At 46.7% G+C, this 71899-nt stretch overlaps 1 protein-coding gene, 1 long non-coding RNA gene and 2 other non-coding genes across 5 annotated transcripts; 3 read left to right on the forward strand and 1 right to left on the reverse strand.

The window, feature by feature from the left end:
- Positions 1–5706: 5706 nt before the first annotated feature.
- LOC125526197 lies at positions 5707–5797 on the forward strand. The gene has a single exon (XR_007291613.1). It is a non-coding gene; the product is annotated as a small nucleolar RNA snoR128 (small nucleolar RNA).
- Positions 5798–18321: 12524 nt separating this feature from the next.
- On the forward strand, positions 18322–18412 carry LOC125526198. The gene has a single exon (XR_007291614.1). It is a non-coding gene; the product is annotated as a small nucleolar RNA snoR128 (small nucleolar RNA).
- A 1870-nt stretch (positions 18413–20282) lies between these two features.
- LOC125524485 (probable protein phosphatase 2C 59) lies at positions 20283–22533 on the reverse strand. Its single transcript, XM_048689533.1, has 8 exons — positions 22198–22533; positions 21766–21893; positions 21540–21638; positions 21258–21416; positions 21056–21142; positions 20887–20978; positions 20728–20802; positions 20283–20638 (listed from the first exon to the last, which is right to left on the reverse strand). The coding sequence occupies exons 1-8, from the start codon at positions 22242–22244 to the stop codon at positions 20456–20458; spliced, it is 870 nt and encodes a 289-aa protein (XP_048545490.1). The 5' UTR covers positions 22245–22533; the 3' UTR covers positions 20283–20455.
- A 583-nt stretch (positions 22534–23116) lies between these two features.
- Positions 23117–26841, forward strand: LOC125521431. Of its 2 annotated transcripts, none has more exons than XR_007289271.1 (7): positions 23117–23433; positions 24345–24425; positions 24606–24805; positions 25125–25226; positions 25296–25484; positions 25597–25704; positions 26552–26841. It is a non-coding gene; the product is annotated as an uncharacterized LOC125521431 (long non-coding RNA). The 2 variants fall into 2 exon arrangements; XR_007289272.1 differs by having other exon boundaries at positions 24611–24805.
- Positions 26842–71899: the final 45058 nt, after the last annotated feature.

Below are 71899 nucleotides of genomic sequence, written 5' to 3' on the forward strand. Positions count from 1 at the left end.
GTCGTGTACAATTCCTTCAGCCCTGCATTGTCAGTGATACTAGCAATGTCCTCATATGAGGAATTAGTGATGGCAGAGGCATGTGAAGAATTTGAAACATTAGCAGCATTTGAACATTCAGATAAAGAATTAGCAGATTCACGTTCAATGCACTTCAAGCATGGAGGAACAAATTCTTCCTGAGATGCGCTGATTTGTTGAGCAAGTAATGAATTGCGCTCCTTCTGAAGAAATTCATAAGAAATCTTCTCATGATCCGATAAGAGAGTGTTATGATGACTTTGAAGTTTGTCAAGCTTGGACTGAAGTCTTTGAAGATTTTCAGTCAAAGTTTCAGTGCGATTCATTTCTTCACCCAACATATCATCACTTTTATTTAGCATGTTTTGAACCTTTTCTAAAGCCCTTTGTTGTTTTATAGCAATCTTAGCAAGTTTAGAATAGCTGGGCTTAAGGTTTTCATCAGATTCATTCTCACTTGATTCAGAGGAGGTATATTTGAGTACCTTGGCACCCTTTGCCATGAAGCAATAGGTGGGAGCATAGTCATCATCGCCTTCATCAGCCTTGTTGGTGAGGTCATTTTCTTCAGTGTTGAAGATAGACTTGTTGACGAATGCAGTAGCCAGAGCTAGGCTCGCCACTCCGGATTCAGACTCCTCAGATGACTCCTCTTCCTCATTTTCTTCAGATTCAGCCTCAAAGTCCATTTCCTTGCCAATGAATGCCCTGGCATTCTTGGAGTTGCTCTTCTTGTGATATGAAGGCTTTGAGGATTTTGTGGATTTTTTCTTTTTCTTTGCATCATCAGAACTGTAATCCTTGTATTTCTTCTTTTTTGATTCCTTTTCCCACTTAGGACAATCTTGAATGAAATGTCCAGGTTTTTTGCACTTGTGATAGAGCCTCTTCTTGTAGTCACTGGATGAGGAATCATTGCTCCTTGAGGATCTTCCAAGGCGACCACGTCTTGAGAACTTTTGGAACTTCTTCACGAGCAGAGCCAGATCATGGCTCAGTTCTTCAGGATCACCAAGGCTGCTACCAGAGTCTTTATCTTCGGACTCAGATACTGCCTTGGCCTTCAGTGCACGTGTTCTGCCATAGCTTGAACCATAGAGATCTCTCTTTTCAGCAAGTTGGAACTCATGAGTATTTAGCCTCTCGAGAATATCAGCGGGATCAAGTGACTTGTAATCAACACGTTCTTGTATCATCAATGCCAGAGTGTCAAATGAGGAATCAAGTGATCTCAGCAATTTCTTCACCACCTCATGGTCGGTGATGTCAGTGGCACCAAGTGCTTGAAGCTCATTTGAGATGTCAGTGAGGCGATCGAAGGTTTGTTGAACATTTTCATTGTCGAGTCTTTTGAAGTGGTTGAAGAGATTGCGAAGAACATCAACTCGAGAGTCACGCTGAGTTGAGACTCCTTCATTCACTTTGGACAACATGTCCCAGATAAGCTTCACTGTTTCCAAAGCACTCACTCTGCCATACTGTCCTTTGCTCAGATGGCCATATACGATATTCTTCGCTTGAGAGTCGAGTTGCTTGAATCTCTTCACATCGGCAGCATTCAGAGAAGGTGTGACTGAGGAACACCATTTTCCACAACATACCAGAGATCGTTATCAATTGCTTCAAGATGCATTCGCATCTTATTCTTTCAGTAGGGGTAGTCCGTCCCATCGAAGGTAGGACACCCAGCAGAGACCTTGATCATACCTGCGATCGACATAACTAAAACTCCAGGCGGTTAAACCAAAATCACACAGAACAAGGGAGTACCTTGCTCTAATACCAATTGAAAGTGCGTTATATCGACTAGAGGGGGGGTGAATAGGCGATTTTTATGAAATTCTTCACTGAGGAATTTGCCGGTGAGGAAATTCCTTAGAGAAGAACTACTAGCAGCGGAATAAGTACTCAGAGGTAAACATAACAGAATAAAAGCATAGTCATCATGATGAAGTGAAGACAGGCACAGAGTACAGGAAGCGTAATCACAGGATAACACAGGATGAAGACAAACAGACTGAAAAAATTGAACTGAGGAAATTGAGAAAGTCTTCAGTCAAAGTCTTCAAACACAGATATGAACAAACCCACGGCACAATTATGAGGAAGTGGAAGAGTTGAGGAAATAAAACCAGTAAACTCGGTGAAGACAATGATTTGGTAGACCAGTTCCAACTGCTGTCTCAGTTGTACATTTGGTTGGAGCGGCTGAGTATTTAAACTCGAGGACACACAGTCCCGGACACCCAGTCAAGGACACTTAGTCCAAGACACCCAGTCCTCACCGTATCCTCCTTGAACTAAGGTCACACAGACCTCGTCCAATCACTCGTGGTAAGTCTTCAAGCGACTTGCAAACCTTCACAAACTTGGTCACTCGGCGATCCTTCCTCTTGGATGCTCTAGACCATGACGCCTAACCGTCTGGAAGAAGCACAGTCTTCAAAGGTAACAAGCGTCGGATCCACTCAGGATCAATCTCTTCAGTGATGCTCAATCACTTGGGGTTTGTAGGTGTTTGGGTTTTGTTTTTTTTTGGTTTTTCCTCACTTGATGATTTTCGCTCAAAGTCCTCGAAGGATGGGTTGCTCTCAAATGACAAGTGGCAGTTTCTCTCGGAGCAGCCAACCAGCTAGTGGTTGTAGGGGGCGGCTATTTATAGCCTAGGGAGCAGCCCGACATGATAAGACATAAATGCCCTTCAATGATATGACCGTTAGGTGGATAGATATTTTGGGACAGCTGGCGCATAGCATAGCAACGGTCAGAATTTTGAGTAGCAAAATCCTCAGGGCTATCATGTTCCTCACTGTGTAGGCAATCCGCACTAGCGAATTCCTAACTCCTCAGTCAGGACAAATTCCTCAAAGACCAGAAGAACTTCGTCTCTGTCACTGAAGAAATTGACTGAACTGTATGAGATTTCCAAGGCTTCACTCGAAGGGATTGGTAGGTGTAGGATTTGAGTTGAGCATCACATGGAAAATTTTCCTTAGTATTTCCTCGACCCCCTTTAACAGTACGGTGTTTCCTATGACTCAAGAAAGAGAAAAACAAAACTATGAAAACGAAAGTCTTCGAGTTTCATATTTCTCGCATGAATATCAAGTCTTCACGGACACACCAATTTCTTCACTTTCAAAGTCTTTATGAAAGTCTTCAGAAATACCAAAATCTTCAGTCAAAAATATTCATTTTTAGGGGTCGACTTTTCCTGTAAATATCAAACTCCTCATAGACTTATAGACCTGTGTACACTCACACACGCATTAGTCCCTTAACCTATAAGTCTTCAATACACCAAAATCACTAAGGGGCACTAGATGCACTTACATCATGTAATCTAGCTGGACGAACTAAATGTCTGTTCGTTAAATTCCATCGCATAACCCAGGTTTGCTCTCTAGAAATTAGTGGAGAGGCCGCTGCGACGAGAAGAAATCAATGGCTTGATGTGCATATGCTTGCGGTACATGGGATAGGTCAATAATAGCCTCCTCTCCCTCCCTCTCGGCCCCCGCGTCGCCTGACCGGGTGACTCGGGCGGCGGCTAGGGTTCCCGAGCGCCGCCTCCCCCACCCCTCATCTTCCTCCTTGTCGCCACTTGAGGTGGTCGCCGGGCAAGCCCGCGCGGCCGCCAGTGACGGTGGCGGCGAGGCCCTCGTCGCTCCTGCAGCGAAGGATTTGGATCCCAGGGGCGGCGGCCCCTGCCGGCGTGGCATCGCCGTTCTTGCCCTGAACGGCGCTCGCGGAGGGCTCTAGCCGGCGTCTTCGACTGCAGGGACGGTGGGGCGTCGGCGGCCAGTGGTTACAGCGTGGAGGCCTCCTCTTCCTCGCCAGATCTGGAGGTTTGCCGCCCCCAATTCGCTCCCTCCCCCTTTGCGCTTGTTTTCCCGCGGCTGGTCGCTGGATCCGGTGGAGTTTGGGGCTGGTGTTGCAGATCGGGACCGGGGGAAACCCCTGGCCGGCTGGTTCGGCCCAGCATCGACGTCGGCCTTGGGCGACGTTTCCTTCTTGGAGGCGATGTCGTGGTCTCCTTCTGCCCACCTCCGTTCCCTCTCCCGGGTGAAAACCCAAAATCCGGCAGGATTGGGCAGCGGCGGCGCCGTGTGTGCCGTTCCCTCCATGGAGGCATTGCCTGGGGAGTGTGGATTCGGGCGTAGGGTTGCTGAAGGTGGGGTTTTTGGCCGGCAGCAGGTGCAGTGCCTCTCGTTGTCCCGCTGTCCGCCTCTCTGTTGTTGCTCGGCGGCTTTCCTGCAGCCTTCAGACGTTCTTGGCGCGTGATGGTGTGGCCGGCTTGGTGTGTCCCAACAGCATTCCTCCTGTGTCTTTGGCGCCTGAGGGTTGCGGTCATCGGTTTATGCTAGTAGTGCCCTTTCTTAGTATCTCTTGTAACTAGCTCTCCGATGTGTTGTAAGTTCAGAGTGACCCCTTATATCTTTTGGGCTTTTCTTGTTGTTCGTTTTTGTGTCGTTTGTATGCTTGGAGATGTCCTAGCGTAGGTGGTGGTCGTCATTTAGCGTCATGGTGGCGTTGATGGCGGAGGAGGCTGCCAAGGTTGGCACCTCAATCTGCTTGGAGATGAACCAGTGGAAGATGATGGAGACGACACCTGTGAGTGCGTCAGACCGGTTTATGCCCCAGACCCGGTATGTGGCTAGGCTGGGGATTCCGGCTTTCGATGTTAGGATTAGGTGAGTGGTCTGGGTAGTGGCTCAGCTAGCACCCCTTCATCATATGGATAGGAGTATCAGCATATGTTGCCTAGATGGTGGATTCAGGCTTATTGTTGTAACACTTTGTAAGGTTCTCGAGAATAATCAATAAAGTGGCCGTATGCATCTCCCAGATGCAGAGGCCGGGGGTCATCCTCCTTTTCTAAAAAAAACATATGCTTGCGTTTTTTTCTTCTCATTTTTTTTCGAGAAATGTCTTACGAGGGCCTTCCTGGGCCTTCTGGTGCCACCCACGCCAGCTCACGGGCCGTACCGGGCTGGATTCCTAGGCCATGATGAGATGGCATGTACGGAAATAACCCCAACTTCCGAGGGCTTTCACGGGACCGTCTCCCTATAAGTAGCTCGTCACCTCCTAGGTTTCCTTCCATCTATCACCGCAGCGCCGCCTGCTGGCCGCCCTCGTCAGTGTATCTTCTTGGTAGCTCATTCAATCCAAGAGACTTCGAAGCTAGATCTTGCTCGAGTTCTCGTTTAGTTCACTCCTGTTCAGTTCTTCTCATCGTTCGCTGGCTGTTTTCTTCTTCGTTCTGGACTTTTTGCACTTTGCATTTCTTTCACAGCAATGGGGATCCGTCCCCGGCGCCGGCGGTGAGGATAAACAAGGTTCGCTCGTCTTAACGGCTGGCTCACGCCTGCCTTGAAGACCTTTAAAAGTAGTCTGAGCCGAAACAGATCTCAAGATCTACCAGTCTTTTGGGTTTTAGTTCTTTGCTGTTTGTGTCGTCTCTTGTCCGACGAGTGCTTAATTTATCGAAGGGGATCAACGGCGATGAGGAAAAACAAGGTTCGCTCGTCTTAACGGCGGGTTCTAATCCGCCTTGAAGACCTTAAAAGTAGTCTGAGCCGATTCATTCATGCCCTTTCAGATTCACTGCTCTTGATCTTTTGTAGATATTTTCAGCACTCTTCTTTTATCCCTTTGGTTTTATTGTTTCCATCAATATCGTTGCGATGATGAGATCTATCAGTGTTGAAAGCAGATCCCTGCTTTATGAGTCTGGGAAATACCATTTCCTCCTGAGCGGTTACCTGAGCAACTCTCCTCATCCCCACCGCAGATTTATTTTTTCGGTGTTACTTGCATTGTCTATTGACGGTATTCTTTCTGGATTTAGCATTCTGGTGAGCAAACAAATCTTTATTTCAGTATTTCAGCTGTAGATGCACAAATGGAATTTGAAGATTAAAACTTGCAAATCAAAACAGATGAAAACATGACACAACAGGAATGCCCTGTGAACCTATTTTACGGGGAAGAGTAGGATGTGATGTCATTAGCAGCCATAAGAGTACTTCATGTTTCGGCCATAACCATTTGGTAGTCAGTGGTGGATAAAAATGTCAAAAATAGAGATTGATGCCCATTAACAGCCTGATAATCCTTCTGATTACTGTCATGCTGTAATTGTCAGTATTGTTCATAGGCCTCTTTAGACAGGCAGGTGAAAACAACCTTCCAGATCTTTGGCATTTAGGATGTGTCTAGCAGATATTAGATTGTTGATTCCAAAAGGGCGCAGATGGGGCCATTGGTCTTGGAGAACTGCATAATCCGTCCACTTATCAGATCAGAAGAAGATTGTATCACCCTGACCCAAACATGGAGTGGCAATTTCTTATCCTGTTTATTAATGAATTTGCGATCTTTCTTTGGAAGGAGCTATTATGGATTTCCAAATTCAAGATCCCCAACCTTCATCTTTGGGTCTACAAACAAGGGCATAGGCGCTCATGTCTTCACCTGAAAGACAGTGCCTTGTATATTTATCAAGCTTTTTTGTTAGTCCGTTTTTTTAAGTTTGATGCAACTCATAAAAAAGGTGGTCAGAGAAGATAATACACCATAGCAGATTGCAGTCTTTCAGTAGTTCCAAGAAAATGAGCAGTCCCGTTTAATCTTCTTTGAACCGTTTGAATAATATGCATGAAATATTCCTCAAATACCTGAATGGCATTGTACCCTTTTTACAAGCATGAGCAGTCCCGTTGACTCTTTGTTCAGAGGCCAAGGCAAATCATCCACCAACGATTTCAGGTGATCCAACTCCTCAACCTGAGCTCATAAAAATCAGGGTATCATAGCACTAGAGGGAAATCACAGTTAGAAGACAGAGCAAGTGGTCTGGTCAGGTGCCCTGTGAACCTACAGACTTCTAACAGAAACCTGTGCAGTTCCCCCTTGCGATTTTTTTATTATATAATTTTTTTGCGTTAACATGTTTAGATGATTTTTTGGTTAGCTTCCTTTTCATGTTTTCATTTCTATTGATGGTTTTCTTGGCTGAATTAGCATCGTGCTGTGCAAACAGAGATGCACATTTGCAGAAATTGAAATTTGAAATGGAATCAGCTGAGAACATATACAGACATTGGTAAACTGGAGTGAAGCAAATAAACACGTATGCAAAGGGCTACGTCATCAGACGCACTGCTTGCACAACACACTCAGTTCAGTTGAACATTTCCCCGGCACGACAGTGGTTGGGGATCCGTTGGTGGTCGCCGGGGGGCTGCTGGTCCAGGAAACGGACGTTAGACGACGGCGCAGGTGATTTTGTCGCGAGCCGTGAGAAGTGTACTACGTGTGCGTGCGTGCGTGCATGAGCGATGAGTTCCTTACGTGGAAGCTGTACGTTACCTCCTGGGCGTTGTTGATGAAGCTGAACGTGAAGTCGGAGTAGGTGCCGGTGAACTGGACGCCGTCCCAGGGGCCGGAGCGCCAGACCAGGTCGTCGCCGTTCCAGATGAACACCTGGGGGTCGCCGGACGTGACCATCGCCATGACCACGGCCCCGCCGGGGGGTCCGACGGGCTCTTCCACGCAGTCAGCGTCCGGCGCCTCCGCGTCCTCGTTCTCGTCCTCCGACGCCATGATCCGCTGGTCCGCCGCCGTCCTCTTCGTTGCATCTTGGCCGCCTCCTGCGAGTCCATGGTTGGCTTCGCCATGGCCCCGGCTTCTTGGTAAACAGGGCGTTTATCTCAGAATTCTGCATCTTTGCTAGCTGTGAGGTTAGTCCAGCAGTTGCAAGGATGAATACAGTTTGTTTACCTCGTTGGTCACGACGTCCCACAACCTGTCGCTCGCTAGGATGAGAAGCTCCAGAGAGCTGTCGACCACCTCCTGTTGCAGACGGCAGATGTTTCAAATCTCAGAGTAGTACCGTATCAACTAACAATGTTGTTGTCCTCGTGATATGGTTGAAGGGGCCACAAGCCATTAGTCTGAAGACGAATAGGATCATTGTCACGGACCTTGATCTCTTGATCGGTAACCACATATTGCTTCAGGAGTTCCTAATCCGTATGGGTGAAAGTTTCAGCCGTAGGAGGACATTTCAGGGATTCGAAACTCAGTGCCCAATTAAGCAAAATATGTTCTGCATTGTGTTTTGTTCAAGGTTATATTTCATATTAAGGGAGGTATATAATGCCTATAGCAGACCTGGTATATAATGCCTGTAGCGCTGCTACATAACGCATTGTGCTGGTAACTTTGAGCCTAAAATGCTTATTCGTAGAAACATGATTAGTGACGTTTTAGTACCGGTGATTGTTATAACTCATAATAGATTCATTTATTGCATTCAAATTTGTTGTCTATACATTGTCAAATGTCCTAGTTTTGATCTTTGTCATATACCTGTGCCATTTCAATGGGGTTTATGTTAGTGATATGATGCTTGAGTTGTATGTGATGTGAGACGATGCTTGAGTTGTATGTGATGTTGTATGAGTATTGGCTGCCAAATTTATTTGTAGAATGGTGGCTGCAACAGCTAATTTGAACAAATGATCTGATTAGTATTGTAGGCGGTTCTAAGAGACAAACAGCCTCCACATCGTAGAGTATTGCAGGCGGTTGTCAAGAACAAACTGCATGTGTGAAAAAGAAAATCATTGGAGGCGGTTTCTCCACGGAGGAACCGCATGTGCTATGAGAAAGGAACAAGTGGTTTTGGAAACTGCTTGTGCTCCGGCGAGTATTAGTGACATAGACTTTTAATACGAAATGAGGAACCGTCGGTGGCCCATGTACGACAACCACCGCCAAAGGCTATTTTTGTACTAGTAATATTTCTCTTCCACAAAAAGTGTTGGAGCCTGTGTGTAAATCTATAACCCACTTTTCTTCTTTCTCCTCCAACTAATTACATATCCGATGTGACATCTCTTATAGCCCGTCTATGTCATCATATTATACTTGCTCTAGCATAGACCACCAACTAACATTTAAGAATTGTGTAAAGACTTAAAAGGTGGTATAAATAAGGAAATCGGTACAAGTAAATGGGCCATATACTACTGTACGATCTTCACTTGAGGAATAAACAAAATCCATCATCTCATTCATCCACATTGGTAACACAACTCTTTATTTTAGTGTTTTGATTTGATCTATCAAATATGTAGATGGAAGTCTACTTAAGTTTAGCATGGACTGATCGAAAAACCAAAGTGTTGTTGAGAAGATGTAGAGATAAGAGGCATCGGGACCGAAATGACTTCTTAGTTAAGCATAGGATTTCCCGACAACGCCATGGTTAGAACTACCTTGTTTGATTTTCGTGTCATCCAAAATTTGATGGCTCGGAAAGATCCATTTGTCGTGGAGTTTGTAGGTGTACCTTCCGCGTGATAGTAGCCGTGTAGGAACCTTGTTCCCTCTGTACGGCGCCTGTTTGTACTTTTTGGTGCTAACAACTCTTTATGGTCTCCTGTGACATGGATTACCTTCTCTGTGATCCCATATGGTACTCATTCCAAAAGCCTGTTACCGACCTCCATATAGGGAGGCTGCTTTTGTCACGTGGATATCAATTATGATTCTTTCTAATATCTAACTATCAATGCAAATGCTCTTGATGAGGGAAATCTATTAAGACGAGGATTATGTACATGTTCCTCCTTGTATACCTATTATCTTTCCATTTGATTTTTGTCCTATACCTACATCTCACCTTTGTGAATAGCAAAGGCATTGAAAAAATGTTGCATGCATAAATATCTCAAAATGACAATGTGGGGACGGCAGACTCGGCTGGGGGTGTGCCAAATCTATGGCGCAAGGTCCCTGGAGTGAAGGCTCCGGACATGGAGGCGGTGGCATCCCCTCGATGTGACACGAGGAGGCTTCATGTGGTGGTGCATGGGGCGGCGGATCAAGGGATCCCGTACCCGGGTTCTTGGAGTATCGCCGTTGAAGCTTTCTCCGATGTATATGGTAGTTGATGCAGGAGATCCACAGCCCTCTGGAGTTTTGCAGATTGAAAGACGACTGTGGGTTCAGGGAGGTGCGGCTGTGGTGAAAACCATGCCAACTTCGCTCATGGCGGACGTTGGCGGCAGTGGCGGGGCATGAACCAAATATTAGGGAGGGGGCAGATGAGTTTATTATGACATAGAAAAGGCTACGGTGATCAGAGAGCCGATGGATTTAGAGTGATTAGCAGATAAATAAGCATATTTGACAAAATTTCCTCCAGGAAGGGGGGACTAAGGCCCGGAATTGTCCCGCCGACCATTTGATGACGACATTTTGTGTCGTTTCTTTGTTAGCATTGTTGCTGCAGCCGTCGTCTTCCTGCCCAGGCCGCTCTGGGAAAACCTAGATCCGGGTCTTCGGGATCAGACGATGATGGTGCAAGGTGCCGTTTACTCTCATTGGTGCATCTTTTTCTGGAGCATGTGCATGCTGGAGGGGTCTTGAGGTGGAGTGCGTGGTCTTACGAGTGGAAGACGACGAGTCTTGACGGTGTGGTGTAGCCGGGTCTCGGCGGCGGACTCTTGATGATGAACGAGCACAGGGCAATGGCTATGTTCAGTTCTTCCCATTGTTTGATGTTTTCTTCTTCGTGGTCGACTTTTGCTCTTTCCATTTTTTGACAACAATGGGGATCCGTCCTCGGCGCCGGCGGTGAGGAAAAACAAGGTTCGCTTGTCTTAACGGCTGGCTCACGCCTGCGTCGCAAACCTTAGAAGTAGTCTGAGCCAAAGCAGATCTCAAGGATCTACGAGTTTTTTTTTGAAACAAGTCTATGAGTCTTTTTGGTGTTTACTTCTCTCCTGTTTGCGCTGTCTTTTCTCCGACTAGTGTTAATCGGAAGGGATGAATGGCGATGAGGAAAAACAAGGTTCGTGTTGACACACGAACACGTCACGTGTACCCTTAACGCCGGGGGTGATGCACCGCAGCTCACGTCAAAGGAGACCCGACCGACAACGCGATACGCAAGACAGTCAGCAGGCGCTTTTGAAGACCCGAAACCTCACACGCCCGGGAGGGACCCCGCCAGGGAGTGCGGCGGCTATGGGCTGCCCTAGGTCGATTCGCTCGCCCCTAGAGCCTCGTGGATCGCTGCCCTCCAATGCGAAGAACGAATGAATAACGAGAAAGAAAAATACAAGGATAGGGGATAAAGATAGATGAACACAAAAGTGTAATAGATTGATTGGTTCGATTGGTGTTGTTTCAATCGGCCATCACCCCCAACATATATAAGAGGCGGCTGTACTTCCCGTACAAGCAAAGGATTTATTTAGGCTTTCCTTACAAGAAAATTACATCAATTCACGTTCAAAACCCTAGTCAAATTCGGACTGATTTTGTCCGAACTTTCCAAAACTGTTCGGTTTAAACTGGCTGCACTTTGCTGGTCCTTTTTGTGGTGGTAAATGATCTCGGATGGAAACGAGCCCAAAAGCAATCTTGACCGTTTCGACGAGACGAACAACTTTCATGTTGAACGTTTTTCGATTTGAGGCCTTCTTCTGGGCCAAAATGGTCACGCAGAACACCTGTTCGCTCGCGCTACCCATCAGACCTATGTCTCGTGGGGCGCGCCACATCTCGCCTCGTGACAAGGCTGCACTCCGATAACTCTAACTTTTGCATACAAACTCGGATTGGGACGATTTTTATATCAAAATCAACCGCTTCGACGAGACGCACAACTTCCGTGTAGAACATTTTTCCATCCGAGATTATCTGAATAATCTTTTGAGCCCATCTTTAACTTCTCGTCTGATTGACTATCACAGCCTCTAACCCGGCAAGTTTTCCATCCGAGTAAGCTTTCCATACCGGCAATGTTTCTACCCGGCAAGCTTTCACACCGGCAAGGTTTCACTCCGGCAAGGTTTGTACTCCGGCAAGGGTTCCTCCCTGACAAGGTTTCTCCCCCGGCAAGATTTCACACCGGCAAGCTTCCACACCGGCGATCTTTCTGTGCCGGCAAGCTTTCCACGCCGGCAAGCCTTCACACCGGCAAGACTTCACACCGGCAAGCTTTCACACCGGCAAGATTTTACCCCGGCAATGTTTTCGCCCCGGCATGCTGCTTTATGATTGTGCCACTTTTGAGCGTCAACACATGCCCCCCTGTTTTTCGGTAAAGCTAGCGTGCCGAAAAATACCTGTACCAAGTTTGTTCTAAGGACGATGTCAACACTCCATCGGCCATTTATATGTTCTTAGGACGATAAGCATATATCGGCCATGTCTTGTGTGAACTTTCTGATGCAAACTTGGGTCAAACCTTCTCAGCTTCATTAACAATCCGGTGATAAAGTTCCATAGATATGTATCTCAATGTCATCCTCCGAACCATATTGTTCACCCTTTTGCTAGGATTTTGTAGACAATCAATAATAAACTTTCTCCAATCCTTACTTTCGCTTGTATAAAAATTTCATTAGTGGCCAAAGCTGTGGACTTCGGTTCGGCCTTACCTATGTTGACGAGACTAAGCATCGGCTATTGAGAGAAATGCAATACAACATGATGGACATGGTAGCCGGATGCTTGCTATGCCAACTCTCTCAAATTGTCATGTCTAAATATATGAACAATTTTAATGCAACCCAAGGTAAATTCTTCATCTAGACATACCCCAAGATAAACTATAAGTGATTCGTCAAAACACATTGATAACCCTTGGATATTTGTTGCACTACTTATAACGAATCACCAAAAGCCTCAATATGTATAGCACCTATAGCAAGTAAAAGAGTCAATCCGAATAACAATGCATATTCGGCCTTGATTAATCGTGCATAAAAATATTCTAAGCGGCACGAGGCTTCAAAAAATAGTACCATAAAGAAATATATAAACAACACCAACACTTTGGCCATTGCTACGAATTGAACCATCAATACATAATCTCCATAGTACTAGAGAGACAAGGCTAATATTAATATTATGCATGACATTAATCCGATATTCAGTAACAAAATCAACTATGATTTGGCCTCTTATAGATCTCAAAGATGCATAAGCCAAATCATATCCAAACAAAGTATAAGCCCACCAACCAATTCTGCAGCTATGGATTGGTCTATGTAGCATATATTCAATGACATCGGTCATGATGTCTCAACTCTATTCAATCATAATATAGGTATACATATAAATTTTCATGAGCACGTACCTTGTCTCGCTCTCCAATCAAACTAAGGACAATGTTAGAATACTACACCGGCCATGCATTGACATACTCTTAGGACGATAGATAAATATCGTCCATTACCATGTAAACTTCATTCAAAGCACATATAGCCGAAATAAACAAATGAAATGACAAATCAAGTATTTCGGCCCTTTGGATCAGCAACAAACTTGCAGCTAATCAAATGTATAGTGACTTGGTAATACCCTCTCATGGCGTAAGAAATTATATTGCATCCATGGATTAAAATAAACCCATTGAGGGTTACCAATCATACCTGATGACGAATTTCATGGCATAGGCGTTAATGGCATAGTTGAAGAATATGGATAATGTGTAGACCAAAGATGTTGAAACCTTCGGCTTGGTCCTTCATAGTTTTTACTCTTTTCCTTCTTCACTTTTGCCGCACTTCTTGTAATGGAGGCTTGCACATAATTCTTATTTTGAGCACTTCCTTTGGGAACCCATGCCATGTTCCTTTCTTCAAGTTCTTGTGCACTAAGTTTGTGTAATTCCCTCTTTTTTCAATACGATAAGCCGAGTGGGCATCTCGGCTGTGATTCTGTTTTGACCAATGGCAGTTCCTTTTTAGCCTTATGCACTCTCAACTTCTTTTCTTCAGATTTGGCACTTTGACTCTCAATAATTGGTTGCTTTGTCTCATTGCCTTTAGTAGCCAATGTTAACACTTTAATTGGCTCTTTTATATTTGAGATCAAATCTGAAGTTGCACTCTTACGGCCATCTCTTTTAACACGATAAACTTGCTTGACCACCTCTTTCTTCATCCTTGAGCTCTAGACCGATTCCTTATGATTGAAACGGTCTTTAACATGTGATTGTTCAGATATTGATCTTCTCGGAGCTGCATAATATTGGTGAGATGGTCTAAAATAAGATGGAGAATGTGCCCTTTTTTCATACCTATCCCATGATGGATATGGATCTATATGAGCATAGGGAGGCATCCACGACATTGGCATTGGCGGCCCAAAATAAGGATATGAATATGTTGCATTAACATTCTCACTTTGCCAATACCGATCCTCATATTTGCGCCTTGGGGGTGATCTTGGTTTCTTTGCATGATTGGGCCGATAAGCATTCTTCTCTTCACTCTTCTTTTGATATTTATCCAATAGTTCAGCGAAGGTGATTTTTGATCTCTTACACTTGCGCTTATTTCGGCCTTTGTTTCCTTTTGGTTTGCTTTCATCGATCATTGGATTTGCTTGCTGCCCCCCAGTCCTTGGCGTCTCCATTGTAGCTTCGATGGAATTCTTGCCCTCAAGATTATATTCATTATGCTCTTCGACAACTTCTTTACTTGAAAGCTTGATCCCATCACCTGCAGTTTTTACCTTCTCTTCAAATGGATCGGCTTGAAGCAGCCGATGCAAAAACTTTCTACCATCGGGACCAATCGGAATAGACTGGTCATCTCTTGGTGTCTCAACAAATTTCAATCGTTCTTTATCAATGGCCGATTTAACTATTTGACGAAACATGTTACAATCCTCAAAATTATGCTTGGACGAATCATGCAACTTACAATACATTCGTCCCTGTACAGATGGCTCAACATGGTGATCAAGAATTCTAATATAATCATTCCTCAACAAGAAATCAAAGATTTTATTACACATGTTTGAATTAAAGGCAAACCTTTTATTTTCTAGCCGATCTTGATGTGAGAACGGCTTTGGAATTAAGCAAAAGAATGGTTCAGATTTTTGCACCACACCATTTGGCTATGCATTGTGTTTTGCACTCTATTTCCGATGTCTTTGGGTAAGATATTATACTAGCATCGGTTTTCTCAACAGAATTTAACCTTGGCTTTAAATTTCTAAAACGAAAATAGTTAGAACATACATGTCTCAATTGATACCAAGTGCAAGCCAAGTATGAAATAAGCAAAGCTACCCAAATAGATATGAACTTTAGATAAAGCAACGGGGAAAGCTTTGGCTGTAATAATAAGTCACTATCGGTCTTTATAAATGGCGTAATGGGTTGACCGATATGCTCAATAACAACTTTATTGCTAACAAATAAATTACCCTTCTTCATTGGTCTTTCAAAATTACTTATGAGGATTTTTCTAATAGATGCATCAACAATAAAGTCCCTGACCAAATCTGAAAATAGGTAAATTACTTGCTAAACATACCTCTTCAAATATTTTGGGAGAGCACGATGGTGGTGTGACTTGAACAATATCTTGCTCCGCCTTTGGATGGCTCCCCAATGCCTCTTCATCATCTTTTTCTTGATTCCGTGCATCATTACACTAAAATTTTTTGTCGGCCGAACTTTGTTCGGCTACTTGTTCTTGTCCTTGAAGTTCATCGATTTCTCTGGCACGAAACTCATAGGGCAGGAAGTAGGTTCCATTAACTTTGGAAAAATCAAATATGGCCGCTTTGCTATGCTTTCCATGCCCTTTCTCAATAATGTTTGCCTCTTTGGAATTGATGGATTCGGAATATATATAACTTGATTCGGCCTTTTCAACCGAAGCACTTTTAGTTTTCGAATCATCATTCTTTTCACCGGTTATATCAATTGGCAAGGCTTCTTTTCTTTGAGCTAATTCCCTATCAATTCTCTCTTGGTGAAGTACTTGCACCCTATCGCGCAAAGCTTTAACTCCCCTCTCAATTTCAGCCCGCTCTAGTGTAGTTTGCCCCCCAATGCTTTTAGGATATTTCGGCAATGAACTGTTAGTGTTGCCGAAATTTTGCAACTGTGTAGGGGGTGTATAATATGCTATGGTACTAGGTGGAGGTGTATGCACTTCTGTATAACGATATGCTCTCTCGCCAATTCTATCGATTGATGAAGTTTCATCTTCTTGCAAAACTCTAGCCTTTATTGCAGCATAATCAGGAAACAACCCCTTTTCATATTGTTCAAGGCAAAGAGCACTAATTCTCTTGTTTTGTGCCAAGCTTTTTTTTAATGCAGCCACAACCGCTTCTGGAAGGGATTGCTCCGCAATACTTTCAGATTCTTTCGGCAATAATTTGTGAGTGTTGCCGAAATTCTTGAATTGCCTAGAGTATGCATTATATGCTACAATATTTGATGACCGCACATGTGTTCCTGTAAAAATTTCATTTATTCGGCTATGACCATTAAGATGCATGGCCGAATTACGAACATCTACAGTTGCATACGGTGCTGAAAAATTACTAACATGAGGTGTAGCATATGATGGTTGAGAGTAACTGGCCGGATAGCTAGTAGTAGCATGGCCAATTCTCCCATTCATCGGCAAGGTTGGATTCACATATTGCAAATTAGTTGCCGATGAATAAAAAGGTGAAACACTTTCTGGTATGCTATTGGAAATTTTAACATGAGGTGTTTCAAATTGATTAACCAAACCCATCATGTTGTTCGTCGGCATATGTATTTGTGGGGTTGCCGATGCATGAGAGTTTGGATACATATGTTGTATGTTGCTAAAATCATAAGAATTTGAAGCATGAAGATTGCTTTGCATCGGGCCTTGCGCATAATTAGATGCATGATTGATAAAACTAGGGCTAGCCGATACATTATGCTCATTAGGTGATCCAGCAACAACATATGAATTATTTGCATCTACAAAGGGGAATTGGGAATTCATATTACCTTTGTAGATTGCAGCAACTTGATGACGATCTCTTCGTAGCAATAATGGACTGGAGACCGTTCAAAGCTTCTTCCCCAGCGGAGTCGCCAAAAAGTGTGTTGACACACAAACACGTCACGTGTACCCTCGACGCCGGGGGTGATGCACCGCAGCTCACATTGAAGGAGACCTGACCGACAACGCGATACGCAAGACAGTCAGCGGGCGCTTTTGAAGACCCGAAACCCCACACGCCCGGGAGGGACCCCGCCAGGGAGTGCGGCAGCTATGGGCTGCCCTAGGTCGATTCACTCGCCCCTAGAGCCTCGTGGATCGCTGCCCTCCAATGCGAAGAACGAACGAATAACGAGAAGGAAAGATACAAGGGTAGGGGATAAAGATAGATGAACACAAAAGTGTAATAGATTGATTGGTTCGATTGGTGTTGTTTCAATCGGCCGTCACCCCCAACATATATAAGAGGCGGCTGGACTTCCCATACAAGCAAAGGATTTATCTAGGCTTTCCTTACAAGAAAATTACATCAATTCACGTTCAAAACCCTAGTCAAATTCGGACTGATTTTGTCCGAACTTTCCAAAACTGTTCGGTTTAAACTGGCTGCACCTTGCTGGTCCTTTTTGTGGTGGTAAACGATCTCGGATGGAAACGAGCCCAAAAGCAATCTTGACCGTTTCGACGAGATGAACAACTTTCATGTTGAACATTTTTCGATTTGAGGCCTTCTTCTGGGCCAAAACGGTCACGCAGAACACCTGTTCGCTCGCGCTACCCATCAGACCTATGTCTGGTGGGGCGCGCCACATCTCGCCTAGTGACAGGGCTGCACTCCAATAGCTATAACTTTTGCATACGAACTCGGATTGGAACGATTTTTATACCAAAATCAACCGTTTCGACGAGATGCACAACTTCCGTGTAGAACATTTTTCCATTCGAGATTATCTGAATAACCTTTTGAGCCCATCTTCAACTTCTCGTCCGATTGACTATCACAGCCTCCAACCCGGCAAGTTTTCCATCCGAGTAAGCTTTCCATACTGGCAATGTTTCTACCCGGCAAGCTTTCACACCGGCAAGGTTTCACTTCGGCAAGGTTTGTACTCCGGCAAGGGTTCCTCCCTGACAAGGTTTCTCCCCCGGCAAGATTTCACACCGGCAAGCTTCCACACCGGCGATCTTTCTGTGCCGGCAAGCTTTCCACGCCGGCAAGCCTTCACACCGGCAAGCTTTCACACCGGCAAGATTTTACCCCGGCAAGATTTTCGCCCCGGCATCCTGCTTTATGATCGTGCCACTTTTGAGCGTCAACAGTTCGCTCGTCTTAACGACGGGTTTTCATCCGCCTTGAAGACCTTAAAAGTAGTCTGAGCCGATACATCATGCCCTTCAGATTCATCCATATTATGTTACTGTTCTGTATTTTCAGTTCAGTTCTGTATCAGTGTTAATGGGTGGTGGATTTTTTTTGCGGTGATGAGATCTTTCAGAGTTGAAAGCAGATCCCTGCTTGATGAGTCTGGGAAATACCATTTCCATCTGAGCGGTTACCCGAGCAACTCCACATCCCCATTGCAGTTTTTTTTGTGTTACTAGAATACCTGTTGACGTTTTTTTGTGGATTTAGCATTGTGCAAATAAATCTTCCCGTTTAATTCAGTATACCAACACAAATAGAATTTGAAGATTAAAACATGCCAATTGAAACAGACGAGAACATGATATATTGATTTTCAAATGAATGTACAATTTAAAGAGGAAAAGAACATGGAGTAGTACATAAGAGAGCGAAAGAAAGGATAATGTACAGCTAGGAGAGAAGGACCCAGAGACCCTAATGAAAGCCACCAAGGCTTCAAATTGATGGCGTCTCTTTCTTTGGAAGAAAGGTGCATTCAAAAGGTCTCTGAAATGAACAATGACATTGTGAAACTGACCAACTCCAACAGGAGGATTCGATCAGGGGCAGATGTATTTCCAACAAATGGTAGCATAATCATAGGACACCTAAGTACCTAACACATATGATACATGTGCTCAATGAAGAAATTCTTTCTTTGAAGGAATTCCCTAGTATTTAGTCTGTTATTCAAAGCAGCCAGAAGAACACTTTTATGTTTAGGCTGACAGCATGAGGACCATTTCTTTGGAAAAGGCTGACAGCATAAAGACCATAACCATTTGGTATTCAGCGGTGGAGAAAAATGTTCAATTGATGCCCAATAATCCTTCCGACTACTGTCATGCCAATTCACCCTCTTTTCTTGTAACTGCTGTTACTGTTCATAGGCCTCTTCAGACAGATCAATCTTTCAGACCTTTGGTAATTAGGATATATATGTCTAGCAGATATTAGATTGTTGAGTGCAAACGAGTGCAGATGAGGCCATTCTTCTTGGAGAACTGAATAATCCGTCCACTTATCAAACCAGAAGAAATTTCTACCACATTTAAGGAAAAAGAATTTCACATTCTTCCTGAAAGGAAGGGAGGATTAGTAAAGTCCTATCGGTTGCTGCTTTCTCCAGACCGCCGGAAGAAGCATGAAAAAAAAGCTCGAACGGTACTATCCCTCCATCACCCCAGAATGAAAGGGGTGAGTGACAATATCTTTGTAGGTGTTTAATAATTTCAAGCAGTACCTCCATCAAAAGGAACAGTTGTTGTTTTGAGCAGAGGGAGGGCCATTCTGATAGTAGACCTCCCAAACTAAATTAACCCAGGGGATATTCCTGTTTATTAATGAATTTGTGAATGTTCTTCAGAAAATCAGAAGTAAGGAGTTATTATGGATTTTCAAATTCAAGATCCCCAAACCTCCTTCATCTTTGGGTCTATAAACGAGGTCCCAGCCGCAAAGGGATTTAGTGCATTTGCTCATGCCCTTCTCAACCCAAAAGACAGTGCCTTCTATATTTGTCAAACTCTTTGATTCCTTTTTGAAGTTTGATGGGACTTATAAAGAAAGGTGGGCAGAGAAGATAATACTCCATCCGTCCCAAAATAAGTGTCTCCATCTTGTTCGAGACACTTATTTTGGGATGGAGGGAGTACAACATAACAAATTGCAGTCTTCCAGTAGTTCCATGAAAATGAGCAGTCCCGTTTAATCAAACTTTGGGCAAGGCAGAGAGGAATCCCCAGATACCTGAATGGCATTGTACCCTTTTCCAAGCATGAGCAGAGCAAGGTAGAATACAGAGCAAGCGGTCTGGTCAAGTGTCCTGTGAACCTTCTAACAGAAACCTGAGCAGTTCTTTCATCCCCACTGTGATATTTTTTCTTCTCATATCATCTTTTTTGGGGTTAACATGTTTATATGATTTTTTTGGCTTTAGCATCTTGTCCACATTTTCATTTCTATCGACGGTTTTCTCGTCAGAATTAGCATTGTGCTGTGCAAACACACCGCCTGGTCGGAGCCGCACATTTAAAGAACTTGAAATTTGAAATGAGAACAGCTGAGAACATACATGATCAGTACAGGCATCGGTAGACTGGAGTGAAGCAAATAAACACGCATGCGAAGGGCTACATCATCAGACACACTGCTTGCACACCACATTGCCCTGCGAACACCTACGCGCTTCGAGGAGGAATGTTCACTTGCCCGGTGCGACAGGGGCTGGGGATCTGTTGGTGGCCGCCGCCGGGGGCTGCTGGTCCAGGAAACGGACGACGACGCAGGTGATGTTGTCGGCGCTTCCCCTCCGCGTCGCCTCCACGAGGAGCTTCTTGGCCGCCTCCTGTGAGTCCACGATCGGCTTCACCATGGCCACGGCTTCCTGGTAAACAGGGCAAGTCATCTCAGAACTCTGCTTCTTGCTAGCTGTGATGTCAGTTCAGCCTGTAAAGGGATTAGTGATGCGTTTACCTCGTTGGTCACGACGTCCCACAGCCCGTCGCTCGCCAGGATGAGGAACTCCAGGGAGCTGTCGACCACCTCCTCCTGTTGTGTTTCAAAATCTCATGTCAGGGAACAATGTTTCTGTCTTGGTGACATGGTTGGAGAACTCTGAAAATAGATACGAACCTTGATCTCTGGATCGGCAACCACGTACTGCTTCAACAGTTTGTCACCAAATGCCCGAGAAACAGCAAGCACGCCGCCCACACGCCATGTACCTGCAGATTACATTGCCACTGAACAATGAGCCCAAGATTCAGCGCCGAACAGGCAACCAGTAGTCTAAGACACTGACCTGCCCACATCACGAAACCTCCGGCGTCCTCTATCCTCTGCCTTTCATCTGTCTGGTCAGGCTTATGGTCCCTTGACACGGCTATAGCTGAACAATTGAAAAGAACGAGGGTCATGATTCAGGCAAACAACAGAGATATGCACAACTGGAACCGGAGGGAGCTGGGAAATGTGATCCCAAAATGATGTCGCTGGGAGCTTACCATCACCGCCTCTACAAATGACCGCCCTAGAGTCCCCAACGTTTGCCACCACCAGGCGATCGCCAACGAGAATGGCCGTGGAGGCCGTCGACCCTGCATCTCGGTTGTGGGTGGTATCGGCCTTCAGGAGCTCTGAATCCGTATGGGTGAAAGTTTCAGCTGCAGAGGAACGAATATTTCAGTGACTGAAACATCAGTGCCCAATTAACTAATTATATGTTCTGCAATGTGTTCTGATCAAGAGAATGCTAATGTCTAATTCAGGGAAATATATAGCAGTACCAATAGCGGACTTGGTATCGGTGAAGAACTTTGGGTGCTTGATTAAGTTGCTGAAAAGGTTCTGCTTGACGAACTCCGCGGCTCGAGCTCCACCATGGCCTGCGGTGACAGATCAGTTATTAGCCATCGATGCTGCATAAGGCAGTTTGCTGATAACTCTGAACCCAAAATGCTTATTTGCACAATACGATTAGTTTCTTCTGAACCGGGCCGCATATTATCTTACCGTCGAAAACACCGAACAATCCGACGGTCTCTCCATCGACGCCATCGATTCTCGTCTCGTGGAAGTCCTCCATGGAAGATCTTTTCCCTAGACTGCTCGCATAACCATAGCTAAACTTGCCATTCTCACTGCCACGATGGAAAACAAATTAACACCAATCACACAGAACAATGATCCGAGCTAAAATCCTTTAGATACATTTCACAATTAATCACCATCGTCACTAGAATGTTATAACATGCCATAACATCAGCAAGAACAAAATTTCTAGACATGCTAAGACTTCTTCGCCATTTCCAGCATGCATGATCATCAGAATTTGAAAACTGAACGGCGCGCAGAGACGGCCACGGCGATTGGCGGCGGCGTCCACCACGTCAACCACATCCACGGTTCACCAAGAAAAGAATCGCAGGAGCGCGCACGACGTACCTGACCCCGCCGCCACTGACAGGCTTGGTGTCCCCGCGGTGCCCCATAGAATCGAGGAGGACGACGGCCGGCCGGATTCCTCTTCAACGCGCAAGCGCAACACGGCCGGCGATGGCAGGCAGCGACGAGGGAAGAAGAAGAACCAATGGTCCCAGGAGGCCCTGGCGCTCGTAAATAAGGAACGAAGAGGAGAAATCGGAGGCAGAAACTCAAGGAGCTCGTGCGGCTAAAAGGGTGGCGGGCCGCGTGCGGTGGCGGGGAGAGGAAGTCGATGGGCGGTGCCGTGCGGGGGCACGTGGCGGCGCGCGAAAGGGAAAGGGGGCGGGGTCAATGCCGTGGACGCGTCGGGAGAGCCCGTGCTTGCAGTCGACGGCTTTTCTTGGATCTCTCGCCCCCATCCCATCATCATGGACACCGTCGTCTCTCCCCGCGCCTCTTCGTGTTGGTTTTGGTTTCGTGACTCGGCTCGACCGGCCGGCCGTCGGCGAATCGAATCGGGGCGGTGGCGCTCGCGGATTAGGTCGTGGACACGAGGCGCTCGCATGCACGTGGCATGGCGAGAGGAAAGCGTGCGTCTCTGGATGGGCGACACGTGTGCGCTTGCGGTGCGGTACACGTTAGAGCGCCCAATAATGGTACCAGGAGTACTGCCCTGACCTGACCGGTCCGTGCACACGTCGGTGTTTCTTTGCTTGGTGCCGTGACGAACTTCTCGCGGCATTGTTGATTCGTGGCTAGCCTTTTACCATTCCCAAATCCTAAAAAGTGGTCGGATGCTCGTTTGCTCGCTCGAGCACGCACCCTGAGAACCGTTCGATCGCAACACACACGCGGGATCGTGACCCAGGGTTTTTTTTTGTCGGAGAAGATTCGTCGGCTCGGCGTCCCTCTTACGACAACCATCAACTTGGGGGGGCCCACCACTACACCCACTCCTCGGTGCTGTTCCCCTAATCCCTTCTTCCCCGCACATCTCGCTCGGCCGTCGTGGATTGCATCGCCGCCGCAGAAATTGGAGCGCCCGCCGGTTGCCGCATAGGTCGCGGGTGGTGGTTGAGCGCGCGCGCGGGGCGGAGGCGCGAGAGGCTGCGGTGGTGCGCGCGGGGACTGCAGAAGAGAGGTGGAGCGGGTGAAGGTTGCCGCGGTGCTCTGTCTCCAATCCGCCAAGGGGTGCGGGGTGAAGGTCGCCGGCGACGCTGCATTTCCGGCGAGGGGACTTGCCACGGAATTTCTGAGGTAAGAATCACGTTGTTCCCCGCCCTTTTTTCACGGTTCCATTTCTGCTCGGGGATAGTGGTGGCCCTAGTTCGTTGATGCGTTTAGGATTCATGGGCACAGGGAGGGGGAGAGGTGATCATGCGCGCAGAGAAGGGAGGCCCTAGTTCATTGTTGTCCCTTCCCAAACATTTTTCCGAGCCCAGTGGGCGGATCCGTTGTGTGCATCTCATGTTAATTCAGTCGAATTGAGTATGTGATTTGCCTGAGATTTGTGTAGGAGTTGCCTGACTCATGTCTATTTTTCATGTTAATTTAGTTGCTTGGAGATTTTGGGATTTTGCCTGAGATTTGTGTAAGAGTTTCCTGACTCATGTTAATTTGAGTTGCTATGGGATTGTGTAGATTTTTTGTTGTTGGTGGGATTGATGAGTTGCTTCAAGTTTGTTAGGGGTTGCCTAACTAACGTTAATTGAGTTGCCGAATCTAGAGAGGCTGGGGAGTCTTCGGACAAGAGTGCCCATGTTAATTTGAGTTGCCAATATGATGTGGATTTTTGGCAGGTTAATTTATGTTGTGTGAGGTTATTTTTTTGGTGTAGAAATTTGCCATAAGTCAATATATGAGTTGCCTTGACTTTGCGATCCATAATTCATTCATATTGTGTTTGCTAAAGTGTTGAGTACCAGGGGGTGGGGTGTGGGTGTTTGGTCTGTTTTGTCACTTTTTTATTTGTTGCTTAAGTCATTTTTAGATTTTGGGATTGAGGTAGGATGGCACATCAGCAAGCTCTAGCAAGTTTTTGAGCCATGAAACAGGCAAATATAGTGCTATAAGCAGACAAGTTTTCATCAAGCAGAAGAAATTGTATATGTGGCTAATAATTTTTATATTTTTTTTCATTTCCCTGATATCCTTTTGTGTTTTTGCAGCATCAACAATGTCTGAGACAAGCAAAAAAAAGTGACGGTCAGGTCGCACAAGCAACCCAACAGGGTGTACATGAAATAGAGGTAACCGCTTTTTCTCGGGCTGAAATAAAACAGGTGGCAGGGGTGGCACAGGGGCGGTGTTGTTCCTTTTTTACTAGTGTTTTTTCAAGATGAATATGGGGGTGGGACGGGGCGGTGGTGTTATCATGTTCGAGTTATGCGACTATTTTTTACTAAACAAACAAGCATCATTTTTTTCAGCGTAGGTACGCCCACCACAGCAACAAAACATGCCGGTAATTGTCTATAAGTGTATGCGCACTAAAGAGATCATCTATCGCGGGAAGCGCCCATCATACATAGATAGTAATACCAGTGCACCAGATGCTGATTTAGAAGGCAAGGATATCATGTAAGAGGAGGAATCGAAGCCAAAACGGCGGAGGACAGGCAAAAACGAGGTAAATATGCGTAAACTTAGTAGTTTCCACCGCCCCTTTTTTTTGCTAAGGCTGGATGATCATGAGTTTTCCAAGGTATGTATCATGTGATGTGAATGCGTGGCAACTTAGTAAAAAAATCTCGAAAGCATCATGCGTAAGCAAGTTCAGTATTGGAGGCCTCGGATGAGTGCTGTTTTTGTTATTTTTTGGTGCGCATTGGAAGGCTATTTGCCTGGTTTTTTGGTTTTACTTGCTTGGAATTGGTATGTGAGTTGGCGGTATCCGAGAGACGATATCCAGAAAGTCATCTGAATGCACTCTTTTTCGTTTTGTGTAGTAGGAACTAATGGATGGATCAAGCAAAAAGGGCATTCAAGAAGATCATCATGCAGTTAATCGTGATGCTAATCCCTCGCATGCGATTGAATATCATCAAGAGGTGTGTCAGAAAAAAGATTCAATAAACTTGTTGTGTGTTCTTTTAACTTGTTGCGTGTTCTTTTTGCAGGGCTAGAGAAGCACACCCTTTATTGGGTACCAGCATCGGGGAAGAAAGAAGATTGCTGCCCGTGGCAAATGTCCGCTAGACATCAACAACAATCCGAGTGTTTCCACAGATGGTGATGGAAATGTTGAGAAAGACACTGCTGTGGAACAACCATCAAAAGCAAAACGTCAAAAGACCGGATCTAACGAGGTAATACACAGTCGCTTCACTTTTGATCAACACTTGCCCAAGTTCTGCTGTCAAGTTGCCTAACTGTCCAGGAAATACACATGTTTCATCTGTTGTTGTATTTTTCTTCTAGGATAAGAGAAACAAGGCATCGTCTGCAAGGCTTTTCAAGCTGAATAAACTTCTTGTACATGTTCAACAAGGCCAAGCTCAAGTCACTTTCAGTCAATTTCTGACACAGGTACCATAAATCCATCTCTATATGAAAACATTTGTTGCATAGTAGTAATCCTTTCTTGCCTAACATTATTTTTCTTCAACCGGCTTTTTTTTACATTCATTTCTTTCTTGCTTAATCATGACATGTAAGTTGCCTAAACATATCACCAAAGTTGCCGAAAACACCTGAAATTTTGCTTCAGAAGAATACCCATGCCAGTTTCATGTTTGATTCACAATACTACTGAATTTGCATGAAACAAGCCCTAAAACTTTGGCTACCATTGTTTTCTTGCAACCAGTTTTTTTACACATCATTTTCGTCCTTTGCTTAAACATAACATGTAAGTTGCCTAAAACATAGCACTTATCTGGCTAAAAACTTCTGGAGTTTTGCTTCATAATAACCATACCGGTATTTCTTGCTTCACATTTGTCCTAATTTTGCCCAAACAAACCCTCAAACTTGCCTACCATTATTTTCCTTCAACCAGCCTTTTTTTACATTGACTCCCCACCCTTTTTGCTCAACCTTAACATGTAAGTTGCCTAACCATAACACTTAACTTGCTTAAAACAACCAGTCTTTGCACAACACTCCTGGATTTGTCCAAATAGGGCTTGAAGCTTGCCGAAACATCTACACACACACCTTGCTTACGATCTACAGTTGCTCAAAACAGGCCAAGCAAGTTGCTTTACCAGTAAACATACTTGTGTTTCTACCAACTTATTAAGTAGAACAACAAACCCATCAAATCAATTAGGCAGAAAATCTAACATTTGCAGCAATTAACAGCACCTGTGCAACTTTGTATTTCTGTTTTTTCATCCAGTACATGCTCTTACACATTTTTTTCAAACTGCAGCCTTATACAGATCATGGGGAAAGAGAAAGGGAGGCTTGTGTTCTTCAGTAAGCCAGGGGATAGGGATGAAAGAAGCACACAACCATGGGGGAAAGTGAAAGTTAAATCTGACCTTTTTTTGTGCTTCTTCTACCCTTAGTCAATATGAATTGCCCGGAGAACAAATCCTAAACCAGCCACCATTGGAGGATTGTGGAGAGTTTTCTGGATCTGGGAGTTGTCCCTTTGTGGCTTGGGAGAGAGAAGAAGATGGGGCTGGGCGATTTGGTGGGGAGAAAAGGAGACGCCCGCGCGGGGGGGGGGGGGGGGGGGGGGGGGGAAAAACAGGGGGGGGGGGGGGGGGGGGGGGGGGGGGGGGGAGGAGGGAAACACAGGGGGGAGGGAGGATCAGGTGAGTTCCGCGGCTCGATGGTTGGGTGCAAGGAATCAGGAGCGGGGGCCAGGTACTTTCCTATTCTGGATAGGAGGGACAGAAAATTACTATTTTGGGAGGGCTGCCAGGGAACGCTAGGGAGCAGCCGACTGCTCCCTCTAGTTCTCAACAGAAATGCACAAGGGTCAAAGCGAAAACCGCACGCCCGAAAAAATTGGATCGCTCGAGGAGATCAAGGAGGCGACTAGGGGTCCCTTGCGCGCCGCCGGTGACGCCGCCAGTTCCCTCTCTCTCCGACGGTGGAAGGGAGGGGGAACCTCAGGTCTGTTCACTAGGTTGATGTGTGGTAGGGTTAGGGTTGAGGGAGACGCCGCCGAGGCCGTTGCGGTGGTGTCGCGTCGGAATAAGTTTCTCTAGGCTCCGTTCGTGGTCAGGCAAGGCTTTTGTCTTCGTTTAGGAGCCAGTGGTGTTGGGGATCCCCGAATCTCGTCGAGGTCGCGGGCTATGGTGGTTGGAGGTCCATCGGCACTGTCTGTTTGAATCCTGAGATGGGCGATGGAGGTAGGGAGACGAAGACCTTTCTTCTTCCTTGTTGGTACGATTTGCCGCTGCTGTTCTTCTCCTTCCTCTGCGCTGATGCTGGTGGGAGATCTTGCTTTGCCCGGGCGGATGGCCTGGCCGCGGTGCTGGACCGATCGTACGACTCGAGTTCTCTTCCTTTCGGAAGGGACACTTTTCGCGGTACTCAAAGCCAAAGATGACGACGGCTGTTGCAGGTGTGTTGGATTGATGTCCATGCACTTCCATCGCTGGTGTCAAAAAAGAAGGAAGCAGCATGGCGGCAATTGTACCGTGGTCGAAGATGATGACCTGTTTGCGACTGGTTGCATATCCTTCTGCTGCAGGGGTCTTCTCTCAAGATTCAGGGATGATGACACAGGGCTCCGGAGATCTTCTTGTGTTATGGTTGTCTTAGGATACTCTAGGTGTTCATGGTCCTTTGTTTTTGCGTTTCAGTGTGCTTGTCAGAGTCACCTATTCTGTACTGATTCGTGATTTGAATGAACAATTTCTAAAAAAAACAGAAATGCACAAGAAAAAACATGTCTTGTGCAATAACATAGTAGTACTACATGCTTTGTTTGTTTGCAGGAAAAAAAGAATGACTAGGAACATCTTCGATCGGACTCGGCTAATTTTATCTTTTTTGCCCACAAACACGACCAATCCATTTCAAATCCCAAATTATGCACGCAACTGTTCTCTCAAATTGTCATATGATTGGGGAGATGAAGAAAGAGAGAAATGAAAAAAAACAAGAAAACAATGGTATAGGATGGGTTGGGTCCAATGTGGTTGGCTTTCCGGACATCCCATTTCCTTCTCACATATGAGCTGGATTTGAGGGTTTTTGAACATCCGGACAAATTGATGGATTTGTTGGCTTTGGCTGAAGAGTCTCTCTCTCTCTCTCTCTCATGTTCGGCAACATTTAGACTGTCTATCCAGATATATGAAGATGATTTGAGGTCTCGATTGGAGCAGCTCTAAGGTAGAGCAATAGTAAACATCATCACTTCTCGAGTGGGGCAGGACTTGAGAAAAATGCCCACCCGAAGTATTTTGGAGAGGGCTGAAACCACTTTAGGGTAGCCATGTATTGTTTGGGAGATCGTGCTTCGTACCCCCAGTCATAACATGATAATATTTGAAATCAGATAAAAGTTGCACGTGAATTGGACAAACATACATCTAAAATCATCTGAAGTACAACCATACCACATAGTTAATTCCTTGATTAAACACCATTTAGAAGCATATGGAAAACAAACATCATCCACTGTCAACATGAGCACATGCAAAGATAACATCCTGTGGTCACTTCCTCCCCCAAAATCCATACTTCTTGGGGCAAGGCGCTCCGCATGTTCACAAAATCCCACATGCACCGGTTGTAAGATTCATGAATCACACACTATTGGTGTGTGGGTGGCTTGAGTATCCAGTTGGAGGGTTTCTTCACATTGTGATAGTTGTGCTCCCTGATGCACTTCTAGTAGTTTCTACGACTAATCATTGCCATCGCATCAAATGTTTCACTTTCCTGTGCCATCGCTGAGGCAACAACCTCATCTACGGCGTAATGGGCTGACCTTTTCTCCCTCTTCCTACCGATACTGCCAAACACCCCCATGACATCTTCTGCATCATCATTTGGCATTGAGAAGTTGATGTCCTCTATCCACACACAATCGCTCATCGCTATCATGCTCATGAAATAATCGACACACAGGGGAAGAAGAGGTACTTTCCCTTTGTCAACGTTGAGAGTCGCTCATGAGCGCCACTTATGCGCCGACCTGATTCCAGATCCTCTTCGCCTATGAGGCTCGTCAGAGTAGGGACGGGGGAGGTGTCTGTTGTAACCATGTACATATTAGCTTTAGGGTAGGTTTTTCCTCTAGGGAGTTCGGCATGATAACAGGGTCTGGTGAGATACCGTTGGGTAACGTGCTGCTGGCGCCTTCTAGCAATGCCTAGTGGCTAGCAGCGTCGATCTTTCTTCTAGTGGCAACGTGGTGCCTACCGTTGGTGGATGGATCTTCATTGGCATTTCCCCCAATAAGCTCCAGTACAACCCTGATCTGGTGAAGGCCTCATTCTCTTCTCTTTGAGCTCGAGGCTAGCGTATAGGTGGATGGAGAGATGGTGAAGGGAGGAACTATGGATCTTGCATATGGGTTTGAAGATCATGATCACCAGCCACTGTCTTGGAGGGGCTATGGCGCCATCAGGTTGCGGTCTTCACAGCTACGTTGTTTCCTTTTCTGATCGAAGGACGTCCACCTCGTTCCTCTTGGCCTATAAGGGGCAATTACATCTTCTTTTTGGAGTTCACAGTGAGTTCTCATTGCTACATAGGCCTCGGCGTTCCAAGTGATTCTTCCTGGATGATGGCGAGGCTTGATCTGGATAGGAGTTGTTTTGGACCTAGTTGTAATTTTAATTTCTAGTCTCGCGTCCTTCTTGTTGAAGTCAGGTACTAGGTGGCATTTTCTTTTTCTTAGAGTCCTTGGATGTGCATTGTGTTGTAATCGCTGAGTTTTAATGAAGTTTTCATGGTCATCATGACCCTTCTGTTCAAAAAATAAATAAATATTGACACACACCATGCTTTGATCATTCACATTGTACAATAACAAAGAATCAATTCCTCCCTCCGTTTCAATGAATAAGGAATATTTCATTTCGTTAAGACAATACTTTGACCAATTATTACTCTTTTAATATTTGGTTTATGTGATACAAAATGACTATCATAAAAAATACTTGTAAACACAAATCTAGTGACACAAATTTCATGTGGTATTGATAACCCACAAGTATAGGGGATTGCAACAGCTTTCGAGGGTAGAGTATTCAACCCAAATTTATTGATTTGACACAAGGGGAGCCAAAGAATATTCTCAAGTATTAGCAGCTGAGTTGTCAATTCAACCACACCTAGAAACTTAGTATCTGCAGCAAAGTGTTTAGTAGCAAAGTAATATGACAGTGGTGGTAGCGGCAACAAAAGTAAAGACAGCAAAAGTAATGTTTTTGGTATTTTGTAGTGATTGTAACAGTAGCAGTGGGAAAGTAAATAAGCGAGAACCAGTATATGGAAAAATCGTAGGCACTGGATCAGTGATGGATAATTATGCCGGATGCGGTTCATCATGTAACAGTCATAACATAGGGTGACACAGAACTAACTCCAATTCATCAATGTAATGTATGCATGTATTCCGTATATAGTCATACGTGCTTATGGAAAAGAACTTGCATGACATCTTTTGTCCTACCCTCCCGTGGCAGCGGGGTCCTATTGGAAACTAAGGGATATTAAGGCCTCCTTTTAATAGAGAACCGAAACAAAGCATTAGCACATAGTAAATACATGAACTCCTCAAACTATGGTCATCACCGGGAGTGGTCCCGATTATTGTCACTTCATGATTGCCGGATCATAACACATAGTAGGTGACTATAGACTTGCAAGATAGGATCAAGAAATCACATATATTCATGAAAACATAATAGGTTCAGATCTGAAATCATGGCACTCGGGCCCTAGTGACAAGCATTAAGCATAGCAAAGTCATAGCAACATCAATCTCAGAACATAATGGATACTAGGGATCAAACCCTAACAAAACTAACTCGATTACATGATAAATCTCATCCAACCCATCACCGTCCAGCAAGCCTACGATGGAATTACTCACGCACGGCGGTGAGCATCATGAAATTGGTGATGGAGGATGGTTGATGATGACAACGGCGACGAATCCCCCTCTCCGGAGCCCCAAACGGACTCCAGATCAGCCCTCCCGAGAGGTTTTAGGGCTTGGTGGCGGCTCCGTATCGTAAAACGTGATGATTTCTTCTCTCTGATTTTTTTCTCTGCGAAAGCAAATATATAGAGTTGGAGTTGGCGTCGGAGGGCATCCAGGGGCCCACGAGGTAGGGGGGGGGTGCGCCCTAGAGGGGGGGGCACCCTCGTGGACAGGGTGTGGGCCCCCTGGTCTTCATCTTTGGCGAGGATTTTTTATTATTTTTTCTAAGATGTTCCGTGGAGTTTCAGGTCATTCCGAGAATATTTGTTTTCTGCACATAAAACAACACCATGGCAATTATGCTGAAAACAGCGTTAGTCTGGGTTAGTTCCATTCAAATCATACAAGTTAGAGTCCAAAACAAGGGCAAAAGTGTTTGGAAAAGTAGATACGACGAAGACGTATCAACTCCCCCAATCTTAAACCCTTACTTGTCCTCAAGCAATTCAGTTGACAAACTGAAAGAAAGAAAAACTTTTACAAACTCTGTTTGCTCTTGTTGTTGTAACTATGTCAAGCCAGCATTCAAGTTTTCAGCATAGATCATAACTAACCACATTTGCAATAATTCTCAGGTCTCATAATTGCTCATATCAATAGCATAATCAACTAGCAAGTCATAATAATAAATCTCGGATGACAAAACTTTCTCAAAACAATCATAATATGATATAACAAGATGGTATCTCGCTAGCCCTTTCCGAGACCGCAAAACATAAATGTAGAGCACCTTTAAAGATCAAGGACTGACTAGACATTGTAATTCATGGTAAAAGAGATCCAATCATAGTCACACCCAATATAAATTAATAGTAATGAATGCAAATGACAGCTGTGCTCTCCAGCTAGTACTTTTTAATAAGAGGGTGATGACTTAACATAAAAGTAAATGGATAGGCCCTTCGCAGAGGGAAGCAGGGATTTGTAGAGGTGCCAGAGCTCGGTTTTGAAATAGAGATAAATTGCATTTTGAGCGATATACTTTCATTGTCAACGTAACAACTAAGAGATGGCGATATCTTCCATGCTAAACACATTATAAGCGGTTCCCAAACAGAATGGTAAAGTTTATACCCCCCTCCACCAACAAGCATCAATCCATGACTTGCTCGAAACAACGAGTGTCTCCAACATACATCAGGTCCCAGGGGGAGTTTTGTTTGCAATTAATTTTGATTTGGTTTGCATAAAGCATGGGACTGGGCATCCCGGTGACCAGCCATTTTCTCGTGAGTGAGGAGCGGAGTCCACTCCTCTTGAGAATAACCCGCCTAACACGGAAGATAAGGACAACCTTGGTTGATACATGAGCTATTCGAGCATACAAAACAGAATGTTTATTTGAAGGTTTAGAGTTTGGCACATACAAATTTACTTGGAACGGCAGGTAGATACTGCATATAGGAAGGTATGGTGGACTCATCCGAAATAACTTTGGGGTTTAAGGGATTGGATGCAGAAGCAGTATTCCCGCTTAGTACAAGTGAAGGCTAGCAAAAGACTGGGAAGCGACCAACTAGAGAGCGACAACAGCCATGTACATGCATTAAAATTAATAAACATTGGATGCAAGCATGAGTAGGATATAATCCACCATGAACATAAATATCGTGAAGGCTATGTTGATTTATTTCAACTACATGCGTGAACACGTGCCAAGTCACGTCACTTAAATCATTCAAAGGAGGATACCACCCATCATACCACATCATAACCATCTCAATAGCATGTTGGCACGCAAGGTAAACCATTATAACTCATAGCTAATCAAGCATGGCACAAGCAACTATGATCTCTAATTGTCATTGCAAACATGTTTATTCATAATAAGCTGAATCAAGAACGAGGGGCTCATCATTTTTACAAAAACAAAAGTGGTCGAGTTCATACCAGCTTTTCTCATCTCAGTCAGCCCATCATATATCATCATAATTGCCTTTCACTTGCACGACCGAACGATGTGAATAATAGTAAGAGTGCACGTGCATTGGACTAAGCTGAAATCTGCGAGCATTCAATAAACAGGAGAAGACAAGGCAATATGGGCTCTGGGTTAATTCAACAATAATGCATATAAGAGCCACTTCAATAATTTAATCACGGTCTTCTCCTACTGACCCCCAAAGGAAAGAGAAAAAAAATAAAAACTATTTACATGGGAAAGCTCCCAACAAGCAAAATAAGAACGGGACATATTTTTGGGTTTTCCTTTTTTTATTACTACTACTACAGCAGAAAAATAAACTACTACTAATTTTTTTGGTTTTTCTTAAGGTTTAACAAACACACAAGAAGAAGCAGGAAAAGGAAAATAAACTAGCATGGATATTACAGTGAAAGAGTATGAGCACCGACATCTAGCAATGAGTGTGTGTGAACATAAATGTAATGTCGGTGAGAAATACATACTCCCCCAAGCTTAGGCTTTTGGCCTAAGTTGGTCTATTGCCAGGGATAGCCTGGCGGATACCCGTAGGTGTAGCTGGGATCGTACTGCGACGAAGAATAGTTGGGATCATACTGTGATGAAGAAGAAGACTCTGACTGCCACTGGCTGACAGTCATCTCTGGATCCCAAGAATAAACAGATTGTCGTGGAGGCTCATCTTGTGGTTCCTGTTCTGGGGCTGGTGCAGGATTCTTGTAAGCTTGGACGGCAGCCCACGTAACGAGGTAGGGTCCTATAAAATTAAACAAAGAAGGAGCAGGCAATGTAATAGTTTCAGGATAATGTTTATCAAAGTATAACTTATATTTGAGCTCTCCATTCCTGTCCTTAACAAGAAAATCATGAGCTATCATGCTCTTATAGTCTAGATAAGCATTAGGTAGCATTTTTTCTTCTTTCTCATAATGCCTAATAGCTATGTTAAAGTGTGCAGCAAGGCGAGAAGCATAAATGCCTCCAAAGATGGGGCCTTTAGTACGGTTCAGACTCAACCGCCTAGCAATAATTCCGCCTATACCGACAGTGTTGTTGCGGTATAAACCATGGAACAGAATAATAATATCAGGAACACTAAGGTTCCCACAGTTCCCACGACCAATCAAGCATCGACTAGCAAATAAAGCAAAATAGCGTAACACAGGAAAATGTATGCTAGTAATTCTTGCATCAGAAACCTTCCTGGTTTCTCCCATAGAGATAAGGTTAATAAATGGTTCTAACTCTTTACGAGGTGGTTCCTCTAAGATACCATCAGGAGGTATGTTGCAGACTACGCAAAATTCAGACAATGGCATTTTCTTCACAACGTCATATAAATGAAACTCTACTGAAGGAGGTGACTCTTTAGGGAAAAAGTAGAAGTTTTGCACAAAAGTATTGTGAGTAAGAGATACTGTGGACGTTGGTCACGGACGAAGTCGGTGAGGCCAGCATTCTTAATCAATGAATAGAAATCCTCATAAATCCCGGCCTCTCTCAAGAAATTATCAGAAGGCCATTCACACGGCCGGATCTCCGCAGTACGAGGCAAATTATATTTGAGCCTCTGAGCTTCTTCATTTTGTTTATCCTTTGAGCTTCAGCTCGATGAACCCCTCAAAAGTCTCCTCATTATTTTTCTGAAATAATCTGAAATTTTAGTAACTTCAAACAAAAGTGAACCAACTTCAATAAAACTGATAGCAACTACTCCTACAAGTGCCTAGAGCCTAAATCAAGCATTTGAACTACTTGGAACCATATAAATTTGACATGCAAGCTCAAGAACATGGTCACCTATGCAGCACAAATTTGCAAAGAATAAAGCACTAGAACAAAAACTAATTGGACCAATGGAGGAGTCACATACCAAGGAACAATCTCCCCAAGCAGTTTTGCGAGAGGTGCTTTGAGCAAGGAGATCGAAAATCACAGCAAAAGTGGCTGGAACTCGTGGTTGAGTTGGTTTTTCGGGTTTGTGTGAGACAGAGGAAGAAGATGGGTGCTGGGATAAGTGGAGGAGGGCCACCGTGGGCCCACGAGGCAGGCGGGCGCGCCCTAGAGGGGGGGGGGCGCCCACCACCCTCGTGGCCAGGTGGCAGCTCCTCCCGCGGTAATTTTTGCACAGTAAATCCTCAAATATTCCCGAAAAAATCATATTAAATTGGCATGTCATTCCGAGGACTTTTATTTTCGGGATATTTTTATATTGCATGGATAAGTCAGGAAACAGACAGAAAACACTATTTTTACTTTATTTCTACTAATTAACAGAAAATATAGAGAGGGTACAGAAGGTTGTGCTTCTAGTTTCATCCATCTCATGCTCGTCAAAAAGAATCCACTAACAAGGTTGATCAAGTCTTGTTAACAAACTCATTCGGATAATCATGAAACCGGAGAAATTTCGAATAACACTAAGTTACCTCAACAGGGATATGCACATCCCCAATAATAAGTATATCATATTTCTTTTTGACAGTAGGAATAGGAAATTCAAAACCTCCAATTATAATCGATGGAATTTTTCCAATGGAGTTGATACTATGAACTTGAGGTTGTTTCCTCGGAAAGTGCGGGGGTACTGATCCACGGGCACCTATGGGACCGGCGGACCGGGTCCCTTTCGGTTCGGCGGGGGCGGAGATCGTGCAAAGAGCAAATCGAGGCGATGCACGCGAGCGATTTACCCAGGTTACGGGCCGCACGGATGCGTAAAACCCTACTCCTGCTTTGTGGTTTGTATTGATTTCTTGCTCGGGAGCGCGGAGTGCTACAGTACACACCAGCAGCTAGCGAGACCGAGCGTGAGTGTTCGAACCTCCCCCTACATTACACACGGGCCTCCTTTTATATGTTCAAGGGGTTACCGACAGGTGGCAACGGATGTAAAGGGCAAAAATGGAAAGGTGCTATGGTAGGCGCAGCTACCTGCTACAGTGTATCATACCTAACCCTGACGGCAGGGGACCAGGGCCTTAAATGCCCGTCTGTGTCGCCTAAATAGTGCGAAAAGGGACCGCCAGGGATGCCACCGTTCGCCATGATGGCGATCTTGTCAGCGCCGCTTGCCACCGCACGCCCCTAGCTGCACAGCCTTCCGCCACGTGCGCCTGGAAGGGCCCCAGAGCGACACGTTGGTGGATGTGCTGGAGCGCGGGCACGGAGAGGTGGCTTGCCGCGGCAAGCAGCTTGCCGCGGTCGTTGTCTTGTCGCGTCCGGGAGTTTGTCGCTCACCGGGCCTTGCCGGGACGCGTGGTGCGCCGCGGCAAGTTCCTTGAAATGCCTTGGGTGGCCTTCCCGGCAAGCTCCTCTTGCCGGGGTCTTGGGATGCTTTTGATAGCCTTCCCGGCAAGCTCCTCTTGCCGGGGTCTTGTCTTCTTGGCTTGGACACTTTGTTCTTGAATGGCTCCAGAGGAACCACGGAGGATCTTGACGGTCACCCGGCAAGCCTTGCCGCGGGATGCTGCGACTGCCCGTGCACAAGTTCGGGATACTAGGGTACCCCTACTCTAGTACACCGACAGGAGCCCCTGGGCCTGGGCCATACACGGTGCCGAGCGCTGTTGGGCCAGGCCCAAAACAGGGCACGGGCACGCGCGGCCTAGGTTACGCCGTATCTTACTCCATATCCACCGCGCCCTCCCTGAATGACACGCGTTGAATGCGGCGTCGTGGGAGAGATCGTGGGGGTTTCTTTATTCGGAAATGCGGAACGTCCGCCCCCTCTCCCCTTATAAGCAGGGGAAACAGGGGCAGTTCACACATTCGCCCGTTGCCGTTTCCAATCTTAGAAATCTCCGCTGCCCCCTCGCCTCCCCAAAGCAGAGAGAGAGAGCAGCGCTCCGCTCCCCATCGCCACCACCGCCACCAACGCCGTCAACCTCCTCCACTGCTTCCGCCATGGCTCCAAAAGCCGACAAGGGGAAGGCCGTGAAGTCGACCGAGGCGCAGCGGCTCGCGGCGCTGCGGAAGGAGCGATCCGTCTTCCCCCCCAAGCTTGGCGCTAAGGAGCTGAGGGAGAACTACTACTTGTTCTAGTCGGTGGAGACGCGTGCGCATCCGCGCACAAAGGTACTCCCCGCCGCCGCTTGGAAGAGAGCCCCAAACGGATATCCATTCTTTGCTCTGTTCTTCTACTGCGGGCTCTGCCCGCCTTTCTCTGATTTCTTCTGCGACATCATGAACACCTATGGATTCCACCTCCTTGACTTCACCCCCAACGCCGTCCTGACAATGGCAGTTTTCGCACATCTCTGCGAAAACTTTGTCGGAGTCCTTCCCAACGTAGCCCTCTTCCGCCACTTCTTCATTTCCCGAGTAGAGAGAGGAGAGGCTCTATCCGGCGGAATCGCCTGGATCTCAAGGGCCGGCAAGAAGGAAATGTATCTGGAGGGAGAATTCCGCGGCAAGTGGGAGGAGTGGAGGGCTGATTGGTGCTGGATTGACGAGGAGAGCCCGCAGCCATTCACCACCCGGCGCCGAACCCCAGTAGCACGCGGCAGCGATTGGAGTGACGTGGCCCCGGAGGACGACAGGCTGAAGATTGCCGTCACCAGGATCCTGCGCCTCAGGCTTGCCGGGCTTACTGTTGGCGCAGTTGGCGCAGACTTCCTTCGCCGCCGCATCGCCCCCCTGCAGGAACGGGGGAGGCCAACTTGGGAGTTCAAGAACACGGCAGACATCATGAGGCTGCGGCCAGGCCTCAATTACAACTTCATAGTCTTGGAGCTCAACGCGATGCTGCAGGAGCTGTTCAAGTATGACCCCCAGCATCCCGAGGTCTTCAGGTTGCCGGGGGGCGTCGTCCCGTTGTGCAACAACTCTGTGCTCGACCGCATCCGTGCAATGATGCCGGAGTGTGACTCGCACGGAATTGTGCCAACTTGGCAGGAGCCCGCAGACGACGTCGTGCAGCAGTTCTTCGACGACTTGGTGGAGGTGCCAATCCGCCCCGACGAGAAAGACGGCCTCACACGCGACACCACGGATGCGGAGATGGCACTCATCGCCACCAGGCTGGAGGAGGCAGCGGCAGCCGCAGCCACGGGCGAGTTTGGGTTTACTGTGGAGGAGGCCGATGCAGCGGAGGCGGCAAGCCGTGCCGAGCGAGGGGAGTCTGCCGGCAAGAAGGAGCTTGCCGGGCGTGACGCCGAGCCGAGCGAGCCCGCCAAGGACACGAGCGGCTCGTTGCAAATCGACTCTTCCTCCTCCTCTTCTTCGGGCAGCTCTCCGCAAGCAGAGCCTCCATCCCCACCAAGAAGGCGCCTCCGCAAGGTCGGCGACGCGACGGAGCGGCAAGCGGGTCAACAGTCGCCGCGCCACGTGACACGCTCCACCGCGACAAACACCGTTGCCGCGGGAGCGCCTCAAGCTGCGACGACAACTGGAGCGGAGTCTAGCCGGACCACCGCTTCAGTTCCTACCACTGCTCACGCCGCGCCGACAGCTGGAGCGGGGTCGTCTCAGACCACCATCGCCGCTCCCGCCAAGCGGCCAAGGGAGGCTACTCCTCCGCCTCCTCGCGCCGGGCGCGAGCCAGACTTCGACTTCTCCGTGTTCAGCTCCGACGAGGAGGAAGAAGAAGAGTAAGCTTCTCTTGCTATACTTGCATTTCTTCAATTCTTGTTGTTGGTCTTGCTTCTCACTTGCTTTTCTTATGAACTTGTTCCTTTTTAGGACTCTGGCCCAGAGAGCGGCAAAGAGAGCTAAGGTCCCGGTGATCGTCATCGAGGACGAGCCCACTGCGACAGCAGGTGACGCGCCCGAGACAACCTTGCCGGACCCGGCGACTTTCCTCCAGGGCAGCCCCCAGCGTAAGTGCATGATTTACTTTCTGCTGCGAGGCGCGTCTGGGTACTTGTCTTTGCTGATATCTGCTTGTTGACTTGTGTAGGAGCCGAGCAGCCCCTCCAGGAGCCAAGGGAGAATCCCCCGACAAGGGAGAAGTCTCCGGCAAGGGAGGGTTCTCCGGCGAGGGACAGCACCAGCGGCCCCCCAACGACGGAGACCACGACCGCAGAGCCTGGTGCAGGTACTCCCCTTGCTTCAAAACTTCTCTTGGATCCTTCTTCTTTTTGATCTTCTTTCTGTTGGATTTTTGCTGGATTTTGTTTGACTCTTCCCCCCTTTTCCGGCCGTCAGATCCATCCGCTGCGGAGCAGATGGAGACCGAGGTCGCCGCCGACGAACCAGCCGGTGCTGGAGACGCCGCCGGCGCAGAGGCCGCCAAGGCTGCCGCCGCAGCAACCGGCGAGGAGTCTGGCGGTCGTACTGACGGCCCAGAGGCCGCAGGAGCGCCAGGCGCTACGCCGACCGCCGACCCATCCGCCGAAGCCGCAACGCCAAGCTCCAAGGAGCCCCAGCCGGGCGTCTATTTGAAGGCCGGCGACGACGTCTTTATCAATCTTCCCTGGGCATCAAGCTCCAGAGCGCCGGTCGAGGGGGAGGTCTTCGACGGAGAAGTGCTTGCCTCCGCGGGGTTGAAGCTGGTCGACGCGCCAAGCAGCAGCAGCGACGAGCCCGAAGAAGAGCGGCTGCTGCGCAGGTTGATGTCGCTCTACCGCGCGCGGCAAGCCAAGCTGGAGTCCCGCGAGGCGCTCGTTGCGAAGGCGGGAGCCGATATCGAGAAGCGCGCGGAGGAGCTCGGGGGTTTCCACCGGGAAGCCCTCCGATCCCTGGCGGAGGAGCGGGAGCAGCTCGCTGAAGCGCAGAAGGCCTTCCTCCTCGAGAAGGCCGAAGTCGAAGAGCGGCAACGACTTGCCGCTGTGAAGCTAGCCGCGGAGGAGGGCGAGCTGGCGCAGCGGAAGGCCAACCTCGACGCCCATGAGGAGGAGCTTGCCGCGCGCGAGGGAAAACTCGGCGAAGCCCTCAAACAAGCAGAAGACGCCACCGCCGCCGCCGAAGCCGCCAAGGAGGAATTGAAGACGAAGGTGGCGCAGCTAGAGGCTGATCTCGCCGAGAAGGGCAGAGAGCTCAGCGCCGCCAAGGTCTCCAACGTGGATCTTGAGTTGAAGCTAACCACTTCGACCAAGACTCTAGACAGCGCCAAGAAGCGGGAGGCGGCCTTGAAGGAGGAAATCAAGGCCGACAAGGCACTGCTGGAGAGTGCTGCCGCCGACCAGAACGCCTTCAGGGAGACTGTGACGCACTGGACGGAGAGTCTGGTGAATGCCGCCACAGACATCGACAAGGAGCTGGTGCAGCTAGGGATGGAAGATCTTGGGTATTCCTCCGACGACAATCTCCAACCCAGCGCCAAGCTCGTCCTATTCTTCAAGGGCGTGGCGACAGCCCTCCAGCGACTCCGGGAGAGGATCCCCAAGCAGCTGGCCGACGAGTCGCGCAAGATCTGCGTAGGAGCCCTCCAGAAGGTGTTGATGAAGGTGGCCTTCCGCAATCCGGGCCTCCGCCTCACCAACATTCTCAGGACCTTGCCGCCGGAGGCTGATCTGGAGGAGCTCAAGGCCCTTGTCGCACCCATTCTGGACAAGGTGAGCGGGATCAAGCGGGTCGAAGGCGATCGCGTAGATTAGGCCGCCCATTTCTTCTTTCCTTGTCGCTGCTTATCATGTCATGAAAACAGTCTGTTAGAGCTGCGACAAGTTATCTTTGTAATATAACTTTGTTCTATGGAATGATTGCAATGTTATTCCCTTTACTTGATTCCTTCCTTTGTATGTCTTTTTACCCTACGCTTTTAGGGAACTTGCCGGCGCAGGCACCTGAGCCGCGAGCGCTGAGTGCGGGACGTCAGCAGCCTGCTGGTGGTGCTGCTACCGGCAAGAAACTTTGTCGCAACTAGTTGCAGCTCACTTAAGTTGTTGAGCGGACTCGAAACAAGGTAAGGGCGCTAGCGGCTCACTTAAGTTGTTGAGCGGACTCGAAACAAAGTAAGGGCGCTAGCAGCTCACTTAAGTTGTTGAGCGGACTCGAAACAAAGTAAGGGCGCAACTAGCTACGAGTTGGTTCCTCCGCGCACAGGTTTTCCATACAAAGTGCGGTCGTTCAAGGGAGATAACTTAAAATCTAAAAATTTGATTGCTCAAATTTTGGCAACTTAGCTTTTCTGTTGTTTGCTTCCCGGCAAGGCGAAACTTTCTTGAACGACGCCTGGCCCATACCATCGTCTTCTCCTTTCCCCCCGGCAAACTTGTGGGCGAGGGGAACCTTGCTTTCAAAAGGAAGAAGAGACAATACAGATATGGAGTTTTACGGCTCGTTATTGCTTACCGTGGAGTAGGTGCTGCATAAAGTGTCAGATCATATATGCCAAAAAAATAGAAAGCATAAAATCGACAAAATGTGCGGAGCACATGAGCTTTGCTCACGCACGGGGTCTGCGTCCGGCTTTGTACAAAGGATTACATGCAACAGCGGCAAGACTTGTACAAAAGGCGGTTGCGCGCCAAAGATGCCGGGGTACTGATCCACGGGCACCTATGGGACCGGTGGACCGGGTCCCTTTTGGTTCGGCGGGGGCGGAGATCGTGCAAAGAGCAAATCGAGGCGATGCACGCGAGCGATTTACCCAGGTTCGGGCCGCACGGATGCGTAAAACCCTACTCCTGCTTTGTGGTTTGTATTGATTTCTTGCTCGGGAGCGCGGAGTGCTACAGTACACACCAGCAGCTAGCGAGACCGAGCATGAGTGTTCGAACCTCCCCCTACGTTACACACGGGCCTCCTTTTATATGTTCAAGGGGTTACCGACAGGTGGCAACGGATGTAAAGGGCAAAAATGGAAAGGTGCTGTGGTAGGCGCAGCTACCTGCTACAGTGTATCATACCTAACCCTGACGGCAGGGGACCAGGGCCTTAAATGCCCGTCTGTGTCGCCTAAACAGTGCGAAAAGGGACCGCCAGGGACGCCACCGTTCGCCACGATGGCGATCTTGTCAGCGCCGCTTGCCACCGCACGCCCCTAGCTGCACAGCCTTCCGCCACGTGCGCCTGGAAGGGCCCCAGAGCGACACGTTGGTGGATGTGCTGGAGCGCGGGCACGGAGAGGTGGCTTGCCGCGGCAAGGAGCTTGCCGCAGTCGTTGTCTTGTCGTGTCCGGGAGTTTGTCGCTCACCGGGCCTTGCCGGGACGCGTGGTGCGCCGCGGCAAGTTCCTTGAAATGCCTTGGGTGGCCTTCCCGGCAAGCTCCTCTTGCCGGGGTCTTGGGATGCTTTTGACAGCCTTCCCGGCAAGCTCCTCTTGCCGGGGTCTTGTCTTCTTGGCTTGGACACTTTATTCTTGAATGGCTCCAGAGGAACCACGGAGGATCTTGACGGTCACCCGGCAAGCCTTGCCGCGGGATGCTGCGACTGCCCGTGCACAAGTTCAGGATACTAGGGTACCCCTACTCTAGTATACCGACAGAAAGTGTATAGTATACTCATTACCATTAACATGAAAAGTGACATTGCCTTTGTTGCAATCAATAACAGCCCCTGCAGTATTAAGAAAAGGTCTTCCAAGAATAATAGACATACTATCATCCTCGGGAATATCAAGAATAACAAAGTCCGTTAAAATAGTAACGTTTGCAACCACAACAGGCACATCCTCACAGATACCGACAGGTATAGCAGTTGATTTATCAGCCATTTGCAAAGATATTTCAGTAGGTGTCAACTTATTCAAGTCAAGTCTACGATATAAAGAGAGAGGCATAACACTAACACCGGCTCCAAGATCACATAAAGCAGTTTTAATATAATTTCTTTTAATGGAGCAAGGTATAGTAGGTACTCCGGGATCTCCAAGTTTCTTTGGTATTCCACCCTTAAAAGTATAATTAGCAAGCATGGTGGAAATCTCAGCTTTCGGTATCTTTCTTTTATTAGTAATGATATCCTTCATATATTTAGCATAAGGATTTGTTTTGAGCACATCAGTTAATCGCATACACAAAAAGATAGGCCTAATCATTTCAGCAAAGCGCTCAAAATCCTCATCATCCTTTTTCTTGGATGGTTTCGGAGGAAAAGGCATGGGTTTCTGAACCCAAGATTCCCTTTCTTTACCATGTTTCCTAGCAACAAAGTCTCTTTTTTCATAACGTTGATTCTTTGATTGTGGGTTATCAAGATCAACAACAGGTTCAATTTCTACATCATTATCATTACTAGGTTGAGCATCATCATGAACATCATCATTAATATTTTCATTAGGTTCATGTTCATTACTAGATTGTGTTTCAGCATCAGACATAGAGATATCATTTGGATTATCAGGTGGTTCTACAATAGGTTCACTAGAAGTTTGCACAGTTCTATCATTTTTCTTGTTCTTCTTTTTAGAAGAACTAGGAACATCAATATTATTTCGTTGAGAATCTTGCTCGATTCTCTTAAGGTGGCCTTCAGGATACAAAGGTTCCTGAGTCATTCTACCAGTTCTAGTAGCCACTCTAACAACATAATCATTTTTCTTACTATTCATTTCATCAAGCACTTCTTTTTGAGCTTTAAGCACTTGTTCTACTTGCGTGGTAACCATAGAAGCATGTTTGCTAACAAGTTTAAGTTTACCTTTAATATTAGCCATATAATCACCCAAGCATCTAATCATATAAGTATTTTCTTTTAATTGTCTACCAAAATAAGCGTTGAAGTCGTCTTGCTTAAACATAAAGTTATCAAACTCATCCAAGCACTGACTAGCAATTTTAGTAGGAGGAACTTCAGCTTTATCATATCTATAGAGAGAATTTACCTTTACTACCTGTGTCGGGATATCGGGGTCAGGAGGTTCTTCAATAAATAAAGAATTGAGATCATAAGTTTCTTCAACAGGCGGTGAATTAAGACCATGTATTTCTTCAATAGGAGGTAAATTCTTAACGTCTTCAGCTTTAATACCTTTTTCTTTCATAGATTTCTTTGCCTCTTGCATATCTTCGGGACTGAGAAATAGAACACCTCTCTTCTTCGGAGTTGGTTTAGGAATAGGATCATTAATTGGAGGAGGAGCTAGCTCAGAAGGTGCCCAATTATTTTCATTTGTCAACATATTATTCAATAAGATTTCAGCTTCATCCGGTGTTCTTTCCCTGAAAAGAGAACCAGCACAACTATCCAGGTAATCTCTGGAAGCATCGGTTAGTCCATTATAAAAGATATCAAGTATTTCAGGTTTCTTAAGAGGATGATCAGGCAAAGCATTAAGTAACTTGAGAAGCCTCCCCCAAGCTTGTGGGAGACTCTCTTCTTTAATTTGCACAAAGTTGTATATTTCCCTCAAAGCAACTTGTTTCTTATGAGCAGGGAAATATTTAGCAGAGAAGTAATAAATCATATCCTGGGGACTACGCACACAACGAGGATCAAGAGAATTAAACCATATCTTAGCATCACCCTTTAATGAGAACGGAAATATTTTGAGTATATAAAAGTAACACGATCCCTCATCATTAGTAAACATGGCGGCTATATCATTTAACTTAGTAAGATGTGCCACAACAGTTTCAGATTCATAGCCTTAAAACGGATCAGATTCAACCAAAGTAATTATATCAGGATCAACAGAGAATTCATAATCCTTATCAGGAACACATATAGGTGAAGTAGCAAAAGCAGGGTCGGGTTTCATTTTATCTCTAAGTGATTCTTTGTTCCATTTAACTAATAACCTCTTAAGCTCATATGTATCCCTGCAAGCTAAAATAGCGGCAGAAGATTCCATACCAAAAAGATAACCCTCAGGGATAAGAGGCATATTTTCATCATCACTATCATCATCGTATTCAGATTTAATAATTTCTTTTTCTCTAGCCCTAGCAATTTGTTCATCAAGAAATTCACCAAGGGGCACAGTAGTATCAGGCATAGAAGCAGTTTCATCATAAGTATCATGTATAGCAGAAGTGGCATCATCAATAACATGCGACATATCGAAACGAATAGCAGAAGCAGGTTTAGGTGTCGCTAGCTTACTCATAACAGAAGGTGAATCAAGTGCAGAGCTAGATGGCAGTTCCTTACCTCCCCTCGTAGTTGAGGGATAAATTGTTGTCTTAGCGTCTTTCAAGTTCTTCATAGTGTCCAGCAGATTTAAATCCCAAGTGGCTCAAAGAATAGAGCTATGCTCCCCGGCAACGGCGTCAGAAATTAGTCTTGATAACCCACAAGTATAGGGAATCGCAACAGCTTTCGAGGGTAGAGTATTCAACCCAAATTTATTGATTCGACACAAGGGGAGCCAAAGAATATTCTCAAGTATTAGCAGCTGAGTTGTCAATTCAAGCACACCTGGAAACTTAGTATCTGCAGCAAAGTGTTTAGTAGCAAAGTAATATGATAGTGGTGGTAGCGGCAACAAAACTAAAGACATCAAAAGTAACATTTTTGGTATTTTGTAGTGATTGTAACAGTAGCAGCGGGAAAGTAAATAAGCGAGAACCAGTATATGGAAAACTCGTAGGCACCTGATCAGTGATGGATAATTATGCCGGGTGCGGTTCATCATGTAACAGTCATAACATAGGGTCACACAGAACTAGCTCCAATTCATCAATGTAATGTAGGCATGTATTCCGTATATAGTCACATGTGCTTATGGAAAAGAACTTGCATGACATTTTTGTCCTACCCTCCTGTGGCAGCGGGGTCCTATTGGAAACTAAGGGATATTAACGCCTCCTTTTAATAGAGAACCAGAACAAAGCATTAGCACATAGTGAATACATGAACTCCTCAAACTATGGTCATCACCGGGAGTGGTCCCGATTATTGTCACTTCGGGGTTGCCGGATCATAACACATAGTAGGTGACTATAGACTTGCAAGATAGGATCAAGAACTCACATATATTCATGAAAACATAATAGGTTCAGATCTGAAATCATGGCACTCGGGCCCTAGTGACAAGCATTAAGCATAGCAAAGTCATAGCAACATCAATCTCAGAACATAATGGATACTAGGGACCAAACCCTAACAAAACTAACTCGATTACATGATAAATCTCATCCAACCCATCATCGTCCAGCAAGCCTACAATGGAATTACTCACGCACGGCGGTGAGCATCATGAAATTGGTGATGGACGATGGTTGATGATGACGACGGCGATGAATCCCCCTCTCCGGAGCCCCGAACGGACTCCAGATCAGCCCTCCTGATAGGTTTTAGGGCTTGGCAGCGGCTCCGAATCGTAAAACACGATGATTTCTTCTCTCTGATTTTTCTCTCTCCGAAAGCAAATATATAGAGTTGGAGTTGGCATTGGAGGGCATCCAGGGGGCCCACGAGGTAGGGGGGCACGCCCCCACCTTCGTGGACAGGGTGTGGGCCCCCTGGTCTTCATCTTTGGCGAGGATTTTTTATTATTTTTTCTAAGATGTTCCGTGGAGTTTCAGGTCATTCTGAGAATATTTGTTTTCTGCACATAAAACAACACCATGGCAATTCTGCTGAAAACAGCGTCAGTCCGGGTTAGTTCCATTCAAATCATACAAGTTAGAGTCCAAAACAAGGGCAAAAGTGTTTGGAAAAGTAGATACGATGGAGACGTATCACATATAACCTTGTATTTATGGATTAATTATTGGTCAAATGCATGTCTTAACGAAACAAAATACGCCTTACTTTTAGAAATGGAGGGAGTAGTGAAGCTACAACTACAATTGAACAAAAGGAATTGAAATAAAAAGATAAAAATGTCCTCATCTTGTTGGCGAGTTGCCAAACACCTAAGAAATATAGAAAGACATGGGTCACAAGAGGCTTGGAGGGGGATGTGTGTGAGAGAGGCAGGACTAGGCCAGTTGCTCCAGCACCATCTTGATTTGTCACCTATTCCTCCTCATCTGCAGTGCCTTGGTGGCTGTGTTGAGAGTGTGCGCCCTCCTGTCAGGCGGGATTTAGACAGGGGAGGCGTGAGTTAGGTGGTGCTGCACAACCACATCGTCATGGCATAACATTGCACGGAGTGAAACACCATAGTTTCTTATCGATACTGTGACGACGCTACCATATTGAGAGACACACAAGTAGTCATGTGCCATCATGAAGTGGAGAGGAGGGGGAGTGAGATGGCCCGCGGAGTCCATGGCGGTGGAAGCGAGGTCCCAAAGGCGACGCCTGTTGGCTAACAATGGGGGTTGCTCGGGAGCCCCCCTTTCCCCAATGTGAAAACTTTTAGGCCAGGGAATAGTTGATCCCAAATATTGTTGTAGGTGGGCCTTAGGGTATATAGGACGGCCGTTTGGGACACCTAGGTGCCTAGACTCCTTGCCTTTCCACCACTAGATTGCATTTAGATGCGTGTTGTCGTAACGGGTACGTTTGTCAACGGATTATTCCATTTGAAACCGTTGATCAAAATAATTATGATATAATCAATAATTGAATGCCATAAATAAGGCCCCACACACCATGCATGGCAACTTTTTATGTTGAGAGACATAAGGCTGGTCATAGTGGGGAGTAACTTATAGTAGTGTCATGCATATGGGAAAATACGATGGAGAACCCGCTTATGCCCCCCCCCTCATATCCCACCATCGGCTAAGCATTAGCCACCATCCAATACTTGTACCCCCCTATGTAGTACAGGCGTATACAACAATTTTGTTTTATGTATTTAGCACCCACACCGCCTCGTATAATACATGCACCCGCGTCATTCATCGCCAGTCAATGTTATCTTCCACCTACCCACTCCTTCTCGCCTTTACTCCTGCACCCGTTCCCCATTTTCCTCCTCCACCTCCACCACCACCGCCGCATCTACTCCACTGCAGCCAACCATTTCCCCTTTCTCTTGTTCTTCCGGATCTCCACTGCTTCGAGCTATCTCTCCCTTCTAGATCCGTCTATGGCGTCTTCGTCTTCCTCCGTTCCTGCTGCGTTGCCGGCCGCACCTGAAGACATCGCTCCTCTCCCACTCATCTAGTGCCCTAGATGCAACTCGGTGTGATCCAGTGGTTCATCTCTAAGACCCCCATGAATCCCGGTCGTCATTTCTACAAGTGCCAGTTCCGCGATGTAAGAATCTGTCCAAGAATCTGTATTTTTTCTTCACCTTTTTTGCTGATAGTTAATTTGATTTTTTTTCAGATCGAGCGTTGCAACTTTTGGAAATGGGAGAACAAGTACATTGACTACCTACGTGATCGTTGGTCGCATGTGTTTCTTCCTGCACCTCCTCCTGCCGTTCAAGCCCCCACCATGATCCTCCGTGAGATTCAATCGGACATGAAGATTGCACTTGCCGTCTCCCTTGGTACTTGATACGTCTCCAACGTATCTATAATTTTTTATTGCTCCATTCTATATTATCTACTGTTTTAGACACTATTGGGTTTTATTTTCCACTTTTATATTATTTTTGGGACTAGCCAATTAACCGGAGGCCCAACCCAAAATTGCTGTTTTTGCCTGTTTTAGGGTTTTGAAGAAAAGGAATATCAAACGGAGTCCAAACGGAATTAAACCTTCGGAAACGTGATTTTCTCGTCAGATAAGATCCAAGAGACTTGGACCCTCCATCAAGAAAGCCACGAGGTGGTCATGAGGGTAGGGGGCGCCCCCTGCCTCGTGGGCCCCTCGAAGCTCCACCGACGTACTTCTTCCTCCTATACATATCCACGTACCCCCAAACGATCGGGGACGGAGCCAAAAACCTAATTCCACCGCCGCAACTTTCTGTATCCACGAGATCCCATCTTGGGGCCTGTTCCGGAGCTCCGCCGGAGGGGGCATCGATCACGGAGGGCTTCTACATCATCATCCAAGCCCCTCCGATGAAGTGTGAGTAGTTTACTTCAGACCTATGGGTCCATAGCTAGTAGCTAGATGGCTTCTTCTCTCTTTTTGGATCTCAATACAATGTTCTCCCCCTCTCTTGTGGAGATCTATTCGATGTAATCTTCTTTTTGCGGTGTGTTTGTTGAGACCGATGAATTGTGGGTTTATGATCCACTCTATCTATGAATAATATTTGAATCTTCTCTGAATTCTTTTATGTATGATTGGTTATCTTTGCAAGTCTCTTCGAATTATCAGTTTGGTTTGGCCTACTAGATTGGTTGTTCTTGCCATGGGAGAAGTGCTTAGCTTTGGGTTCAATCTTGTAGTGTCCTTTCCCAGTGATAGAAGGGGCAGCAAGGCACGTATTGTATTGTTTCGATCGAGGATAACAAGATGGGTTTTCTATCATATTGCATGAAACTATCCCTCTACATCATCTCATCTTGCTTAAGGTGTTACTCTGTTTTTAACTTAATACTCTAGATGCATGCTGGATAGCGGTCGATGAGTGGAGTAATAGTAGTAGATGCAGAATCGTTTCGGTCTACTTGTCTCGGACGTGATGCCTATATACATGATCATACCTAGATATTCTCATAACTATGCTCAATTCTGTCAATTGCTCAACAGTAATTTGTTCACCCACCGTAGAATACTTATGCTCTTGAGAGAAGCCACTAGTGAAACCTATGGCCCCCGGGTCTCTTTCTCATCATATCAATCTCTATTACTTCATTATTGCTTTGCTTTTACTTTATTTACTTTGCATCTCTATACCAAAAATACCAAAAATATTATTTATCATCTCTATCAGATCTCACTTTCGTAAGTGACCGTGAAGGGATTGACAACCCCTAAGCGCGTTGGTTGCGTTGAGCTATTGTTTTTGTGTAGGTACGAGGGACTCGAGCGTAGCCTCCTACTGGATTGATACCTTGGTTCTCAAAAACTGAGGGAAATACTTACGCTACTTTGCTGCATCATCCCGTCCTCTTCGGGGAAATCCAACGCAGTGCTCAAGAGGTAGCAGTATTCTTGCTGCTGTGATGATGATCCTTGTATCCAAAATTTAATTCGAAGGATGTAATAGGTTAAGATCTAATATCTAATTACCGTTTTTAGAATGGCAGCCAGTTTTCTTACTAAGTCTCCCTTGGTACTCTTCATGTAATATTTAGTTGTGAACTCATTCCCCACTAAGCTAACTCCGAAGTTCCCTCTGTAAATTTTCAATCAAGGCATACAGAGGCTCTGGTGTAAATTTTGGTGCTATAATATAGTATCATTCTGCATTTGGAGATGTTGTTCAATCTTAATTTTTCTATCAAATCTAAATTGACTCATCATTGCCCAGTGACTGTCATTGTCCCCCAGGCATCCACTGTTAATATGATTTTTTTGTAGCCATTATATATCTGGAAACATTTAATTTTTTCACATTTTATATTTGTATGATCCTGCACATAGTACGAATATGATTTTTTTATTTTTGGGACCATCTTATTTGAGAATAATAATTCATTGCTTCTGATCATGCTACTAGGCATTAAATTTGATGTCATAACTTTTTGGCAATAAGTTCCCTGCATACGTTTTTTGGCCTTATAGCGCCCGAAGTATAATGCTGGAACCTCTCTTCCATTGTCATCTTCCTCTGCCCTCCCCCTACTCCAGATCCCATCTCCTCTTCTCTACAAACCAGCTTCCCTTGCAGATTCGTCCAACCCAGGTACATTATTGCTTTGCTTTTACTTTGCTTTTACTTTATTTACTTTGCATCTCTATACCAAAAATACCAAAACTATTATTTATCATCTCTATCAGATCTCACTTTCGTAAGTGAACGTGAAGGGATTGACAACCCCTAAGCGCGTTGGTTGCGTTGAGCTATTGTTTTTGTGCAGGTACGAGGGACTCGAGCGTAGCCTCCTACTGGATTGATACCTTGGTTCTCAAAAACTGAGGGAAATACTTACGCTACTTTGCTGCATCATCCCTTCCTCTTCGGGGAAATCCAACGCAGTGCTCAAGAGGTAGCAAGAAGAATTTCTGGCGCCGTTGCCAGGGAGTCTGCCCAAAAGTCAACATACCAAGTACCCATCACAATCCATATCTGCCGCATTACATTATTTGCCATTTGCCTCTCGTTTTCCTCTCCCCCCAATTCACCCTTGCCGTTTTATTCGCCCTCTCTCTCTCTATCCTCCCTCTCTTTCTCCGTTTGCCTTTTTGCTCGTTTGCTTTTTAGTTTGCTCGTGTGTTAGTTTGCTTGTTTGTCGCAATGGATCAAGATAATACTAAATTGTGTGACTTCACCAATACCAATAGTAATGATTTACTTAGCACTCCAATTGCTCCTCTTACCAATGCTGAATCTTGTGAAATTAATACTGCTTTGTTGAATCTTGTCATGAAATATCCGTTCTCCGGCCTTCCTAGTGAAGATGCCGCTACCCATCTTAATAGCTTCGTTGATTTGTGTGACATGCAAAAGAAGAAAGATGTCGATAATGATATTGTTAAATTGAAGCTATTTCCTTTTTTCTTGGAGATCGTGCTAAAGCTTGGTTTTTGTCTTTGCCTAAAAATAGTATTGATTCATGGAACAAGTGCAAAGATGCTTTTATCTCTAAATATTTTCCTCCCGCTAAGATCATCTCTCTTAGAAACAATATTATGAATTTTAAACAACTTGATCATGAACATGTTGCACAAGCTTGGGAGAGAATGAAATTAATGATACGTAATTGCCCTACTCATGGTTTAAATTTGTGGATGATTGTTCAGAATTTTTATGCCGGATTGAATTTTGCTTCTAGAAATCTTTTAGATTCGGCCGCGGGAGGCACTTTTATGGAAATCACTTTAGGAGAAGCTACTAAACTCCTAGATAATATTATGGTTAATTATTCTCAATGGCATACTGAAAGATCTACTAAAAAGGTGCATACGATAGAAGAAATTAATGTTTTGAGTGGAAAGATGGATGAACTTATGAAATTATTTGCTAATAAGAGTGTTTCTTCTGATCTTAATGATGTGCCCTTGTCTACTTTGATTGAGAATAATAATGAATCTATGGATGTGAATTTTGTTGGTACGAACAATTTTGGTAACAACGCGTATAGAGGAAATTTCAATCCTAGGCCTTATCCTAGTAATCCCTCTAATAATTATGGTAATTCCTACAAAAATTCTTATGGAAATTATAATAAGATTCCCTCTGATTTTGAATCTAATATTAAAGAATTTATTTCGTCGCAAAAGAATTTTAATGCCATGACTGAAGAAAAATTGCTTAAGATTTATGATTTGGCTAGGAAAGTTGATAGAATTGCTCGTGATGTTGATTCTTTGAAACTTAGATCTATTCCACTTAAGCATGATATCAATGAGTCTCTCAAAGCCATGAGAATTTCCATTGACGAGTGCAAAGAAAGAACCGCTAGGATGCGTGCTAAGAAAGATGCCTTTATAAAAGCGTGTTCTTCTAGTTCCAATGAAAATAATGATGAAGATCTAAAAGTTATTAATGTGTCCCCTATTAAATCTTTGTTTTGCAATATGAATCTTGATAGTGGTGGGACTGAATATGATCCACCTTTACCTAGAAGGCGTTCTAAGAATTTGGAATTTGTTGATCTTGATGCTAAATTTGATAAAAGTGGGATTGAAGAAATTGAAACCCTAGATGTTGCTAAACCCACTATTATGGATTTCAAGGAATTTAACTATGAAAATTTCTCTTTGATTGATTGTATTTCCTTTTTGCAATCCGTGCTAAAATCTCCTCACGCTTATAGTCAAAATAAAGCGTTTACTAAACATATCGTTGATGCCTTGATGCAATCTTATGAAGAAAAACTTGAATTGGAAGTTTCTATCCCTAGAAAACTTTATGATGAGTGGGAACCAACTATTAAGATTAAAATTAAAAATTATTAGTTGTATGCTTTGTGTGATTTGGGTGCTAGTGTCTCTACTATTCCCAAAACTTTGTGTGATTTACTAGATTTCTGTGATTTTGATGATTGCTCTCTAAACTTGCATCTTGCGGATTCCACTATTAAGAAACCTATGGGAAGAATTAATGATGTTCTTATTGTTGCAAATAGGAATTATGTGCCCGTAGATTTTATCGTTCTTGATATAGATTGCAATCCTTCTTGCCCTATTATTCTTGGTAGACCTTTCTTTAGAACGGTTGGTGCAATTATTGATATGAAGGAAGGGAATATTATATTTCAATTTCCATTAAAAAAGGGCATGGAACACTTTCCTAGAAAGAAAATAAAATTACCATATGAATCTATCATGAGAGCCACTTATGGATTGCCTACCAAAGATGGCAATACCTAGATCTATTCTTGCTTGTTATGCCTAGCTAGGGGCGTTAAACGATAGCGCTTGTTGGGAGGCAACCCAATTTTATTTTTATTCCTTGCTTTTTGCTCCTGTTTAGTAATAAATAAATTATTTAGCCGATGTTTTGGTTGTGTTTTTTGTGTTTAATTAGTGTTTGTGCCAAGTAGAACCGTTGGGAAGACTTGGGGAAAGTCTTGATTGAACTTGCTGTAAAAAACAGAAACTTTAGCGCTCACGAGAACTGCTGTAATTTTTATTTGGAAAGTGATATTTAGTTAATTCTTTTTTAATATGACTAATAGATAAATTCCTCACGTACAGAAATTTATTTTAGAATTTTTGGGGTTCCATATCTTGCGCTAGCTACAGATTACTACAGACTGTTCTGTTTTTGACAGATTCTGTTTTTCGTGTGTTGTTTGCTTATTTTGATGAATCTATGGCTAGTAAAATAGTTTATAATCCATAGAGAAGTTGGAATACAGTAGGTATAAAACCAATATAAATAAATAATGAGTTCATTACAGTACCTTGAAGTGGCCTTTTGTTTTCTTTCGCTAACGGAGCTCATGAGATTTTCTACTTTAAGTTTTGTGTTGTGAAGTTTTCAAGTTTTGGGTAAAGATTTGGTGGATTATGGAACAAGAAGTGGCAAGAACCTAAGCTTGGGGATGCCCATGGCACCCCCAATATAATCTAAGGACACCTAAAAGCCAAAGCTTGGGGATGCCCCGGAAGGCATCCCCTCTTTCGTCTACTTCTATCGGTAACTTTACTTGGAGCTATATTTTTATTCACCACATGATATGTGTTTTGCTTGGAGCGTCTTTTATGATTTGAGTCTTTGCTTGTTAGTCTACCACAATCATCCTTTCTGTACACACCTTTTGAGAGAGCCATACATGATTTGGAATTTGATAGAATACTCTATGTGCTTCACTTATATCTTTTTAGTTTTATAGATTTGCTCTAGTGCTTCACCTATATCTTTTAGAGGACGGTGGTGGATTTGTTTTATAGAAACTATTGATCTGTCATGCTTCACTTAGATTATTTTGAGAGTCTTAATAGCATGGTAATTTGCTTAAAATCCTAATATGCTTGGTATGCAAGATTAATAATAAAACTTTCTTATGAGTGTGTTGAATACTAAGAAAAGTTTGATGCTTGATGATTGTTTTGAGATATGGAGGTAATAATATCAAAGTCATGCTAGTTGAGTAGTTGTGAAATTGAGAAATACTTGTGTTGAAGTTTGCAAGTCCCGTAGCATGCACGTATGGTAAACGTTATGCAACAAATTTGAAACATGAGGTGTTATTTGATTGTCTTCCTTATGAGTGGCGGTCGGGGACGGGCGATGGTCTTTTCCTACCAATCTATCCCCCTAGGAGCATGCGCGTAGTGCCGAGGTTTTTGATGACTTGTAGATTTTTGCAATAAGTATGTGAGTTCTTTATGACTAATTTTGAGTCCATGGATTATACGCACTCTCACCCTTCCATCCTTGCTAACCTCTTCGGTATCGTGCATTGCCCTTTCTCACATTGAGAGTTGGCGCAAGCTTCGCCGGTGCATCCAAACCCCGTGATATGATACGCTCTTTCACACATAAACCTCCTTATATCTTCCTCAAAACAGCCACCATACCTACCTATTATGGTATTTCCATAGCCATTCCGAGATATATTGCCATGCAACTTTCCATCATTACGTTCGTGATGACACATTCATCATTGTCATATTGCTTAGCATGATCATGTAGTTGACATAGTATTTGTGGCAAAGCCACCGTTCATAATTCTTTCATACATGTCACTCTTGATTCATTGCATATCCCGGTACACCGCCGGAGGCATTCACATAGAGTCATCTTTGTTCTAGTATCGAGTTGTAATCATTGAGTTGTAAATAAATAGAAGTGTGATGATCATCATTATTAGAACATTGTCCCAAGTGAGGAATAAAAAAACAGAAAGGACATAAAAAAAGATAATGCCAAAAAAAGGGAAAGGCCATAAAAAAAGAGAAGGCCCAAAAAAAATTAATGAGAGAAAAAGAGAGAAGGGACAATGTTACTATCCTTTTACCACACTTGTGCTTCAAAGTAGCACCACGATCTTCATAATAGAGAGTCTCTCATGTTATCACTTTCATGTACTAGTGGGAATTTTTCATTATAGAACTTGGCTTGTATATTCCAACAATGGGCCTCCTCAAGTGCCCTAGGTCTTCGTGAGCAAGCAAGTTGGATGCACACCCACTAGTTTCTTTTGTTGAGCTTTCATACATTTATAGCTCTAGTGCATCCGTTGCATGTCAATCCCTACTCCTTGCATTAACATCAATCGGTGGGCATCTCCATAGCCCATTGATTAGCCTCGTTGATGTGAGACTTTCTCCTCCTTTTGTCTTCTCCACATAACCCCCTCATTATATTCTATTCCACCCATAGTGCTATGTCCATGGCTCGCGCTCATATATTGCGTGAAAGTTTATAGGCTTGAGATTACTAAAGTATGAAACAATTGCTTGGCTTGTCATCGGGGTTGTGCATGATGATAGCATTCTTGTGTTACAAAAATGAAACATGACTAAACTATACGATTTTGTAGGGATGAACTTTCTTTGGCCATGTTATTTTGAGAAGACATAATTGCTTAGTTGGTATGCTTGAAGTATTATCATTTTTATGTCAATATGAAATTTTGTCTTGAATCATTCGGATCTGAATATTCATACCACAATTAAGAAGAATTACATTAAAATTATGCCAAGTAGCACTCCGCATCAAAAATTCTGTTTTTATCATTTACCTACTCGAGGACGAGCAGGAATTAAGCTTGGGGATGCTTGATACATCTCCAACGTATCTATAATTTTTGATTGCTCCATGCTATATTATCTACTGTTTTAGACATTATTGGGCTTTATTTTCCACTTTTATATTATTTTTGGGACTAACCTATTAACCGGAGGCCCAGCCCAGAATTGCTGTTTTTTTGCCTGTTTTAGGGTTTCGAAGAAAAGGAATATCAAACGGAGTCCAAACGGAATGAAACCTTCGGAAACGTGATTTTCTCATGAGATAAGATCCAGGAGACTTGGACCCTCCGTCAAGAAAGCCACGAGGTGATCACGAGGGTAGGGGCGCCCCCTAGGGCGCGCCCCTGCCTCGTGGGCCCCTCGAAGCTCCACCGACGTACTTCTTCCTCCTATACATATCCACGTACCCCCAAACGATCGGGGACGGAGCCAAAAACCTAATTCCACCGCCGCAACTTTCTGTATCCACGAGATCCCATCTTGGGGCCTGTTCCGGAGCTCCGCCGGAGGAGGGGGCATCGATCACGGAGGGCTTCTAATCATCATCCAAGCCTCCGATGAAGTGTGAGTAGTTTACTTCAGACCTACGGGTCCATAGTTAGTAGCTAGATGGCTTCTTCTCTCTTTTTGGATCTCAATACAATGTTCTCCCCCTCTCTCTTGTGGAGATCTATTCGATGTAATCTTCTTTTTGCGGTGTGTTTGTTGAGACCGATGAATTGTGGGTTTATGATCCACTCTATCTATGAATAATATTTGAATCTTCTCTGAATTCTTTTATGTATGATTGGTTATCTTTGCAAGTCTCTTTGAATTATCAGTTTGGTTTGGCCTACTAGATTGGTTGTTCTTGCCATGGGAGAAGTGCTTAGCTTTGGGTTCAATCTTGCGGTGTCCTTTCCCAGTGACAGAAGGGGCAGCAAGGCATGTATTGTATTGTTTCGATCGAGGATAACAAGATGGGTTTTCTATCATATTGCATGAAACTATCCCTCTACATCATGTCATCTTGCCTAATGCGTTACTCTGTTCTTATGAACTTAATACTCTAGATGCATGCTGGATAGCGGTCGATGAGTGGAGTAATAGTAGTAGATGCAGAATCATTTCGGTCTACTTGTCTCGGACGTGATGCCTATATACATGATCATACCTAGATATTCTCATAACTATGCTCAATTCTGTCAATTGCTCAACAGTAATTTGTTCACCCACCGTAGAATACTTATGCCCTTGAGAGAAGCCACTAGTGAAACCTATGTCCCCCGGGTCTCTTTCTCATCATATCAATCTCTATTACTTCATTATTGCTTTGCTTTTACTTTATTTACTTTGCATCTCTATACCAAAAATACCAAAAATATTATTTATCATCTCTATCAGATCTCACTTTCGTAAGTGACCGTGAAGGGATTGACAACCCCTAAGCGTGTTGGTTGCGTTAAGCTATTGTTTTTGTGTAGGTACGAGGGACTCGAGCGTAGCCTCCTACTGGATTGATACCTTGGTTCTCAAAAACTGAGGGAAATACTTACGCTACTTTGCTGCATCATCCCTTCCTCTTCGGGGAAATCCAACACAGTGCTCAAGAGGTAGCAGTATTCTTGCTGCTGTGATGATGATCCTTGTATCCAAAATGTAATTCGAAGGATGTAATAGGTTAAGATCTAATATCTAATTACCGTTTTTAGAATGCCAGGCATTTTTCTTACTCAGTCTCCCTTGGTACTCTTCATGTAATATTTAGTTGTGAACTCATTCCCCACTAAGCTAACTCCGAAGTTCCCTCTGTAAATTTTCAATCAAGGCATACAAATGCTCTGGTGTAAATTTTGGTGCTATAATATAGTATCATTCTGCATTTGGAGATGTTGTTCAATCTTAATTTTTCTATCAAATCTAAATTGATTCATCATTGCCCAGTGACTGTCATTTCCCCCCAGGCATCCACTGTTAATATGATTTTTTTGTAGCCATTATATATCTGGAAACATTTAATTTTTTCACATTTTATATTTGTATGATCCTGCACATAGTATGAATATAATTTTTTTATTTTTGGGACCATCTTATTTGAGAATAATAATTCATTGCTTCTGATCATGCTACTAGGCATTAAATTTGATGTCATAACTTTTTGGCAATAAGTTCCCTGCATACGTTTTTTGGCCTTATAGCGCCCGGTGTACAATGCTGGAACCTCTCTTCCATTGTCATCTTCCTCTGCCCTCCCCCTACTCCAGATCCCATCTCCTCTTCTCTACAAACCAGCTTCCCTTGCAGATTCGTCCAACCCAGGTACATTTTCTAATTTTTGCTTCACTTCATGCACTACAAAAAAAAGACACATCCATGACATTTTGGGCCGAACTAAATTTTATTCTATCATACATATGACACTTCTATGACGATAATTGTGACAAAACCCGGTATCATCATAGATGTGGTGGGCTCCTACTTCTACGACAAAAAATCATGACAGAAAATGGGCTTTTCGTCCTGGGCGGGCCGGAGACGCAACTGCATGACATTCTTTGGGCCGTCCATGACGGAAAAAACCGTGGTAGAAGCGAGGGCGAGGAAAATTTTGGGGAGTTCCTGATTACGGTGGGAGGTCGGGGGCCGAGCGATGCGTGCTTCTCTCGTACACGTACGCGCGTGTGTGCGAGGCGTTGGCTCTAACTGAACCCGAGCGAGGCGTTGGGCTCTAACTGAACCCGAGCGATTGCACTGCAGGCTATGCGTTACTGAACCCGAGCGATCGATCGATGGCTGTTAACTGAACCCAATCAAGCAATTCCTTCACTACTGCTGCTAACTGAAGTCGATTGATGCTGCCTCTGGATGAACAGTGAGCGTTGTGTGTGTGTGTGTGGGGGGGTTGGATGAACAGTTCCCGGTGGGGGTGGATGAATAGGACCCCATGGTGTTGCCTCTAGATGAATAGGACCCCGATCGATCGAGCCGGTTGGGGCTGGATGAAGAGGACCCCGTGGAGGGCTAGATGAGCAGGACCACCCCGTGGAGGGCGGGATGAACAGTAGACGGTGGAGGGCAAGATGAATAGTAGCCCGTGGAGGGGTGGTTGAACAGGAGCCCGTGGAGAGGGCTGGTTTAACAGTAGCCGGTGGAGTAGCGCGCGGTGGAGGCTGGATGAATAGGAGCCCGTGGATGAACAGTCGCAGGTGGAAGCTGGAGGAGGTCGACGGTGGATGAACAGTAGCTCGTGGAGTGTCGGTGTCAAAACCGGCGGATCTCGGGTAGGGGGTCCCGAACTGTGCGTCTAGGCGGATGGTAACAGGAGGCAGGGGACACGATGTTTTACCCAGGTTCGGGCCCTCTTGATGGAGGTAAAACCCTACGTCCTGCTTGATTAACATTGATGATATGGGTAGTACAAGAGTAGATCTACCACGAGATCAAGGAGGCTAAACCCTAGAAGCTAGCCTATGGTATGATTGTATGTTCGTCCTACGGACTAAAACCCTCCGGTTTATATAGACACATGAGAGGGCTAGGGTTACATAGAGTTGGTTACAATGGTAGGAGATCTACATATCCGTATCGCCAAGCTTGCCTTCCACGCCAAGGAAAGTCCCTTCCGGACACGGGCCGAAGTCTTCAATCTTGTATCTTCATAGTCCAGGAGTCCGGCCAAAGGTATAGTCCAGCTATCCGGACACCCCCTAATCCAGGACTCCCTCAGTAGCCCCTGAACTAGGCTTCAATGACGACGAGTCCGGCGTGCATATTGTCTTCGGCATTGCAAGGCGGGTTCCTCCTCCAAGTACTTCATAGAAGATTTTGAACACATGGATAGTGTCCGGCTCTGCAAAATAAGTTTCCACATATTGCCATAGAGAGAATAATATTTACACAAATCTAATCTGCTGACGTATTCCGTAGCGCGACATCACACCACGGCCAAGTGTTTATTCGAATCGTTTTACTGTCCCACCTCAGCACGTTTAGCGAGGCGGTTTCCTTGGCACGTCTTGTCAAAGCAGATATCGTGTCCCCTTATTCCGGGATTCTCATCAATACGGGCGTGGGTAACCCAACCGCGCCATTGGTTACGTCGCTTGGGAGATAAGCGAGTTTTACCAGGCTGGTGGGGACGCATAGTCGCGTCTGCCCATATAAGGGTATAAGGATCCACCTTTTCATCCACGCCTTCTTCCTCCTTTGCCTATCCATTTCCGCGCACTCGAGCACCAGCGCCCAAGTCCGCACACCCCCACCTCAACCTTCTCCAGCCATGTCTGGAGCGGGAGGCAAGTGGATGGTCTCCTCCGTCATGGAGGGACACATCAAAAAACTGAGGAAGGCCGGATACTTGTCTAATGAAATTGCGCACCGGCTTCCCGAAGAGGGGCAGCTCATCCCCACCCCTAGGACCCATGAGAGGGTGGTGTTCCTCCCCCATTTCCTCCGCGGACTGGGTTTCCCTCTCCACCCATTGGTCTGGGGGCTCATGTTCTACTATGGCCTGGATTTCCATGATCTGGCCCCAAACTTTGTCCTCAACATCTCGGCGTTTATCATCGTGTGCGAGGCTTTCCTCTGCATCCGTCCCCATTTCGGCCTATGGCTCAAGACTTTCAATGTCAAGCCAAAGGTGGTGCGCGGCAACCAGGCGGAATGCGGAGGCGCCATGGTGGGCAAGATGCCCAACGTCCTATGGCTCGAGGGCTCCTTCGTGTAGTCCCTAAAGGGGTGGCAATCGGGGTGGTTTTACATCACCGAGCCGCGCGACCCTGAATGGGTCGCAGCCCCCGAGTTCCGATCCGGACTCCCTACGCGGCTCACCTCCTAGAAAGAGACGGGCCTGTCATGGGGTAAAAAAGGAGAGCTGATCAGACTCCAAAAATGCATCCAAACCCAGGTGGACAAGAAGCTCAAACTTGTCAACGTAGTCCAGGTTATGCTCATCCGCCGGATCCTCCCGTGTCAACAACGGGCTTTCAACCTGTGGGAGTTCGACCCGGCGCAGCACCGAACTCTGAGCAGGCTCTTCGACAGGACGTACGAAGATGCCTAGAAGGTGCTTTTCAAGGGCGCCGAGGCCCCCGCATCCGCTACCGAGGATCGCGGATTCAGCACGCAGCATCACGCTAGTGCGTTAAGCTGTTTTTACCTTTTACAGGGTATTAGTTTTTCATAGTTTGACTCCATGCGGGATCTAAGCTCCCTTACCTTTGATAGGATTGGCAGGAGACGTCCGGACAGATCAACTGTCCGGCTCCTTTGCCCGAAGGCCCAACGGACGCTCGCTTGGCGAAGCTGCTGGTTCCTGCACCCTATGTGGTGCCGGAGAAGAAGGCCAAGAAGGCGGCCACAGGGACTCAAAAGAGTGCCCGACGCCTGGAGGTGTCGGATTCATCATCCGATGACTACGAGGCGCACTCCTCCCGTGAGGACGAGGAGGAGGAAGAAGAGACCTCTCCCCCTCCCGTGGGGGGAGGGAAGAAAAGGAAGGCCGCCCCAACTGGGGAGGCCGAAGGGTCCAAGAAGGGGAAAACCCTTCCTCCGGACTACTCCGCCAACGCCTCTGACGACGAAGAGGAGTGGCCGCACAGGGCCAAGCCCCTGGCGAGATCGTAAGTATTCAGACACCAGAGAAATTCATAGTGTTCCTTTCTTCCACAGCTCCTCCTTACGCCGAATATGACTATGCAGTCCGCCCAAGGCCGGGCTCGACGAGTCGTCGAGCGGCTCCCTGGATTCGTCGGACGTGAATTCACTTCCGCCCGCTAACTCCCCCCACCCTATGGACGACGCCGAGGTGCTGTCCCAACAGGTTCCAAGCCAGGAGGAGGTGGTCCTGGAGGCGCCGCAAGGCGACCTCCCAGACTCCAGGCGCAAAGGGGATAAAACCCCCAAGGGCTCCGAGTCCGGCCTTGAGCCGGACACCGCGCCAGAACCTTCAACGGTTCCGGACTCCGGTAGGCAGCCTCCTTCCAAGAGGAGCAAGCCTACCGAGCCGGTGACCTCCGTCCAACCGGAGGCACCGGACAATTTGCTGGAGGTGCTTAACGGCGCCTCCATCGATGAGGAGCACTACACTATTATGAGTGCGGTGATCCAGAAGGTTCAGTCCGCCAAGAGCGGACTGACTGAAGCCTGTGCCAGCCTTCTAACAGGCTTTGAGGTAAGCAAAGAATATGTAAAAATATTACCGCATAGACAGTAGCCCCCGATGCTCTGTTCGGTGTTCGGAAAGAAAAGCCGAATAGAGGATCTAACATTCGCAGGAGTCTAACACAATCAAGTCAATATGCGTATGCAAGCTTCGCTACTGGCCTCCGCCGCACTGACTGCGGAGGTGGATACGCTGAAGCAAAACCTCGCGTGGTCCGAGAACAAGCTCGGCCATGCCAAGAGGCAACTCGAGGAGAAGGAAGGTAAGTAATACCTTGCGCAAGTATATAGAGAATATGTGGTTGCAAAAAAAGACAGGATCAATGTGCTATTATAGGGGCCACGACCGAGGTGGCAACCCTTAAGAAAGCACTGTCTGAGGCCGAAAACAGAGCGGCCGCAGAGCGCATAGAGAGAGGGAAGCAGGAGGCGAGGGTGGAGGAGGTGCAGAAAGAGCTCCAGGCTCTCGTGAAAAAAACACGAGAGTTTGGAGCTTGACTCAAAGACGCAAGCGTCCGAGCTTGCGGCAGCCCTCGAAAGCGTGAAGTCTGCCAAGGCCGAAGCCCAGAAAGCCCTCCAAGAAATTGAATCGATGAAGAAGATAGCGGCGGGTAAGGCATTCATTATGCAAAGCAAGCACGTGAAAGTGAATTACTTGTTACTTACCCGAGTCCGGAGCTCTCCAGGAGCATTCGCAGATTTGCCCCGCAGTGCATCTGATGCCGCCACCTACTACCGAGCCGAGGAGGGGAGCTCGACGGAGAAGGTGTTCTGGTCTCAGTATGCTGAGGCCGGACACCTGGTGCCTTTGAGCGACCAACTGAAGCAAATGGTCGAGCTCCACAAGGTGGCCGAACAGGCCATAAAGGGCCTCATAGTTCGGCTTTGGCCTGGAGAGGCTCTGCCTGGGAGCTACTTCGGGCTGGTGAGGCGGCTGGTGGATGCCTGTCCACGACTTGAAGTAATCAAGTGCTCCGTCTGCATCGAAGGTGCCCGTAGGGCACTTGCCCGTGCTAAAGTGCACTGGAGCAAGATGGATGCGGAGAAGCTGGTTAAGGACGGGCCGCCGCCGGGCAAGGAGCATCGCGTCTCGGAAGCGTATTATGAGGGCATCCTGAAGGGTGCCCGCCTTATAGTGGATGAATGCTCCAAAGATGTAATTTGTGAGTAAACTCGCATTTGTGATCCTGTACGCTGAAAACTTGTTCATATGCGCTAAGCAACGCTTTTGAATTTAAAATATTACCTTCTGTGCGGCCGTTTATCAAATTTGAGAGATGGCGAGTTGTCGGCTTCTGCCCCCATGCCACGAGTGCTGGGGTGTTCGGGATAAACATGAGCGCTCTTTTTCCCATTCTTGGGTCCTTCGAGGGAGGCGCTCAACACAACGAACAAGGCAATCGGACTATAATGCTTGAACACTCTCACTTAGCCATAGAATTCTATAATTTTAAATTTCGGCGAAGCCCCTAGTGTTCGGAAGACCGAGTTCGGGCGCTATCCACACCTAGGCCGGACAAAGACGACTCCTCGCTCGAAGCGGCATAAGTATTTAGGGACTCGATAACCTCTCGAACAGCGACCAGCTCTCGCCTCATCATGACGGTCAGTTTTAGCTTTCTCTACTGAGGTGCTTAGCCCAGCTCAACTGGGGCACAATCGCAGTAGTTCTCCTAGTGCTACCTTAGCCGATATAACAGAACGTAAGGTACCAAAACAAGCCGGGCAAACCCAACTATTGACCCAAGACATGATTCGGAGCCGATGCATATAATGCTATAAGTTCGGGGTGCCTCACTTGTGAAAGTGTTCGGACTTCTCACACCGTATTGTGGGGTACTTAAGCCCCTGGCGTATTGGCCGTACCAAAGTGTACGGGTGCAACATGTCATTAATGAACATATATTCGTAAAAAAGAGTAATGCAATAATAGACGGAAGCTATGCATTGTTTATTTAAAAAAGCTGCGATCAAAGCAGAACGATACAAATAGTGCAATAAGCAAGAGATGGGACTATTTAACATGTCCTTTCTAGGGGCGAGCTGTGGAATGGTATGTGAAACAGGTATACTGCTCGTTATAGAGACCACCTTAGAGTTCCATAGTGCGGCGTAGCTTTCTGCTTCCCTGGTTGTATCGTTTGTGCGGCAATTGTACTGCCGGACAAGCCTTCCGAAGAATGGAGTCCTGAAAATAAGAGAAAATTAAGAAATCGGCAGCCCCTAGTGCGGTTTAAGCCGCGTTTCGGGCGTGCCGTGATGGTGCCCCTCCCCCTGTGCCCATGGTATTTCCAGAGCGTAGTTATGTACGCGCAACACTGGTTTCGCAAGTTCGCGAGGGCTGGGGTTGGGGCCGCATTGCTACGCTTGCTTGGAACGTGCCAGGCGGTCTTGTTGTGGGTTGCTCCGGGCGCGCTTGGCAGTGTCCGGGAATTTAATGGCCGGACTGGAGAATTGCCTTGAGAGGCTGCTTTGTACTTCCGCTGCGAGAGCCGCCGTATGCTCCTCCGTTCGGAGAGAGCGTTCGGTGTTTCCATTGACCGTAATGACTCCTCGAGGGCTTGGCATCTTGAGCTTAAGGTATGCGTAGTGCGGTACCACATTGAACTTGGCAAATGCGGTTCGCCCGAGCAGTGCGTGATAGCCACTGCGGAACGGGACTATGTCAAAGATTAAATCCTTGCTTCGTAAATTATCCGGAGATCCGAAGACCACTTCAAGTGTAACTGAGCCTGTACAGTTGGCCTCTACACCTGGTATGACGCCTTTAAAGGTCGTTTTAGTGGGTTTAATCCTCGAGGGATCGATGCCCATTTTCCGCACTGTATCCTGGTAAAGCAGGTTCATGCTGCTGCCACCGTCCATAAGGACTCTAGTGAGGTGAAATCCATCAATAATTGGGTCTAGAACCAATGCGGCGAATCCGCCATAATGAATGCTAGTGGGGTGGTCCCTTCGATCAAAAGTGATCGGACAGGAAGACCATGGGTTGAACTTTGGGGCGACTGGCTCCATCGCGTATACGTCCCTTAGCACACGCTTCCGCTCCCTCTTGGGGACGTGGGTTGCGTATATCATGTTCACCGTCCGCACTTGTGGGGAAAAACCTTTCTGTCCACTGTTGTTCGGCGGCCGGGGCTCCTCCTCGTCATTGCTATGCAGCCCCTTGTCTCCGCTTTCGGCATTTAACTTGCCTACTTGCTTGAACACCCAACAATCCCTGTTGGTGTGATTGGCCGGTTTTTCGGGGGTGCCATGTATCTGGCATGAGCGGTCGAGTATTCGGTCCAAACTGGACGGGCCCGGAGTATTTCTTTTGAATGGCTTTTTCCGCTAATCGGGTTTAGAGCCTCTGAATCCGGCATTAACTGTCGTATCCTCAGCATTGTCGCCGTTAATGCGGCGCTTTTGCTTGTTGCGACGCGACCTGCCACTGCTGTCCTTGGTATCTGAATTACCAGGGCTCTTGGTCATGTTATTGCTGCGAGCTAGCCAGCTGTCTTCTCCCGCGCAAAAGCGGGTCATAAGTGTCGTGAGGGCTGCCATAGATTTCGGCTTTTCCTGTCCTAGGTGCTGTGCAAGCCACTCGTCGCGGATGTTATGCTTGAAGGCTGCTAGGGCCTCTGCGTCCGGACAGTCAACGATTTGTTTTTTCTTGGTTAGGAACCGTGTCCAGAATTGTCTGGCCGATTCCTCTGGCTGCTGAATTATGTGGCTTAGGTCATTGGCGTCTGGTGGTCACACATAAGTGCCCTGGAAATTGTCGAGGAATGCGGCTTCCAGGTCCTCCCAACAACCAATTAATTCTGCTGGCAAGCTGTTAAGCCAATGCCGAGCTGGTCCTTTAAGCTTGAGTGGGAGGTATTTGATGGCGTGTAGGTCATCACCGCTGGCCATGTGGATATGAAGGAGATAGTCCTCGATCCGTACCGCGGGATCTGTTGTGCCATCGTATGATTCGATGTTCACGGGTTTGAAACCCTCGGGGATTTGATGATCCATTACTTCATCTGTGAAGCATAGTGGGTGTGCGGCGCCTTTGTATTGGGCTATATCACGACGCGGCTCAAACGAGCTTTGTCTACTGTGTTCGGCCCGGCCGGAATAACTGTATCCGGAGTGACGATTACCGTCTCGTGCCGTGGGGCGCCCACGCGATCCGTAGATCGATCTTGTTTGCCTTGCCTTGTCCTCCAATATATCTCGCAAGTCTGGCGCATTTTCCCGTGCCTTGGCATTTTTTGAGCGGCGCCGGGGTGCGGCTTGAGTGGAGGGCCGAGAGGCCTCTCTGTCGCGGCCACGGGGTGGCCGGTCGGCCGCATCATGCGCTGGTGATGTAGGTTTAGGTGCTTCCTCCTCTAATCGGGGTAGCAACCTGCGCTTTGGGTAGCTCTTGGAGGGGCGTTTGAGTTCATACTCTTCGGCCGCAAGGACTTCAGTCCATCTGTCAGCTAGCAAATCTTGATCAGCTCTAAGCTGTTGCTCTTTTTTCTTGAGGCTGCTCGCCATGGGCATAAGCCTGCGTTTGAAACGCTCTTGTTCGACGGGATCCTCCAGCATGACAAATTCATCGTCGTCGAGGCTTGCCTCGTCTTCGGAGGGAGGCATATAATTTTCGTCCTCGACCTCGTCTGCCTCTCTCTCATGAGGGCTGGCTTCTCCATCCTCCTGTGCTAAATCTTGCTGGAGGTGGTTGTCTTCGGCACTGTCCGGGGTGTTATTATCTCCCGTGCCGGAATCACCGTTTTTGCTTTGGCGGGATTTAGAGCGGCGCCGCTGACGCCGACACTTAGGCTGCTTCTTGGAGGGGTCATCCTCCGCTATTCCATCGCCATTGCCTTCTTTTGGGGTGTCCACCATGTATATATCATACGACGAGGTGGCTTTCTAGTGCCCTATAGGCGCTGGTTCTTGATCGTCTCCTGCATCACCGTCCATACCGTCGATGTCTTCGGAGTCGAAGTCGAGCATGTCGGTTAAATCATCGACAGTGGCTACGAAGTGGGTGGTGGGTGGGCTTTGAATTTCTTCATCATCTGCATCCCAACCTTGCTGACCATAGCCCGGCCAGGGCTCTCCTGATAAAGAGAGAGACTTTAGTGAATTTAGAATATCGCCGAAGGGCGAGTGCTGAAAGATGTCCGCGGCGGTGAACTCCATGATCGGCGCCCAATCGGGTTCGATCGGTAGAGGCGCGGAGGGCTCGGAGTCTGGAGAGGAGTCCGGCTCCTTGGAGTCACGGGCTTCGCAGAGAATAGGGCTGGTGTTCGGCTCGATCGCCGTAGAGATTGCAGCCCCCGAGGCGGTGTCCAACCACCCATCCTCGATTGGCGTAGTTGGCTCCGAATTAAGGGTCGGAGCTGATGCGGGTACGGCCTCCAGGGCACTGTTCGGCGGTAGAGCTAGATCATGCCCATCGTGACAATGCGGCGTGCTATCAACTCTCCGCGGAGGTCGGCCGTGTAGCTCAAACTTCCAAATCTAACCTGATGGACAGGGGCGTAGCTTTCGATCTACTCCAGATGGCCAAGCGAATTGGCCCACAGTGCAAAGCCGCCAAATACGAAGATCTGTCCAGGGAGAAAAGTTTCACCCTGGATTGCATCGCTGTTGATGATCGGAGAAGCCATCGGGCCTAAAAGTGACGACATAGAGGAACTCTCAATGAAAGCACCAATGTTGGTGTCAAAACCGGCGGATCTCGGGTAGGGGGTCCCGAACTGTGCGTCTAGGCGGATGGTAACAGGAGGCAGGGGACACGATGTTTTAGCTAGGTTCGGGCCCTCTTGATGGAGGTAAAACCCTACGTCCTGCTTGATTAACATTGATGATATGGGTAGTACAAGAGTAGATCTACCACGAGATCAAGGAGGCTAAACCCTAGAAGCTAGCCTATGGTATGATTGTATGTTCGTCCTACGGACTAAAACCCTCCGGTTTATATAGACACCGGAGAGGGCTAGGGTTACACAGAGTCGGTTACAATGGTAGGAGATCTACATATCTGTATCGCCAAGCTTGCCTTCCACGCCAAGGAAAGTCCCTTCCGGACATGGGACGAAGTCTTCAATCTTGTATCTTCATAGTCCAGGAGTCCGGCCAAAGGTATAGTCCAGCTATCCGGACACCCCCTAATCCAGGACTCCCTCATGGAGGCTGGAGGGGGTCGACGGTGGAGATAACAGTATCCCGTGGAGTCCTGTTTTGCAGTACGCCACACCCCTCCCGATGAACAGGACCCCCATTTCGACCGTAGCGCTCCAACAGAAGTCCGTTTCCTCCGTTTTGCGGTACGCCACACCCCTCCCGATGAAAAGGACCCCCATTTCGACCGTAGGAGGTCCGTTTCCTCCGTTTTGCGGTACGCCAGACCCTCCCGATCAACAGGACCCCGTTCCGAACGTAGGATGTCCGTTTCCTCTGTTGTGCGGTACGCCAGGCCTTGTTTCCATCACCTGTTCCGTCCAAGCCCTCCCGATGAACACTACCACGCATTCCGTTCCGACCCAGCCGGTTGGCTCCCACGCGTTCCGTTGCCTCCCAATGAACACGCCACATTCCGTTGCCTCCCCATGAACACGTCGCATTTCGTTGCCTCCCCATGAACATGACGCATTCTGTTGCCTCCCCATGAACACGACGACGACACTGTTTCTCCGTTCCGACCCAGCCATGTACACGAGCCCTCGCCGTACGTATGCGCGAGTAGGCGTTCGAGACCCCGCCCGTATGTACACATACGTGGCCGTATTTTCTTTCTTGCACCCTCGCCGCTGTATGTACGTGTACATGCTACGTGCGCGCCTCTACTATGACACGTGCGTGCCTCTACTATGACACGTGCACGCCTCTACATCGACCAGTATGTACGTACACATTCGCGACCAGAATGACAACGCTACGTACGCTTCGACCAGGTGGGTCCCGACTGTCAGGCACTTCCTTGCCTGCGAAGATGTAGCTAGTGGGTCCCAACAGTCAGGGGGCGAATCATTTTTTTGCCTAGACGCACTTCCTTGCGTGCGAAGATGTAGCTGGTGGGTCCCAGCAGTCAGGGGGAAATGTTTTTTTTGCGAAATACAATGGCCCGTCCGGTGGGTCCTAGCTATCAGGTGGAGGAATCATTATTTTCCGCATAATAAAGAGACACTTCCTTGCTGCGGCCGTGGACCCAGCTGTCAGCCTCTCCACGTACAGTCCACGTCCGATGGAAGTCGTTCCTTGACCACGTTGACCACGCCGCGCCGAGAGCACCAGGGCGGTGGACGACGGCGAGGCCTAGGAAGGGGACGACATGGAGACAGGGAAGACTCAGCAGTTGTTTCCCATGCGGAGAGGAGTACGACTGTACGAGGGTTTACTGGTTTGTCTGTCGTCGCCGGAGAATAACAACAGGTGTGGGTGAGTAGAGGGATGGCTAGGCCAGCGATGGGAGTACAGTCGGGCGGTGAGGCCTGCGCGGCAGCACAGCCAGCCGCGAGGAGGAGGGAGCAGGCAGTCCCGCCGGCGCTTGTTTGAGCGGCTGGAGCAGGAAGAGCAGAGATTGAAGAAGCACGATGGCCGTTGGATGGACATCCAACAGTTAGTGCTTGTGCATCAACCTTTTTTTAGAAAAGCCTCAAATTTGTGGAAAACAGCATACAACCCATCTGCCATTATTTCTCATAATTTACAGCCCATTTTCTAATTCTTAAGGTTTTTTGGAGCCCATATTCTTTTTGTTAGCATTACAGCCCATATTGTGGCAACGGTTAAAAAATTACACGAAATTTTGCATATTTCAGTGCGGTCCGAACTGTTTTTAATCCCGAAATTTTGACTCACATTCAAACTGATTTTAAAAATAAATGTATATCAATATAAAATCCAACAAATTCTCCACGCATAAAAATTAATGTAATTTAAAATCTTGAAATGAAAAAAAACATATTTGAAACTAATTGCCGGTTTGATGTGTTTTAAAAATGTACAACCCATTTCTCATTACTGATGGGCCATTTTCTCGGCCAGCTGAATGAAAGCTCTCCTCGTCTTGAAAGATTTGCAGCCCAACAGGCCTGACAAAGCGACTTACTTGGCAAATCACAAAAAAACTGGGTTGTGGCCGTGGACCAGCTGTCAGCCTCTCCACGTTCAGTACTCTTCCGATGGAAATCGTTCCTTGACCACGTTGAGCATGCCGCGCGGAGAGCACCACAGCGGTGGACCATGGCGAGGCCTAGGAAGGGGACGACGCGGCAGTGGAAGCCCGCGTGGAGAGGACTACGAGGGTTCAATGGTTCGGCTGCGGTGTGAGGCTACCATCGCCGCAGGGCCTGGCCAGCGGTAGGAATAGTAGGGGGCGGTGAGGCCTCTGCGGCAGCACAGCCGGCCACGGGAGGCAGGAGCATGCGGCATGACCGGCGCTGCTTTGGGCGGCTGGAGCAAGAAGACCAGAGGTTGAAGAAGCACTACGGCCGTTGGATGGACATCGTACGGTCACTAAAGCTAGAATCGTTCATATTGACTAAGTTGACAAAGCCCTTCGTCCCCGTCAACTTAGTAGGCCCACAAGTCAGCCTCCCAGCAAGGTGGGTCTCAGCTAGCCGGGGGAGTATTCATTTTTTTGTGCGTAATAAGGAGGCACTTCCGGTGGGTCCGAGCTGATAGCAGGGGGGGACATTTTTTTTGCGAAATACGGTGGCCCGTCCGGGGGGTCCCAGCAGTCAGGGGAAATGATTTTTTTCACAAAATACTGGTGGCCCGTCCGGTAGGTCCCCGCTGTCAGGTGGAGGAATAATTATTTTGCACGTAATAAGGAGGCACTTCCTTGCTGCAACCGTGGACCCAGCTGTCAGCCTTTCCACGTACAGTCCACGTCCGATGGAAGCCGTTCCTTGACCATGTTGACCACGCCACGCCGAGAGCACCAGGGCGGTGGACGAAGGCGAGGCCTAGGAAGGGGAAGACGCGGAGCCGGGGAAGACGCGATAATGGATGCCCACGCGTAGAGGAGTACGAGGGTTCACTGGTTCGCTGCGGTGTGAGGCTGCCGTCGCTGCAGAATAACAGGGGGTGTGGGTGAGTAGAGGGATGGCCTGGCCAGCGGTGGGAGTAGTAGGGGGCGGTGAGGCCTCCGCCGCATCGCAGCCGGCCACGGGAGGCAGGAGCACGAGGCACGACCGGCGCTGGTGTGGGCGGCTGGAGCAAGAAGACCAGAGGTTGAAGAAGCACTACGGCCGTTGGATGGACATCATACGATCACTGGAGCTAGAATCGTGCATATTGACTAAGTTGACAAAGCCCTCCGTCCCCGTCAACTTAGTAGGCCCACAAGTCAGCTTGCCACTAAGCTGGGTCCCAGCTAGCAGGGGGTATTCATTTTTTGTGCGTAATAAGGAGGCACTTCCGGTGGGTCCGAGCTGACAGCAGGGGGAACGTTTTTTTCACAAAATACGGTGGCCCGCCGGGTGGGTCCCAGCAGTCAGGGGCAAACATTTTTTTCGCGATATACTGGTGGGCGTCTGGTGGGTCCCTGCTGTGAGGTGGAGGAATAATTATTTTCCACCTAATAAGGAGGCACTTCCTTGCGGCTGCCGTGGACCTAGCTGTCAG

This window comes from Triticum urartu, chromosome 7 (assembly GCF_003073215.2).
Source record: "Triticum urartu cultivar G1812 chromosome 7, Tu2.1, whole genome shotgun sequence".
Lineage (NCBI taxonomy): Eukaryota > Viridiplantae > Streptophyta > Magnoliopsida > Poales > Poaceae > Triticum > Triticum urartu.

Bases quoted from the DNA above. Each gene is read 5' to 3' on its own strand.
- LOC125524485 (XM_048689533.1), bottom strand. From the start codon at position 22,244: ATGGGGCACCGCGGGGACACCAAGCCTGTCAGTGGCGGCGGGGTCAG. The intron at 21,894-22,197 runs GTACGTCGTGCG...CCATCGTGGCAG, and splicing joins GTCAGTGGCGGCGGGGTCAG to TGAGAATGGCAAGTTTAGCT. The intron at 20,979-21,055 runs GTCAGTGTCTTA...TGTAATCTGCAG, and splicing joins AGGTTTCGTGATGTGGGCAG to GTACATGGCGTGTGGGCGGC.